Source organism: Salvia hispanica, chromosome 5, assembly GCF_029641045.1.
Source record: "Salvia hispanica isolate PSC_SH4W2 chromosome 5, Shi_PSC_v1, whole genome shotgun sequence".
Lineage (NCBI taxonomy): Eukaryota > Viridiplantae > Streptophyta > Magnoliopsida > Lamiales > Lamiaceae > Salvia > Salvia hispanica.
In genome coordinates, this window is record NC_142696.1 from 17,388,597 (window position 1) to 17,453,009 (window position 64,413).

Consider the following 64,413-nt stretch of genomic DNA (forward strand, 5'->3'; position numbering starts at 1 on the left):
ATGCGGCTGGCAGACACGGCCACACCCCTATTCAAAAGTGCACAGCGGCAATCAGACAGTTGGCCTACTGAGGCGCGGCAGACATGTGGGATGAGTACCTCCACATCGGTGAGTCGACAGCCCTGAAATGTCTGAAGGAGTTCTGTGGGGGCGTGATAAGCGTTTTCGGTGAGCAGTACCTTCGAAGCCCTACTCCCGAAGATTGTCAGAATTTGATGCAGATGCACGGGGAGAAGCATGGGTTCCCCTGGATGTTAGGCAGCATAGACTGTACGCATTGGGAGTGCAAGAACTGTCCGACTGCCTGGAAGGGGGCCTACACGACCGGCTACAAGTCAAAGAATCTCACGATAATCCTCGAGGCCGTAGCTGATTACCGGTTGTGGATCTGGCATGCGTATTTTGGGGTAGCCGGGTCGAACAACGACCTCAACGTCCTGAACTCGTCTCCCCTCTTCAACGAGAAGTGCCAGGGCGTCGGTCCAGCCGTCTCATTTGTGGCCAACGGCAACCGGCATGATATGGGCTACTACTTGGCGGATGGGATATATCCTCAGTGGCCGGTCTTTGTGAAGACGATCAAACAAACAAGTGATGAAAAGAAGGCCTACTTTGCGGAACGACAGGAGTCGGCGCGCAAGGACGTGGAGCGCGCATTTGGTGTGCTCCAGTCTCGATGGGCGGCAATTAAGGGTCCAACGCGTTTGTGGGATGTCGGATGCGTTTCCCAGATAATGTACGCCTGCATTATCCTGCACAACATGATCGTCGAAGACGAAGGCGTACAACTGACTAGTTGGGTCAATGACGATGAAGCCGGTCCAAGCCACGGAACGGCCACCCCTAGTGTACGACGTGGGGTACCTCTCGATGAAGCCGGCCGCCTCAAGGAATTTGCCAACATGCGCCAAGTGGATGCTCATATTCAACTCCAAAAGGATATAATTGAAGAGTTGTGGGCACGGAGGATTGCACGACGATAGTTTTTTTTCTTTATTATGTACCTTCTTAAATGTAATTTTTTTTATCTATGTACCTTATTTTAATGCAATTAATGAATTTTCCCGTATATGTGTCGTAAATTTAATTGCGTAATTTAATCGTAATTTTATTTCCGTAAATGTAGTATATTTTGAATTATTTTTATTGCGGCTGGCCTATGGCTGACCTAAATCTGATGTGGCAGGTGGATTTTTTAGTGTTACTGACGTGGTAGGGGAGAGAATGACTGGCCTATTGCTGGCCTAAGCACCATTGCGGATGCTCTAAATCTGACGTAAAAATAGCGTTTTAACCGTATCTCCCTACACGTAGGTGTGTTCGATAATATTTGAACTAATCTACACATGACATCTATCTCCTATTCGATGGATATCAATACTCATATTTAGAGCACATGATTGGATATCAATACTCATATTTAGAGCACATGAATATCATTTTGTTTGAATTAAAAAAACATGCAACTTGATTTGTCCCCTTGACTAATTCCTTTCAATCTGATTATTATATTGATCGAAAGAGATGTAAGATTTTGGCTATTTCTATTATATTCTTTTTTAAACGGCGATTGAAGTTAAAACAGCAATTTTCTCCATTCCCTTACCACATTGATAATATATTACTCTGTGAGTACATCAGTCAATAATTCAAATCGTATTCAAGGTATCTATATATGTATTTTGTAGAAATTGTATATGGATAAAATGATTGCGACTTAACCATTATTGGCGAGAAATTGGTCCACACGCTAATTTAATTATAGGATGTTTATGAATTAATGGAGCAAAAATGATAGTATCACATGTGGGGTACTGGGGTCCTATTCTAATGCTTATAGCACCCTAATCCAAAATTAATACTAAATTTCAACCCTTGAATTTTAAAATGAGTGGATGAGATTAAAGTTCACAAATCTCAATAAATAGTAGACAAAATATTAACAAAAAAGTAATATCGTCATTATGTTATCATATGATAATTTTCGTGGGTGTTTTTTTATATCAACATTGTGTATTACAAATATCAACAATATGACATTAGAATATCAACACAAGGACAAGAAAATATCAACACATTTTTATTGAGATTGGACATGCATAATATTGAGATTTTGCCTACAATATATTGAGATTTTTTGTTGCATTTTGATAAAAACTGCTTATCGACATGTACGAAAATTGAAATATAATTTATTAAATTTCATCACCCGAACATCGTCGGAACATATGCAATTGAGATCTCGTTGGAATCCTTATTAAATTATCTTTAATTTGATATATTTTTTGCGAAAAAATAATTTAAATTGAGAGAGTTACATAAATTTAAAGATTTGAGATGATTTTGAGGAGAGAGAAAGTAGTTAGTTATAATTACTATATATAGGATTTCACATTAATACCCTTTTAATTTAATTAATAATTATTTAAATTTAAAATATATTACACTTAGCATTATATCAATCACAAAATCTTTTAATCTAATAATTAAAAATTAGTCTCAATTTTGGATAGTTAATTAGTTAGCAATTTATCACCTCTCATATGGAGGATAAGTTATCCATGATAAATTATCAAACAAATTATGAAATATGAATAAATCATTATCTGTCCCATATTTTTAAAAATTTGAGAAAAATAAATCATGAAAGATAAAGTTTTCTCAATTATCTTACTCTGGTTAATTTCCACTAGTTATAAAAGTCACGATTCTTTTTCCTTGATATACGTAAATTATTTGCTAATACAATTTTTATTTTTAAATTTATTTCGATTGCAATAATTAATGTTCAAATCATGAAGATGCTCAGGGATCAACATGGTCACTTTATTCGGGCAAGATTAGTATTTTTGGGGCATATTAATAGTTTTACCGTTGAATTGTGGGAATATTGATGGGAATGAGAAAGTGTGCGAGCATTAGTTTATAGAACGTGAGAGTCCAAAAAGGGTATTGAAGGGGTTTTAGGGCATGTTGATAGTTTTGCGTAAGAGAATGGAGCTGGAGAATGAGAGGTGATGGTGATGGTGATGGTGATGGTTAATGATAGCAGAAGAGTATTAGAGAGTTTTACCATTTGTTTGCTATGCAACCGAAAGGGAAGACTTAGAAGCAAGTTGAAAATTTGTATTGCTATTATTGTATATGAAGCTATCAATGAAAATAGATTATTGCGTTAAAATAATCCACTTTCTATTCTTGATGAAGATCAGTAATTATGAAGAATTGGAGAATAGTATGAGCTGAACTTAGGGAAATAATTAAAGAAAAGAAAATTACTCAACAAAGATTTAATTTTTTTTGTGGCGTATGAGCTCAAATATCCAACAACTAGGAGAAGGTAGGGAGCTAACGATGCGTTTTTGTGATAATGAAAAAGTAGAACATAAGTTTTTGTAATTTTTTCTATTTGGAGTGGTTAGTTGTTTCAGAGTTTTAAATAAATAGTTGAGATTACTTTTTCTTGATTATTTAAAGTTTGACATACTATAATAAAACATCCGTCACGTTTCATTACGATACGGGAGTTTGCAGCCGACATTAACGAAACGAGGGAGACTTTGCAAGGTCAACCATTTTTCCTCGTTGTAGAGCTCTGATTGGTCCTCTCATTCCGCTTTACTGCTTGGAAACACATTGTATATTTCTTTCATCAACTTTTAGTAGTACCATTTGCCACTAATTTTATTTTGGCTTGTGTTATAATGAATATTACATTCTATTAATATATTCTACCCATATTTTATAACTATAGCTAAAATAAAAAGAAAAATTAACTAATTTTTCTTTATATTTCTTATCTTACATTTAATAACTGACTAAGAGATTATAATCGTAAAGTATGATACATTATGTCAATTAACAATTTGTACAGTATCAAAATTACTCCCTTCATACCATAATAGGAGTCACTCTTATTATGGACATGAGTTTTAAGAAATGTAAATAATAGTGAGCTGAAAAAGTTAGGGCATCCACAATGGGGCGGGGCGGACTAAGCCCCGCCCTATGCACCGCCACGTCAGCATTTTATCCTCCGCCTCTTCCACCTGTAATGGGGTGGATTATAGCCCGCCATAAGCATTTTACTTCTATTTTGTATTTATTATATAATTTATGCAACTATATCAAGCAAAATAAATAAATAAAAACAACACAATTAAGGCAAATCCTGCATTTACTTAATTAAAAAAAAAAAGTTACAAAATAAGAAATTAAAAAAAACGTGCACTACATATAAAAAACCCCAGCTAGTCTAGAGTAGTCCCAACCTGCGGCTGAGGCCATCGATCATCCGCTGACGCCTTCGATTTGAGCCAGGTTGGTCGCCTGTATCAGGGCGTTGTGCGCGTCCAACAACGTCCTGTAGTCGGAGGAGACCACCAAATCTGTGTAGGCATGTGACACAGCCGAAGTCGCGCTCGGGGTCGGGCTTGGGGCCTGGTCAGGCAGCGCCGCAGCGGAGGAGGTCGCCTTGGCAGCCTTAATGTCAGGGGGACATCGGGACATCAGCGTGCCGGAACTCTCATCCTCGAACACCAGATTGTTGAGGTCCATTGGAGATGCGCCGCTTTCACTGCTTGTATAATCAGTGAAGGTGCGATTCGACGCCCTCTTCTTCGCCGCTGTCGATTTGGGCAGCATACCTCCAACGAACTTCTGCTTCTCCTCAAGAGCGTCCATGACTGATAGTGCTTGAAATCGTCGTACAATGACGTGTACGACTGGATTGCTTTGTCGCGCACATCTGTGAGACTCTCACCGCTGGCCTGCTCCCTCTCGCACTTGTCGAACTCCCCCGCGAACAAATTGATCTGTTTCTTTATTTGGTTCCAGTGCTTGCGGAGCGGCTCCCATTGGCGCTTGTAGGCGGTCGGCGGCTTGGCCATGTTGTATTTTTCGGCAATGCGCTCCAAATACGCATTAACCTTCTGGTTGTTGGCGAACACCGGATCCTCGAAATTTCAATCCAACACCTCGTCAAGACGATGGATTCTTCCGGCTAGTAGTTCATCCTACCCGGGGCTTACTCTTCATTCACCGTCGTAATCGGCAATTTCTTTGCCTTGGGCCACCTCTTCTTGGTCGCAGAGCCCGAGGCGTCGGTGGAGGCGCGGCCGCGAGATTGGGCAGGTGTGCGAGTGGGAGAAGGCTCCATGTGGAATAGCCCATACGAGTCCGTGCTGATCGTACTGCGTGTTAGTGTCGAATGGCCGGTATTCATCGGGTTCTGTACCCGGCCATCGTGCACCACCGAACATTGGATTATTCGGACTTGGATAATCTCCGAGATTCATTTTTATTAAAACATAGAAAATGCAGTGTGAATTTGAGAGTGAGATGAGTGAAAAATGAAGTGAAAAGTGAGAGGTATATATAGGTTTTGAAAATTAAATTTAAAGCCGAAAACGCATCGCCATCGTCTGTCGCATCGTCCGCGATGCCACAGTGGCGGACGATTGATTGGGCGCGGACGATGGAGAAGCCATCGTCCGCGTAGCCACAGTGGCGGACGATGCATCGTCCGTCGCATCGTCCGCCCCATTGTGGATGGCCTTAGTGGAATATGAGACTCACTTTTTTATATTGATTTTATAATAAAATGTGAGTGAAGTGAGTTAGTGGAATGTGGAACCTACTTACCATTTATGGTAAAAAGAAGTGTGACTCTTATCGTGTGACGAACCAAAATGACAAAGTGTGACACTTATTGTGGGACGGAGGGAGTAGTTTATTTTTATTTTGTGAACTTTTTATTAATCCACTAAATATATTTTTTTTATGTTTAAGATTTGAGAAAATGATGTTCAGAAAATTAAGGGAGGTAAAAAAATAATAAATTAGAAGAGAGAGTAAGTTATTTTTTTGTTAAAAGATAATGATTCAGAGGGATAGGGAGGGAGTGTAGATACACTGACTGAATTTCATACATATATTGGGGGAGAGGATTCATAATGTGTCCAAATTAGTATAACGAAATAAAAGATGGGATTCTTATTAAAAAGACTAAAACTACTGTTGATTCTTACTTATTACCAAACCATGCATAAAAATTACGATCCATTATTGACTATTTGGCGTGACTAACTAGCACACATTGTATTCATGACTGGAGTTTGCTAATTTTCCATTATTGACTATTTGGCGTGACTAACTAGCACACATTGTATTCATGACTGGAGTTTGCTAATTTTTCTTCTGTTCATATACACGATACTGTATATCTTGATATTGACCCCAAAAATATCACCAATTATTTATAGTATTTGTAGGAAATATTGATTAAACATACACTTGAAAATTAAACGAGCTATTATTAAACCGTTCAATCACACGCACTATTACGAGTAAATATTTGATTTCGTCTCGTTAGCATTTTAACGAAAATGTACCGCCCTAAGGGTAATTTTAAAAAAGTACCCGAAGTATGAATTTGGGTTAAAAATTTCCAGACGAAATTTCCCCAAAGGTCTTTTTAAAATTTCATTCATTATATCGTTGAAGAACTTATGTTCTATTACGTTTTTTGTAATAATTAACCATCGCCAAAACATCACAACCATCACCACCAGTGCCACCGTCGAAGATAATGTCGCCGAAGAAATTTTCCGAGGGAGGTTCATTAGGGTGTGACATTTTCATTAAACTGCTAAAATGATAAATACTCCTATGTTTGAATATTATTTACCATATTAATGCAGATAATATCATAATACCATTTAAATCATTATTTTGCAATGATTTAATCAATCACATTACTTCTAAAATGAAAAATTAAAATCAGTAATTTTTAATGTTTTGCAATTACACTAAACAAACTCAAATCACTTTTCTAAAATTTGTGAATAAAAAATGTGGTATATAGAGAATATTCTTTTGAATTTATATTTATTGTAAATGATTGGAATCACTATGATTTTAAATAAAAAAAAGACATCGTTTTAATAGGAATCACTTCTGAAATTATATTTAGAATTCCAATAAGATTTAGTGGTGTCAATTATGATTTTCATCACTCAAAATAGCAATATCTTCATAATTGAATTGTAAGAGGTCAACTGTTTATAAAATCTTTTATAGAATATCAATGATTAGTTTGGGTATTTTCGGGTGATGCTAAACAACCACATTATGGTTAACCACACAAGGATATATTAGTAAATTTATGTATTAATTATATATTAAAATATTAATTGTAGATAGTGGAGAAATTGAAATGACTTTATTAACCCTCTACCTCATTTTCGTTTATTTCAAAATTTCCCTCTTTTCTTAGTTTTCAAAATTTGAATTAAAGTTATACATTAATTACTACATTTTTATAGTTTCAATAACCGAAATTTAATGCACAAATCTTTATGGTAACCATATTTATTAACTTCAAAATTAACTAAAAAATCTCTATTACACTAGCTAATGAGCAACTTTTTTGAAAAAAAAAAGAATGCATTTAAATTTCTTCTCTCATTGACATATTTTCTAATTATTTTTTATATATCTATTGGAAGTCAATCTAATCATCGTTTCTCTCATTTTTTTTTTTCTTTTCTATTTTTAAATTTTTTATAGGTACACAAATATGCAATTATATTTGCATACTCCAATAATATACTATAGTACCAATTATTTTCATATTTTGACACTTATAAGTCTGAAAGTAAACAATTTTATGGAGGTGGGTGTTTGTTTGGATTTTTGTCACCAGGATTGTTTTTACAAATAAAATAGTTAAATAAAAATAATTCAATGATTAATCTATTTATTTTTCAATATTAGGATTTCTTTTGCAAAATAAATAGTTGGATGAGAATATTTGACTTATTAATATATTTATCTTGTATTATTAAATCTTGATCACATTAATTTTATTTTATATTTAAACGAATGTTAATAGGATTTCTTTTACATACCAAAATAGTTAAATATAAATAATTCACTAACTAATATACTACTTATATGTGTTATTAGATCTTGATCACATTAAAAAAATTGTTCTATCAAACACTTATGTCACTAGAAATCCTTTTACAAATCAAATTAGTTGAATGAGAATGATTCACTTATTGTTCTATCTATTTTTGTAATATCAGATTTATAATATTAAATAATTTCTTTAATCAAACACTAACGTCATTATGGTTTCTTTTACAAATAAAATAGTTGAATGAGAATAATTTACTACTTGATCTATTTATTTTTATGATATTAGATATAAAATATTACTCTTATTTAATCAAACAACAATATTATAATTGTTTTTAGAAATGACATAGTTGGATTAGAATAATCCGGATTAATTTCATGGTAGGTTACTAAACTATAATGTTTGAATCAAAATAGTAGTATCAATTAATCTAATCTATTTTCCAACATTGATTTTAAAGTATATTAATAAATTATTTAAATCAAATATTAGTGTCATTATTAGGATCTCTTTTACAAACCAAATAATTGGATGAGAACAATTTACCAGTTAATCTATTTATTTTTGTGATATTAGATCTCAAACACATTATACAAATTTCTTTATTAAAAAGCTAATGTTATTTGGATTTTTTTTACAAACCAAATAGTTGGATAAGATTATTTTATAGCTTAATATAACTATATTTGTGATAGGAGTATTAAATTTCAAGCACAGTAAAATAATTATTTAATGAAAAATGAATTTTATTAGAATTTCTCTTATACATCAAATGATAATTCACTGGCATTAAATCTATTTTAAAAATCTCAAATATATTTAAAAATCATTAGTCAAACATTAGTATTTTTTTTAAATCAAATAGTTGGATGATTATGTGAACATTGTTTATTGAGGTACGGTTGAAATAAATATTGGTATTTGATGTGCTTGTCTATAATTTGTATCCATATCACCATATGCACACATATACTATAACGTATATATTAAGAAAATATATTTTTTAAAGATTTTTATAATAATTTTAAGTTTGAACTAGTAATATTTATTCATTTATGACGTAGATAAATATTTAATACTATAACTATTTAGTAGTACTAATTTTCAAAGGGTTAATGTGATTAATTTTAATTATTTTAGACTTTGAATGTAATTGCTTATTTTTTACATGAGTTTTGGAGTTTTTTCATACCATATAAATATATTTGATGTAATAATATTAATATTTTATCATGTTCTAATCATTCATAATATAGTTAATGACGTGCAATAGCAAAAATATTTTACATCATAATTAATATCACGTGAAAATTAGTAGTAACTGAATTAGCAGGAGTGATCAATTGCTAACTAATTAGCAATCCCAAATTAAGATTAAATCTTAGCCATTAGATTGGAAGATCTAGTGGTTGAAATAATGCCACGTGGATTATATTTTTAATTAAGAAAATTAACAAATAAAATTAGAGGGTATTAATGTCAATTCTCTCTCATTAAAATCATCTTAAAACTTTAAATTTACGTAATTCTCTCGATTTAAATTATTTTTTCGCAAAAAATATATCAAATTAAAGATAATTTTTATAAGGATTCCAACGAGATTTCAATTGCATATGTTCCGACGACATTCTGATGATGAAATTTGATATTTTTTATTTTAGTTTTCGTAAATGTTGATAACCAGATTTTTATCAACAAATACATCAAAAAATCTCAATAAAACCATGTAAAAATCTCAATAAATATGTGTTGATATTTTCTTGTACTAGTGTTGATATTTTTATGTCATATTGTTGAGATTTGTAATACACTATGTTGATATAAAAAAACATTCACGAAAATTATCATATGATAACATAATGACGATATTACCCTTTTGTTGATATTTTGTCTACTATTTATTGAGATTCGTAAGATTTAATCTCATACACTCATTTTAAAATCTATGGGTGGAGATTTGGTATTAATTTTGGATTAGGGTGCTATAAGCATTAGAATATGACTCACTAAAGTAATATATGAAAATTAACAAAATTAAGTTAATTACAGTAACATCATGTGAAAATTAAGTTAACTAAAATATTTTACATCATAATTAATATCACAAAGATTAATAAAATTAAGTTAATTAAAATAATTTCAACGAATCTGTTTAGAAGACTAATCAGGAAAATATGTGAATATACATGGATGCAGTATATATAGGAAGTTCAAAAGGTGTTACCATATTTTGGCATCGGAAGTTCAAAAGGTGTTACTATATTTTGGCATCTTTTTCCAAAGAAGTGAATGACATATTATGTATGATTAATTTGAGTATTAATCACTTTATATTTGTCAATAATTATTGGGTAGACGTAGACATACCATGTCATAATGTTTTCTTAGTGTGATAGTGAATATTTCTTCATAAAACAACTATGTAACATAACTCGTGAATGAAAATGTCATATGAGAATAAATTACTAATTAATTTATCAAATTTGTAATGTTAGATCTTAAGCATATTCAAAAAATCATTCAACCAAAATACTAATATCATTAGAAATTTATTTAGTTATTTATTTTATATAAGATCTATTAAAAAATTTATTTAATGAAACAATAATATACGAATTAATATTGCAAATCTTTTTATATTTTATTTATAAATTATTAATAAAATATTGTTTACAAACTGAATCCTAGAATATAGGAAATAAATATGGATAGTTGTTAATACTTATTTCCTACCTAAATTCAAGGAAAAAGATAATGGAAGAGATGAAATGGGGAAAGAGGGAAAAACATGCGCCATTTTTGTATCAAATTGGAAAGAGGGATAAGCAGGCGCCAGTTTTTGGGAAGAGATTGAATTGGAGGCGCTAAATATAACAGAGGATAAAAATGTAATTATAGTTACTATTAAACCAGAAATTATAGTTAAACCGGTTTTTTTTGCTATTGAACCAGTTTATGGTTGTAAATAATGTGGCTGAATAGCTTTTCCCATTTTACAATTGTAGTAATTATCTTCAAATTACTATAGCGGAAATAAATCATGAGTAATTAATGAATCCTGATGATCATCAGCTTAATTCGGCATTGTAATCTGTAATTAATTTGAAATTCAATCATTTCAACAAAAGTGGTAAGTAATTAATGAAGGCAGCGCAGCTACACTAATATATGCTCCACTTGGTGTGTCGTTGACAAATGATCAGTACCAAAATGTGGACCTCATCACTCAATCATAATACAAGATCAGACCAAGTAAATAAACCACGAAGCACGTCACGGGAATAATACATTGCATTTAGTACTAGTAATTAAAACACCCAATTATCATACTAGTATACTATTCCAAAGTCGTAAGGTAATTTGGTTCACCTATACTGCTATACATAAATCATTTCTCTCCTCACAGCCGACTTAATTGACCGCTGACCACCGCCCACCCTATGTCTACATTATTGTCACATTTTTTTAAAAAACCCATTTCACAAAATTATTCAGTATTATAACTAAATAATGCTACTCACTCATCTGTTAATTGACATCAAATTTTTTTTTTCGTTCCTAATTAATTACTAATACTTTTGCTAGTATTTTATATGTCTCACGTTATTTGAATCACTTCTTTTTTTACACAAGTTTTGAAAAAAATAATAGAATAAAAAATACTAGTTAAAATAGAGAAAGTAAAATAAAAAAGAGAATAATGCGTATTCTCTTTTACTTTACTATCTCCCTATTTTAACTATTTAATATTAATTTTTTCAAATGTATAAAAATGAATTGACTCAAATAATGTGAGATTTGGTGATAGAACCACAATTCCAGTAACTAATTCCAACTCACATTTTATTATAAACTAGTGTTTACATCCGTGCTATGCACGAGACATAAGATATTCCAATAATGAAGATAAATTATAAAGTGAAGTAAATTTTTAAAAAGCGGACAATAAAAATATAATAATGTACTATGGTTAAGAATATGTGTTAATTACAATAAGTATTCACAATATTTTAAAACACCTAACTCACTGTAAATGAAACACTTTTTACATTCACAAACGATTTTATACAACTTTAATATATAATATGAGTGGAGTAAAATAAAATAAAATAAATGGCAAAGGGAATATGTGTAAATAAGGATAAAAGAGTATGAGTTTTGACGAGTGGAAATTAATGTTATTCACAATATATGAATTATGCTGATCAATTAATAGGATCGAAGACAACGAAATATATTTAAATTAATAATTTGTAATTCAAATAAGAAATATTATAAATAATTTATTATAATAATTAATAACAATAGCAAAATTATTAACTTAAAACAATGTGAGAATATAAAAATAGATCAAATAAAAACAGGCCCATTGCATTATTAATTTATGGTCAATTAAAAATGTCATAAAGTAACGGCCAAAATAATTCATTACTAAACATAGTACACATTACTTCTATTTTAATTTCACTAATGAACGCTCGAAATAACATTACATAAAATTTTGTTCTATGAACTGGAAAGATTATCTTCCTTTGAAAAAAATATAATTTAAATAGTTTAAATGAAAACAAAAATATACTAATATCAATAGTAAGGTTTAAATACTCTTACCATACCGAAATAAAAGTCACATTTTGCTATTTTAATTCGTCCTTAAATAAGAGTCACATTTCATTTATTTTTTCAACTCACTATTTTTTACAATTCTTAAAACTTGTGTTCACACAAAATGTAACTCGTGAGACATAAGGAATATTAAATTATAGAACTAAATTTAGAAAATTTTCAAGAAATAATCAACGAATTTTTACTCGATTTAGTATGGAATAATAAAAGTAAAGAAATAAAATTTAAAAGTCCATATTTTAAAATTAGAAATAAGAAAAAATAAAATGTGGTGGGTGACTTCTCGGTTATTGCAGCTCAATCTCTCAATCTTTCTTCATTTACGGTGGCCACCTCCACGCCGAGATGCCGCCGCCGTATTCCAGACGTCGCCGCTGCCCATTTCTCATTTCTTGTTCAACCTCATCATCTCTCTCTGTGTGGATGAGATGCCGGTGGAGCTGCTCGTCGAGTGTCTTCAGATCTATCTGATCCGCCCTCACAAATCCGCCGCCGGTGTGGATGTCTCCCTCCACCATTTCTCCGGAAAGCGCCGATGCGACGTCAGTGGAGCTCACGGTGGGAACGCGCAATAAGCGACGAACTTCAACAGCGAAAAGGTAATCGAAATCCCTTTCAAAACTCTAGAGAAATTAATTTTTCTACATGATTCTAAAAAATTGGCCAAAACCATAACAGATCTGAGGCAAAAATTCTCTTCCTCGTCAGATTTTTGACAAATACCCCAAAACTCTAAACGCTACTAAACCTAATTGATTTTCGCTTGCTCTTTGATTTTGGAAAAATCATCATGTTTGTTCTTTCATTGTGCCTAGCTCAAAAATCAAGCAGGCATCTTTTTGGTTTGCAACTTAACATGTAGTAACTGGGTAAATCAATTTGTAGCAAAGCGAGCCGATAAGTTCGGATAGTCTAATTGATGGGACTCCTAGACCTGCAGTTCATTCGTCCTGCTTAGTTTTGACTGCTTCTGATACCAGCACTCATGGTGGTTTTCTGTCTTTCATAAACATGCAAATGAGTGTCTTCCCCCATTGGTAACTATTTATCTGCTTCCTTTAGCTGTATACATATGTATTCAGTGCTAATTTCCTATATTTGTTGTCGCTGACAATGATTGCTCTCCTATCAGAATATGAGCCAACAAATTCTGAGTTGCCAACACCAGAATTGATTGCTAAGGATACACATGGAAATGAATGGCAATTCAAACATATATTTAGAGGTGAGATATTGTGTTTGTTTTCTAGTAATTGTTTACTTTCGGTGTCACTGATGTTGTATTGTTGTTTTGAGACTATATAAAGAAATCTATTCACTTGGGCCTTGTAGCAGGCATGGAAATAGTAGCACTCGCATGATACTAATAGATAGTATTTATAGATGTTATGTACTATTAGGTAAATATGAGCTTCATCAGTAATAAATCTGAGAAGTTCATTTGCAAAATCATTCCCACAATATCCATTCCACTTAATATTAAACTGTGAATTTTCATGTCTGGTTCTTTTTCATTGGTTTAGTATCCTATATCATCATGAATAGATTTGTTTGATTAACTTTAAGTTTACTCTCATATTATGCAGAGGAAGAGAATGGGGTTTTAAGAGTACTAAACGACTAAAATTGGTGTTGTGCATTAAAGGTAATTTTGTTACCCTTAGAATAGTAACTTAATATGTATGCCATACTTTGCTAATATCTATGATAATGTGATTTGGTGTCAATATGGGTGTATCTGTTTTTAAGCATGCAACAAATTCTGAAAAATAAGAATTTAATTTGCACGAATCACGTGCTGTTAAATGCATTCATGCAAGCTTGCAATATATATGACCATGCTTGACTGATCTTTTGAAGTTTGTGGTCAGTTTGGTCCCAAAATAGATAATATTCTTAACTATTGATTAAAATAATAAACTGCAATTGATATTTTAAACGAAAATAAACTATAATCTTAATTTTATCAACACCTCTGTAATTTGTATGTTCAAATATTTTTTTTAATTAACATATAAACGTTACTGTCATATACTGCAGTGTTTTCTGAGTGCAAAAAGACTAAAATTAATGTTGTGAAGTCAAGGTAACTTAGAAATTACCTAATATATAATTATGTAGGTCATACTTAGCTGTGATAATGTTGTCATTTTGGTGTCAATATGGCTGTTTGTAGAAAGCATAATCAAATTCTGAAAACAAATATTTTACTTTGCATGATTCATGTGGTGTCAATATGACAATTTGTAGAAAGCATAAGCAAATTCTGAAAACAAATAATTTACTTTGCATGATTCGTGTGCTTTTGAATACAATGATGCATGCTTGGAATATCTATGAGCCTATATCTGTGAACCAATTTTCTTGCATGCATTCTTTGGAAGAGAAGTTTGAATTCTGGTGCCCTATAAACAAAAAATTAACATAAAATTAGTAAATAGAAACATACTAATATATTATGTATAACTTTCTATATTTCATGTATTCTATTTTGGTAAACATACCAGCCTATCATGGAATACTATTTCCAAAGTGCTATCATTGTTGTCTCCAGAATTGTATTCATAAACACGGATGCAACGGACTTTGATGGTAGAGTTGTAACTTTAGGTAGAAGATTGTCCTGCAACTAATGAATGGTGCCGTTGTTTGAGATACAGTGCTTTCTTCTATTGAAAAGAAATATTCAAAAATCAGTGACTAATTTAAAGAATGTATGCAGTATTTAAACTAACAGCCTACTTTGTGCAGGAAATTATCCCAATAGATTGCAAATAGATGTGTCAAAAAAGGCAAATCATTGAACATAAATTGTAAAATGAGGTCAGTGCCTTTTTATGAGAATCAACCGATCACTTAAATTGAATAAGACTGTGTATTAAGTTCAGAAACAAGAACAAATAATTTCATTCATTAGTTGTAGGAACTTCGTGATCCAAAATATGAATGAGAGATAGCACTCAAGATTTCACAGATGAGGTGCATCACGGCAATGGCAAATACAGGTTAGAAAACTACCTTCATAGTGTTGTGCTAAGTAGTTATAGAAACTTATAAAAACATATGTAACATTAAGGCATAATATGAAACTAAAACAGAAATAATTAGTGATAAAGCAGAAATAGCAGAAACTGAAAGAAATACATTAGGAATAAAGACTGCAGATTCATAGAAGAATAGATAAATAATAAATGAGCAGTGATTTAAGTGAGAATCGATGAATTAAGAAGAAGAAAGATTCTGAACTATTTCTGATGATGATTCTGCTGAATGATTTTGGTTGAGAGAGTTTAGTGAGAGTGTTGAAGGAGTGAGTGGCAGGTTATTTACTTATTTATAGTGCTCACCTCTCCAGCATGCTTGTTGGGAAATTGTGCATGTTCCCAAAAAAACATAATCATGAGAGACCTTCCACTTAACAACGATTTTCTATTTTAAAAAAATATCAGATAATAATATTCATACTTAAAATACTTTAACAACTTGCATGCCAAATATTAATACAAAGTCTTTTACACTTATATTCATATTAATATTCATATTCATATTAATATTAATTAATATTAATACGAATATAAGTTAAATATTACAGATTCATGTTTCATAAATTCGGCCTATTTAGTTTCATAAGTTTGCAACCATATAAGGTCATTTAAGGCCCAATTCATTTCAGCAATTATTAACTCCACTTGTATTAAAAAACCAAAACCTAACCCACCCTAAAAATATAATACTGCCTCTCACTCTCCACTCTTCAGAAACAGGAAAGAGAAGGAAAAGAAAAGCGGCTCTCTCTCTTCACTCTACAATCATTATAGAGAGATGATAACATTGCAAGCATGGGCGGCTACAACACCTACTCTACTGCATCAAGACATCACGATATTAAAAAAAGGTATGTAATTCTTTCTTTTCAAGCTATGTCCTATATCTATATTTGACAACATAGTCATATCTAACTTACATGAGCATAATGTTGATAAGGTATTAGAGATTATTAGAGTCAAATTTCAAATACAATTACTACTCTTTGCAAATATTAGTTCTAGAATGCTTTGCAAATCCTATCATCAATTTATTTAATGCTATTATGTCTCCAATTTTCTTTACACAAACGAATTCAATGCTTAGTTTTTAAAATATATATACTGCTTAATAGTTTTTTCATTTAGTATGGTATCTATTCATTTACAACAGATTTATAAATTTATATTCTGTCCCACTCTCTCTGTCTTTTTCTTTCTCTCTCTTATTTTTAATGTTCTAAAATTTTAATTTTATTCTCCTTTTTTTTCATGTTCTAAAATTGTGACTATATTCTCTCACTCTGGATTTCTCAGATGCTGCTTCATTGATAATTCTAAATATAGGTTTTAAATATGAATACTAACATAGTACTCCCTCCGTCCACGAATAAGAGTCCCGTTTTTTCATTTTTGTCCGTCCACGAATAAGAGTCCCGGTTCATAATTACTATAAATGGTGAAGAGACCCCACATTCCACTAACTCATTTCACTCACATTATCATTTAAAACTAATATATACAAGTGGAACCCCTATTCCACTAACTTTCTTCCACCCACTTTTCTTAACATTTCTTAAAACCCGTGCCATTTAGAAATGGGACTCTTAATCGTGGACGGAGGGAGTATTATTTAACTTTGTTCAAGGATAAATTGCATTGGAAATAGATAATTGTTATTGCTTTGCAGGAAAGACTTTTGAACATTTAATAGTTTGTCACCCTCTCCCCCTCTCTCTCTCTGTATGTCTTGTTTCATATTCTAAAATTTTGATTTTTTCTCATTTTTCATTTTTTAAAATTATGATTTTATTCCCTGCTCCTGTTATATAGGTACAATTTCATTCATAATTTCAAATGTATACATTATAGGTTTAAGTATGAGTACTAACATATTATTAATATTTTTTTCAGGGATTAATTGCATTGGGAAGAGCTGTGAAGATATTCTGGAAGAATAGAATATATATATATTGTGTAATAGTATAATAGTATTTTCTTTGAAAAGCCTATGCAAGTATAGAACACATAGGCTGCATCCTACCCCCACACAATTCTCGATACATACAAAGAAAACTGATACTATGAGCTTTACTTTTAATCAACTGGACTTTACAATAAGATCACAAATTTTTAGCCAAGATTCTGCCAAATTTTATGATGATTCCCGCCAAAAAGGGCAAAACTGACTTTTCACCAAACTGTCACTTTAGATTATGATAGATGATAGATGATAGATGATAGATGATACTCCCTCCGTCCGCGAATAGGAGTCCCGTTTTTCCATTTTGGTCTGTCCACGAATAGGAGTCCCGGTTCATAATTACCATGAATGGTAAAGAGGCCCCACATTCCACCAACCCATTCCACTCACATATCATTTGAAACTAATATATACAAGTGGGACCCCTATTCCACTAACTTTCTTCCACTCACTTTTCTTAACATTTCTTAAAACTCGCACCGATAAGAAATGGGACTCCTATTGTTGGACGGAGGGAGTAGATGATAGATGATAGATTATTAATCCACAATTTTGGTGGATTAATTAACCGTTTTGGAAATGAACCAAGATAGTGGAACAAAATTACTAAGTTATCCTCCATCTTTCATATCGTCAGTTTGTGCATATATATCATTGAGGTTAGTTTGGTTTACAAAAAATTAGCATGATATTCTATATATTGCACCGAACATACCAATTAGAAATATAAATAGCACAGACCATAAATACATATCATGATCATTATCATTATCCTAACTAATCATATCATGGATAGATAACTAAACGAGCCCTAATTTTATAATAATTGTGAATAAATGAGTTGATAGAATTTGAGATACATTTATTAAAAAAATAAAAAATGAAATAAAAGCATTAGCAATCCTTTCTTTTATCTATCTCTTATCCATCTTTTATATTCACTATTGCGTGCCTACACCACTTTTACTCCATCGTTTAATTAAAAAACAACACCTTCAACCCTCCTCCTAATCATATTCATTATTTTATTTTTAAATTAAAAAAACATTTTTCTAAATACCTAATAAAAAAATGAAATTACAAATTAAATCCTAAAAATAAATTATATAACTAAAAAATACATCTAAATAAATAACTAAAAAAATAAAATTTTATTGAGAAGTGTGTATCAATATAGTTGCATGAATAGACGAGACCACATGGATTTTTTTTCAATAAAAATTGACAAGAAAGGGACAAAATAGGGTGTATGATTTATTAGAACCGTTCCAGGAAGGAGACGTGGCCGACGTTTGCTCCTCCTCATTGGCTATTCAATCCCTTGCCTTGGCGTGCACTGCCAATCGCCAAAACTCCTTTTTTAGTGTACTTCTCTGACTATTTTTTCCCCCAAGAAAAAAATAAACACAATTTTTAATGCACAATTAAAAAAATAAGAGATAGAAAGAAAAAATAATTAAAGTAATTAATAAGTCTATGCAATTAAATTTTGTATAACCAAAAATTGATTTATTTGAAAAAAAAAAATAATTTATTTATGCATTTACTTAAAAAGTATAGACATATATATAGTATGGGAAACAAATTTTGTACAACCAAAAATTGATTTATTTGAAAAAAAAGTAATTTATTTATGCATTTACTTGAATCGTAGAGACATATATATAGTATAGGAAACATGCATAATATTATGGTATTTGTGTATAAGTTTTTAAATTATTTTGACCATAAAATGTAATAAATGATTTTGAGTAAAATTAGTTGATGTGATATATAGTCATTTGAGTTTGAGTTGGAGCCTTGCTGTCTGCTTTTATAGTAGTACTATGTTTTAACCCTGTTTACTAGCTTGGTATCCAAAATCAAAATGGCAATGGAGGCGGCGGAGGTACCTCTCCTCAATCCCAATCCCAATCCCAATACTACTAACCGTTGGCGGAAGTTGGGCGGAGATGTGAACCGCGTGAATCTGATCGCGCTCCCCATGATAGTGGTGACGCTTTCTCAGTACCTTCAGCGCACCTCTCCGATATTCATGCTAGGCCATTTAGGCGAACTCTCCCTCTCCAGCGCCTCCATCGCCACCTCTCTCTCCAACGTCACCGGATTCAGCTTACTCGTAATTATTCATTTACACTTACAAACTTAACTCTTTCTAATAATTTCTAATTAATCATGGATGTGCAGTTCGGAATGTCCAGCGCTCTGGAGACTCTCTGCGGGCAGGCGCACGGCGCCAAGGAGCTGCACACAGTCGGGACCTTCACATACGCCGCGATTCTGTGCCTCTTCATCGTGTGCCTCCCTGTTTGCGTGCTCTGGATTTACACGGAGGAGTTGCTGGTGTTTGTGGGGCAGGATCCCTTGATTTCTGCTGAGGCTGGCAAATTCACCATTTATCTCATTCCTACGCTCTTCCCTTACGCTATTATGCAGTCGCTCGTTCGCTACTTGCAGGCGCAGAGTTTGATCTTCCCCATGCTCTGGACCTCCTTGCTCTCGCTCTTCTCGCAGCTGCTCCTCTGCTGGGCTTTTGTCTTCAAGTTCGGCCTCGGAAACCCCGGGGCCGCCTTGTCCATTGCCATTTCCTATTGGATTAATGTGGTTTTGCTTGCGATTTATGTTATGTATTCGCCTTCCTGTGACAAGACTCGTGCTTCCTTTTCCATGGATGTTCTTCACTCCATGTGGGACTTCTTTCGCCTAGCTGTCCCGTCTGCTGTAATGGTCTGGTACGTTTCCTAAAAACAGTAATTCATCTGTTTCCTAAACATAGATAATGGACCCCACTGTATTGTCTAACAGTGTAGTGTGATTGTTGCAGTTTGGAGTGGTGGTCATTCGAGCTGGTCATATTGCTCTCAGGACTCTTGCCAAATCCACAGCTGGCCACATCTATTCTTTCTATAGGGTATGTTATAGTACTACTCCCGACTAAGATGACACATTTCTTAGTCGGCATAGGATTTTACAAGTTGTTGGTTAATGTGTTTATTTGAGAGAAAAACTATTAAATGCCGAGAGAAAGAGAGTTGAATATTCAATTGTAAACAGAAAAAGTTTCCAAAAATAGAAATGTATCATCTTATATGGGACAAACTAACTAAAAAGGAAAATGTATCATCTTAAGTGAGACGGAAGGAGTAGTATATTCTTCTATGTGTCAGGGTTCAAATCATTCCACATCGAAGAATTAGAGAGAGGATAATATGATACTAATGTGGTGTGGCATGTGAAATGATTTTCATATATGATGGGCTAATTGTTGTTGGTGGTGTGGGCAGCTTCACGGTTACTTCATTGCACTATCACATACCCTACTCTTTTGGTGCTGCTGCAAGGTTAGTTGAGCTATTCTATTAATAGTAGTATTAACTAAGGGAATGCTAAAATAGAAATAATGATGGGGTTGTGGGGTTGTGTTTGATGAATGATGATACATAGCACGTTGGTGTCGAACGAGCTTGGAGCAGGGAAGCCAGAGGGGGCTCGAGTTGCTGTGTATGCGGTGGTAGTGTTGGCGATAGCAGAGTTCCTAGTAGCCAGCACGACCCTGTACTTGTGCCGGGGTATTTTAGGGTATGCATTTAGCGGGGAGAAAGAAGTGGTTGATGGCGTGAAAGCAATGGTTCCTCTGCTTTGCCTGTCCATCATCATGGATAGCACGCAGGCAGTGCTCTCAGGAGTGGCGAGAGGAAGCAGATGGCAGCACATAGGGGCATACGTGAATCTCGGGTCATACTATATAGTTGGGATCCCGGTGGCGCTGGTGCTAGGCTTTGTGTTGGACCTTAAGGGGAAGGGTCTTTGGAGTGGATTGGTAGCAGGGGCAACTGTGCAGTCTATCTCACTTTCTCTCATTACATCTCTCACAAATTGGGACAAACAGGTATCTATCTCATTTTTTCCCTTTACCTTCATTACCATTACCATTTACCAATATTTTGTTGATGTTGCACATGCTAAACTTACAGGCAAGGGAGGCAAGAGAAAGAGTTTTTTCTCACAAAATTCCAGTGGACCATTAAATCATTTTTGGGGTGATGATTCTTATTCTTCACTTGTAATGTATTGCGAATTGCTAATAGGAGTAGAGTACTACATTCTTGTTTTCCATTCTAGGAGCCTTTACTCTACTGAACTTAATGTCTTTTTTGTGTTGGTGATACCATTTCTTTACTATAAAATCCTACATGATCGTAGTCTATATCATTTTTGAAACCCTAGTCTATTAAATATGCATTCTTGAAATGATTTCTCTAAATTTTATTGATGTCACTTGTGAGTGTTCTCAATATAGCTGCCTATCAAACCCTAGTCTATATCATTTCATTCAACCTTTATAAAAACACTCAAGATCTTAATCCAAGTATACTCAGTAATTTTTTACAAACAATTAAAATAATACTCCCTCCGTTTTCTAAAAATAGAGACATTTGAAACGACACGATTTTAATGAAAAATTTGGTAAAGTAAGAAAAAGGGAAACAAAAATTGATAAACTAAGAGAGAAGGAGAAAAAAAAATTGGTAAAGTAGGAGGGGGGGGGGGAAATAATAGAATTAATGTTAGTGGATTATAAGGTCCACTTAAAATTGTTAATTATAGTGGTATAATTAAGTGGTAAATAAATTGATGTATAAGGTTGTAAAAGATTTCCAAAAATGGAAAGTTTAAAAGTTGTTATTTTTAAGAAACGTACTAAAAGAAAAAGAGTTGCTATTTTTTAAAAAACAGATGGAGTAGTACCATGCAACTCCACTGTCTAAGTCACAAAAATGTCAATTTATTTCAAATAAGTTAACTATAAATCCAGAATTATCTTTTGTACCATATACAAAATCATGAGTTGATTGAGCGCATGAATCTGTCATTAAGTTCGCAATTTAATTTATTGGTGTGCGGTCATTAATTATGTAGCAACAGTAACATAAGTTTATAATCAAGTGCAAATTTTGAAACTCAATCAAAAAATGGAATAAATCTATAAAAGTTTGAAAACCCAATTACTGATAAAAGAGTAAAATCTATCAACTAATTCAATATACTGTACCAGTATATTTTTCAGGGTACAATTATCCAATCACATTAATAATTATATATATCGCCTATTATTAAAAAAATTGGGGTTTATTTATTTGTTCAGAATAATAACATTATTAAGAAATATAAGTGCTCTTCTGTATTACCTACTTATCATGTGTTTGGAATATAAAAAAAAATGTTACATTTCCTACAATGGAAGTAAACATGTTAGTAACAGAACCTTCTTCAAAACGGTCTAAAGGGTAAAATGTCACTCGAACCCAGAGCTAGCTGGTTCTCCCCCTATAGAATTCTGCGGAAAGCCGTATTCGATGAAAGTCGCGAAACAATCAACCTATTGATATTGGAAGACTCAACCGATTCTTCCAAGGTATCATTTCTGGGTCCAATGGAATTCATAGGTATAGGAAGAAGCCCTCTCAAATAGAGATTTTTTCTTTCGACCATATATGGTCCGTAATTGAATAAAATTAAGATTTACTTGATAAATTCTTAAGTTATAACATAATTAAATAATAGCGAAAACTACAATAATGATACTAATAATTTTAGTTATGATAATAGTATTATTATATTGTATTTTAATAAATTAATAAAAATAATACAACTATGCAAGAATTTTGAAATTATTAAAGTAGTACATATAAGAAAAGTTAAGAAGAAACATGGTTGAACTATTAAACTATATTCATAGTCTTCGAGAATTACCTTGTAACTAGATAATAAAAAATCAAAAATATCCACGAAATTAAAAAGCAGCAATCTAAGATTCTTAAAACTATAATTGTGCAATATCAAAATTAGAGTTAATTGGCTCCTAATATTATGATACTATTGAAAATTTTAATTTTTTTCATCGGCTTTGAACTTGACAAATAATATCATGAATATTGACTGAAGTATCAAACTTACCATCTGTTATATGGTGTTGCAAAATTTTGCATAGGTCGCTTGTCAGGTCTAGTCGGAAAGTTGATGTGGACTATGAAGAACTATATCAAAGAGAGAGAAAGAGAATACAAATAGCGAGGCGGAGATGGAGATAAAAGAGAAAAGGAAAGAAAAATCATAATTATTCGTGAGATGTCATTTGTTTTCTAAAACAATAAGTGATGTTCCGCGTCATTAATTAAATATGAACTCGTCTTTCATGTCATTTTTAATAAGCTGGAATTTATGTCGATGGAAAATTGAATGTTTGTCAAGTTAAAGTGGTAGAAAAAATTAGAAGTTTCAAAAGTAGTACGATATCACACGCCAATAAACCTTAAAATTACTTTGATATTAATTTCAGTATTAAATTTTAATGGGGATGCCTTGGACTCCTTAAAATTGGTAAATATTGAATGATTTCAGTTTATGAAAATGGTGATTGCAAAATGTACGACATCACAGTCAAATATCGCGAATGTAAGTGATTGCCATAATTTACACGAGTACATAGAGAAAAAAATTAAATAGGCTGGGAATTTAATAAAAATGTAATTAAATTAAACGGCGCATCTGAAATTAAATTAACACCGTTTGATGCACTCTGCATCGGACGGTCGCAAATTCCGAAAAAATAAGACCGTTGTGGTTCGTATGCATCACAGCATCAGCATAAAAGAGGCGACCTACATTGAGAGAAATCGGAAGAAGAAGAAGAAGAAGAAGATTTACCTATCGAGTGTTTCAGATTTACCAAGGGGGTTTTCAAGAATGGCGTCAAGACAAGTGATTCAACAGCAGAACAGAGGTATCGCACCGATCTCTCACAATTACTATGCATTTTGTGGCCGTGCTTGGGAGGCATTCTAGATTAGGGCTAAATCAATAATGGAATTTTGAATCTTTAAGAATTTCCACGCTTTCTAGACAATTGGGTGAAAAATGTTGTGGATTGAAGTCTGATTTTGTGTTATTGATTGTGATTGTAGGAGTGGAGGAAGGTGTTCCCGGCGCTAACAAACAGAAAAACATGGCAGCGGAGAGGAAGAATCGCCGCGCACTCGGTGATATAGGAAATATGGTAACTATTTGTGACGTCAACGGCAAGCCGCTTCCTCAGGTTTCTCGACCTGTTACAAGGTACTACTACTAAACAAATTCAACTACTACTTGTTTAAATGTTTGATACGTTTTCATTGTGGATTTCTTTATTGTATTGTATCTCTCAGGAGTTTCTGTGCTCAGTTGCTGGCTAATGCACAGGCTGCAGCTGCTGCTGAGAATAACAAGGTTTCATTTCCTCAAATTACAATATAATGTATTTTTCTTGTATTGGTTAGACCAACTTATGTTGATAGTTTTAGTCTTTGATAGTGCTTGGCAGTGAACCCCAATGTGGTGGATGGAGCTCAGGCTCAGGCTCAGCCTCAACCAGCCAAGAAACCTCAAAAGAGAGCTGCAGCAAAGCCAAAGCCAAGGCCAAAGCCAGAGGAGATTATAGTGATTAGCCCTGACTCCAAAGAAGATCAGCCTAAGTCTAAGGCTAAGGCTGGAGAAATGTCATTGAAAAAGAGGTCTCTGACCCTTACATCAACACTCTCTGCTAGGAGCAAGGTTAGTGCTTTTTCGATTCTTGAATACATTCATTAATCAATTTGGTAGGTTGAGTGACATTGTTTGTGTGATGTGTTATGTTAGGCTGCTTGTGGGCCAAAAGTGGACATTGATGCTGCAGATGCCAATAACCATCTAGCAGTTGTTGAATACATAGATGAAATTTACCAATTCTACAAATCAGCTGAGGTATATATATCTATTTATGCAATTTGCTTGTGTTGTGGTGGAATGAGACATCCTAATTCGGGTTTGTGGGTGCAGCACGAGGGCATGGCGGGGGACTATATGGATTCGCAGCCTGAGATCAATGCAAAGATGAGAGCAATCTTGGTTGATTGGTTGGTGCAGGTCCACAACAAATTTGATCTCTCTCCAGAGACCCTCTACCTCACCATCAACCTCGTGGACCGATATCTTGCATCGAAGAAGACTCAGAGAAAGGAATTGCAGTTAGTGGGGTTAGGGGCAATGCTGATAGCCTCGAAATATGAGGAGATTTGGGCGCCTGAGGTGAATGAGCTGGTCATCATGTCAGACAGAACTTACTCCTGTGCAGACATCTTGGTCATGGAGAAGAAGATCCTAGGACAGCTGGAATGGAGCTTGACAGTTCCCACTCCATACGTGTTCCTTGCCCGGTTCATCAAAGCATCCATGACCGATGCCAAAGTGGAGAACATGGTGTATCTGTTGGGTGAGCTTGCAATGATGAACTACAGCACAGCAATAAGGTACAGCCCCTCGTTGATTGCTGCCTCAGCAGTCTACGCAGCGCGCTGCACCTTGAGCATTGCACCAGCTTGGAACGAGACACTTAGGCAGCACACCGGCTTCTTGGAAGAGCAGCTCATGTGAGGGATTTTTTCTTGGTCTTTTAGTTTTCATGATAATTGGATTGGTTGTTGATTGTTTTTTGATGTTTTTTAGGGAATGTGCTAAGATGCTGGCAACGTTTCATTCGATGTTGTTGGACGGGAATATGCGTGGGATCTACCAGAAATACGAGGGCTCAGATAGGGAATTTGCTGCTCTCTTGCCACCAGCAAATTCTCTTTTGTTCATCTCATTTTGTCACAGTTCTTCGAACTAACAAAATTATACCATGATTTGCCATGTCCAACAAATTATGTAACTTCTCATTTGATGAGATGACAAATGTGATCATTTCATATTATTCATTACTGGAGTTACTTTTTTATGTTTATTTACGATTTTAAAAAATTACCAAATCTATCTCCTTGTCAGTTTTGAAAAAACAGAACTCCATTATAATTTTTTAAATGCAGATAAAATTTCAAATTAGAAAAGACTGATTCAGGAAAAAAAAGAACAAAAAAGGGATAAATAAATGACGACAATTAAGTGTGAAGCGGCCAACCAAAGGGAGAGGTAATATAGATGACGACGATCTAGTGTGAGCAAGAGAGAAATATCAATTGAATTATGTACTTCTTGATAAAAAAAATTACAAAGAGGCTAGAAAGAACCATTAAAGAAAACCTCATAAAGATCGATTCCCGTTTGACTCCTGACTACTAATCACTCAATTGTCAACTGAAAGTGATTATGGAAGATGTCCAACTAAAAGTGAATAAGTTCATTCCAAATGTCAACTTTATTATTTTAGACATAGAAGTAGATAGAAAGATTTTTCTATTCTGTTTGGTATTGTTCTTACCCACGGGTGATATGATTCTCATGGCATCTCTAATTTTTTCAACTATATGCACTAAACTAAAACTAATATTAGGATTTGTACGGTTCATTCTAAGTTAATTTTTGTTGCTTTCTACTTACGTTGAGGATTTCTTTCTTGAATTCTCTCCCTCAACGTAACGGATAGTAGTAATTGTTTTTCTTCAATTTTGCTTTTCATGAGTATAATGATTTATTAAAGACGACACCGCCACTCGCCGAGAGACTTTTGGCCTTAATCCGCCAATCCGGTCGAGCAAGATTAGTCGAATTCCGTCATACGCGAGTTCGATACACCTGTAGTCAAACAAAAAAAAATACCACACTCTCACATTGGGCCCATACTCTTTCATGGCCTAATAGAGAGCCCCTTCCCAAACAAACATATTTCTCCACCAACATAAGCCCCACCTCCACACCCCATTCTACCAAGTTCACACCTCCTTGATGTGGCCATTTTTTAGTAGAAATGGTAAAAATGTTTGGGTGACTGTTCTCAGGGCATTGTCACTCACTATATTGCTATTTCATGCTTGTTTATCGGAATTCTTCAAAGTAGATTTTAACTAGATAATTTATTTCTAAATAGTTTCTTCGTTAAGTTGAAGTACTGGAAAATATGGCTGAATAATTCACTCACATAAAGTTGGAGTGTGCCAGGGACACGCCTGAAGTCCCCATCTTGAAACTTTTAATAACTTTAGAAACTCGAAATTTATTAATGATATTAGGTTGAAGAGTTAATCACACAACAAACTAAATTTATTGTTTCTTCGATATGATTTAATCATGCAAATAAATTCATTGTTTTCGTTATTTATGTATATGTCAATCTCACACTTAGTAGTTCAATTTTTCTATGAAGTAAGCTAAAAATCTTTATTGAACATTGCATATTTTGTTCGAAAAAAAAAATCAATTTCTCACACTTTCTCAAATTGGTTGTGTTTTAAATTATTAACCTGTTTTTCATAATAGAAAAATATAGTACTCCTAGTATATATTTTTAAAGAGATAAAATCGAACATACAAGATTGAAATTGACAATAATAATTTATTTAATGTGCTGATTGCCGACATATTTGAACATAGCTAAAATAGGAAATAAAATGAGGCCTTAAATTTGAGTTTGTCGACACACCACATGACTACATTTGAATAATACCCCAAAAGACTTCTTAAGTTTGCGAGTTCTCATAGAATGTCGACATTTTAGCTATTCTAAGCTATTATCATTATACATGGGTGTATCGCAGTAAATTTAAATACTCTTCAATTCATAAAATTAAATATTTTTAGAATGTGATGGTTTTTATTGTACAATTAGTCTAGTAAGAAAAAGATAAATAGAAAAATATCTAAAATATTATTAGTTGATAAGAAGGCTCATATAAAAATTATATCAAAAATAAAAGTGAATTAATTTATAAAATATACTTAATTAGACAGAGTAGAAGTATGTATTTTTTATTTTTATGAGACATAAAATAGTTATTATTGCAGTGTCATCTATTCTGATGACCACAAATGCAAGCCCATGCTGATATGAGATGGGCCATTGGACCCACAAATATTAGTGTGAAATGACCATTAGGTCCCGAAACAGAAATGTCATGGCATCCTCGTGCGCATGGGCCCCACATCCTTGTCGTCTTTGCTATGTTTAACTAATTTTAGTATATTCGTGGGCTCCACACGTTCCGCGGATGACGGTATCCGCTGCACGCACCCAACCTTGTCTGTCTTATTAATCATTGATTACAATATACTACTCCACAATTTATAGTGTCATGTTAATGACTATATACTGTCTTGTTAATTAAATACGAATTTTAAGATATTTTTTATTTTACATAAAATTGGGAAAATAAGTTAATAAAATGTCAATTTCATTTAATATGTTAATTTTATAATAAAATGTGAAGGTAATGATTTAGTTGAACGGTGAAATTCATTTATCTAAACGGAAATAGAACAAATGAGATTTTAAATCGCGAAAATTTCTAAAGGTATAATAAAATATTTTTTCCGGACGGAGAGAGTATAATATTTTAGGTAATACAGAGTATTTATTTTTATCAAGTGGAGAGTATGTCTCCATGTCTTAAAAATGAAACATTTTTCTTTTTAAGTTGATCCATTTAAAATAATATTTTTAATTTTTTTTCTCTTTCATTTTATTCTCTCTTGATTAATTTGAAAAAAAATATTACTAGTATATAAAATCTCGTACCGAAAAGCAAATGTTGTATATTTAAAGAGATGAGGAAATAATTTTGTACTTCCTCCACCCCATAAAAAAATCTTTCCATTTTGTTTTGTCTTATATAAGTAGTCCATTTCAATTTTTTATAACTTATTTCTCTCTAATGAGGTGGGCTTCATCCTTCCCTAAAAAACTCCAATAACTTTCATTTTCTATCTCTCTCTTATTATACTAGTTATACATTAAAACTCATGTCGTTTCAAATTCTGGGACAGAGATAGAGGTGCCCAAGATTCGTAAACTGGAGGTTATGATTCGGACGCCGATTCTAGTTTCAGAAAATCGTGAACTAAAAATTAATCATGAGCAAATTTGGTTGTTTTGGTTCCAGTTACTCTTCGTAAAACGCCGGTTCAAAACCATCGGTTTTAAGCGATGTTCATGGTTTTAGTTCCTTTTGGCTTATATATTTGATTATGCAAAACAATGGATTACTATATAATACTAAATTATTTCAAGATTGTTGGGGCATTTCTTTTGGCCATAAGATTTAAAATATTAATGTGTTATAGATTACAGTAAAGAAAGTAAAGTTAAATAAGGAATAAAGTACTAATAAAGATGAAAAGAGTAAAGTACAGGAGGGGAATAATATTTTTGCTAAAAAAAATGATTGAACTTGATTAGAACAACCCAAAAATGATTATAATTTTCTTGGAGTGCATACAATTTTATTTTATTTTTTTTATATGTGCATATATAATTAGCTACTAATCAATTAATGATATAAATGACGTTAAATCATCTATGCGGCCGCATTTAATAGTTTCATTGTATACAAAGTTGGTTCGTAATAGCAGATAGTATTTCGATAAATTTAGCTATTACAGTTTACTAATCATTTGTCCTACTACAGTTTTCTACACATTTGTCCTACTAAAAGTAACACACTTGTTTTAGAACTTAATTTTAGAAAAATGATATTCCTATAAAATAGTTAAAGTGAAAAAAAATAAAGTAAGATAGAATAAAGTAGAAATGATTTTTTCCCTTATTTTTATCCCTCGCTAGGAAATTAGATCTGAACTTAAGAGGTCCACACCAGTTGGTTCAATTTCTGAAATCTCTTAGTCATCTACATTGGTTATGGATCCGCAAGTATTTAGGATACTAGTACTCATTGGCGAGATCGAGGTTGTGTTACCGTTATGATCAATGTTTTAAAAATCGGATCGGCCGGTGAACCGGTGAGGCTACTGGTTCACGGTTCAACCGGTTCAATCACTGGTCGAACCGTTTTACCTTGCAAATATATATAATTAAATATATCCTTACAAAGTATATTAAATTTAATGAGTGATAAATTATAATTAGTAATATATAACAAAAACATATACTATTAAACTTTGTATATAAATTAAATATGACGAGCATTTAAAATAAGTGAATGATAAAATTTAAATAATAACTAAATACATAAATTATTAATTAGAATAACTAAAAAAGTACAATATTTTCATATATAAATAAATAAAATTTATATTAATTCAAAAATGTTTATGTGGTGAAATAATATTATAGACAATATATAAAAATAAACATGAATTTTTAGTTAATTTGGATAAATATATACTCCTATATTAGTATTATTAGTTAATACATAAATTAAACATGATTTATTAATAAGTTTGGAGTATTATTTAGTAAATATGGAGTAATAAACTATGTTAATAATATATATACTACAATATCAAATCTTAGGTAAAATCTATTATTTATATTCATTCTACAAATAAAAGTAAAATTTAGTGAGGGACAGTTAATATTAAGCATATCACAACTAATAGTAATTATTTAAAAGTATAAAATTAAACACAAATTATTAATTTGCGTGGACAAAAAATTTTCAGGTTTAATGTATAACAATAACTAATGCTCATAATATTTCATTCAAGTACATGTGGTGGAGTGGTAGAGATGTTGGTCACTTGACTCATAGGTCATGAGCTGCATATGCGTAGGGAAATCTGTTAAACCACTTAGATACATGTAAATTATGAATTATGAAATCTCTGTTAAACCAGGGAAATCTGTTAAACCACTTAGATACACGTAAATTATGAATTATGAAATCTCTGTTAAACCACTTAGATACATGTAAATTATGAATTATGAAATCTGTTAAACCACTTAGATACATGTAACCACTTAGATAATAAAAATTTACTACTCCATTTATAAATAAAATTAGAATATTAAATGCATCCGGTGCAACACTTAGATAATAAAAATTTACTACTCCATTTATAAATAAAATTAGAATATTAAATGCATCCGGTGCAAATAAAATTAGAATATTAAATGCATCCGGTGCAACACTTAGATAATAAAAATTTACTACTCCATTTATAAATAAAATTAGAATATTAAATGCATCCGGTGCAATGCAGCCGCAAGGACATTCGTGTTACGTTTTCAGTGTTGTAATACAGCCACGGCTGGAGCATTTCATAATTGATGGAGTCGTAGACCCTTTCCAATTAAAAACCATTAAATAAGAGGGATGTTTATCTAACTCAATTAGAAAGGTTAAATACACTTACTAATTCAGATAATGGGGACAACTATTATAATATGCGGCTATCATTCAATGACGTCCATTTTTCTAATCTGGTTTTAGCTTTCATCTTCATTTTTGGCATTTCAACTCTCCTTCCTCCATTCAATATTGACTCCTATTTGCCGATATACCAATTATAAGCTTTATTAATATTACCCTATATAATTAGATTTTGCAGTAGATTTGTAATGTGTTATTTTTCGAAGTGTTTAGTATCATACTACAATAATTAGACATCTTGTAATATCAAAATATTCTCCAAGTAAAGAAATGCTAATTATAATCTAAAGAGAAGATGTTGATGACCTACTTCTACCTATAAGTTGTCCGTCAGTGATAAAATAATGTGACACAGATAATTAGATTGTTAGGCCTACATTAGGCAAAATAATTAATTAAAAAAAAAGGTAGTGCAAATGCAATTTCGTCCAAAATCAAGGTTATTATAGTCCAACAAGCCTAGCAAATCTGAAATAGACTCATCCCGCAGGGGCATAATCGTAAATTTAAAAGGCCGCCTCGCTCTTATCACCATCTGCGTATAAAAAAGCAGAAACATTTCTTGCAACAGCTCAACAAAAATCTCGATTTTTTTACGAAAAGCGATTTCCATTTGCAAAGCAATCACTGAAACTATTGCAGACGATTTCTCGAAATGTGCGGAGGAGCTGTAATCTCCGAAATTACGCCGCCGGCGGGCCTATCGTCGCGCCGCCTCACCGCCGATTTGCTATGGGGCAGCGGCGCCGCCGCTCTTAGGAAGAAGAAAAGTAATTGTAGCTATTACTCAAAGCCGCTCAGATCCAAGCCTTTCGTTGACTTCGGCGATGACTTCGAAGCCGATTTTCAGGATTTTGAGGACTACGATGATGATGATGATTGTGATCAGGAGCTCGATTTGAAGAAGCAGTTCGCCTTCTCTGCTCCGAAAAACCTTGGTGTAAAAGGTAACTTCATCATCCCTCGATCATAAATTTGGATTGTTGTTCGGTTGTTTTTGAATTAATTAAATTAAATTGGATTTTGACCTGTGAGTCGCTTATGTTGATAGATTTGGAATTAATCAATTAATAGTGAATGATTTGTCGGAGTGATTTTCCTTTCCCTCTCGAATTCGTGGAGGTGGTGATGTTGTTTCCTCGATGTTCTTATTTAATGTTAGCGCGAAAATTAAATTGTACTCATGAGGGGATCTGAAACAGTTAATTATCGCCTACAATTTTTGTCCAAGTTAAAAACATTCAAGGTTAGATTTTTCTATGAAAATGTAATTTTGATGATGGTTTCTGGTTACTAAGCTCGAATATGTTTTATGGTGAAGTTTCTGTGCTATGATTTTCTTCTATTATTTTGACTGATTTAGAGGGTTTGTATAAATAATGGTGTGAATCAGCAATCAAATACTTAATATTGGAGATTTATGTAGTTAATATCAACAGATATGCCTCTAAAATCTAAAGTTTAAAACTAGTATTTGGACCAGTTTGATTTATGCTTCTTGGTATCGATTATATCTCAGACTTTGAGCACTTATTAATACCATGAAAAAAAGGCCAACATAAAATGGTTGGTCTTGCAAACCTGTCTCCTGTTCTTGGCGCTTATTGTTTGCTTGTTGTTTTGTGAAGCTCATAAATCTCTTGACTATGCTGAATCTGATGAGGATGCGGAGAAGTCCTCGAAAAGAAAGAGAAAGAATCAGTACAGAGGGATCCGGCAGCGTCCATGGGGGAAATGGGCTGCTGAGATCCGTGATCCAAGAAAAGGGGTTCGAGTGTGGCTTGGCACTTTCAATACTGCTGAGGAAGCTGCAAGAGCTTATGATGTTGAAGCTCTGAGGATCAGGGGTGATAAGGCTAAGGTCAATTTCCCTGATGATGTTCCAGTCTCTGCGGCTTCAAAGCGCACTGTTAAGGTGAGCTCAAGGAAAGCGTCTTCAAATGAGAGCTTGAACTCGGATTCCGTGCAGCCTAATCTGGACCAAAACATGAGTTTCACCACCATGCTCAGCAACGACTACTATGATTCATTAGGCCTCATGGAAGAGAAGCCACAGATGAAGCAGTATGGATACAGTGATGTGGGGCTAAAACCACGTACACCCTCAGATGGATCCAGTGTTTACTTCAGCTCCGATCAAGGAAGCAACTCTTTCGACTGCTCAGATTTTGTTTGGAGTGATAACTGTGCGAAGAATCCAGAAGTGTCATCTGTCCTCACCACTGTTGTTGAGGATGATGATCAGGCTCTCGATTCTGATACTCCTTACCCAGCAAAGAAAGTGAAAACGAGCCCTGAAAATGTGGTGCCCCCTGATGAAGACAACAGCTCTGACCTCTCAGAGTTTGATTCCCAGATGAAGCTGTTTCAGATGCCGTATCTTGAGTGCAACTGGGATGCTTCCATAGACGCCCTACTCAGTGGGGACACGAATCAGGATTGTGGGAGTGCATTGGATATGTGGTCTTTGGATGATGTTGCAGCCATGACGAGTGGTGTCTACTGAGATTGCATCGACTCCTTTGCTTTCTGTCTGTAAATAAGGCTGCATGTTAGTACCTTTTCACTTCAACTCTTATATATCTCAACTCGATCTAAAATACTAGCTGATGATTCGATTTATCCTTGTTTGGCCTCGTCATGTAGGTGTGTTCGTTGTCGGGTTGATGTACGAGAACGACAGTGAAGCGTGCACAAGCCATCAGTGCTGTTTTAGCAAGGCTCGCATCCTAACCGAGGTGTACATAGCAACTTAAATTTTAGCCTGCTTTGTGTTTTTTTGAGACATTGGAACTGAGATTAATTCCGAATTTAGTCAATGTTTGTGGACCATCAACTATCTGTTTTATTATACACTACTAATCTATTCCTGTTTCATCATTTGTCATATGCTACTAGTATTACATTAGTTATATTTGTTTATGCATTAACAGAAAAAACAAAGTTATCAAATGACACACAAATTAGCATGATATTATTGGGTCTCTCTAATGTCGTATTTCCATTAACTTGTCACCTTTTTCCATCCAAAGTTGAGATCTTTTAGAAGGCTTGATGCGATCTGCATCAAGAATCAAGAAAGTTAATATGAGCAGGAGGATCATACAAATGAATACCGTTTATTGCTGCACATAAACACAAAATTCAAACTGAAAAGAAAAATAAAAAATTTAATAAATACTATATATGATGTATGATGATATTCAACCCCAGAATAATTGGTTATTTTGATAAACTCAAATCCTCATATCAACACTATAGCTGCATTACAATTTCGTAACTCACATTCTCTAAATCTCCAAGTAGTATAAAAATTCAAAATTAACCTCACTAATAACAGATGCATACAAATCTGCAGAAAAGAGGATAAACAATAACAGATGCATGCAAATAAATATTAATATTCATAAATAAATAAATAAATAAATAATATTTATATCATGTGAGTAAAAATATTACTTTAAGATAAAGAGAATATTTTGAATATATCACCGGTTGCATAGCCTATCAGGTAATGAGTTGCGTAAATATATCTGCGAATCTGTCACTGGGCTTGTGGCCCAATTTGTCAATTGAAGCCCGTTAATCAATAATTAATCTAGAGGAGAAACCAACTACTACCATATCAATAATCGTAATACCAATTATAGCTTCTTATCTTCTGGTTTGAATATTTTATTTGTTATTATCATGACCGACTGATTTATAAAAATAATAATAAATGATTACTTTACAAGTTATGACCGGCACAATTTAACCAAATTTAATAACATTATCTTATAGTATGGGAATACCAATGCAATGTACGAATGGTGTGCGATATAAATGATTCATTTCTTAATTTAGTTCAGCTCCAAAATAGTAAGTACTATACGAGATGAATAATAATAATAATAATAATAATAATAATAATAATAATAATAATAATAATAATAATAATAATAATAATTAATATTAATTAATTAATTAATTATTATTATTATTATTATAACAATAACAATAATAATATATAATGGTCGATATTATTGCTACAAGCCAATTAACTCCTTTTCTCCACTTTTTGTGTGATTTGGAAATTATTGAAATTCGGACTCATGTGATTTCCAGCAAACTCCCTCTGCATATTATGGACCAACACCCAGGTCTTTTGTTGCTGTCAAATTTTTATGAATCTTTTTTCTATTTTTATTGACAATAATCGAACTTAGGGCATACACTACAATTCAACAAGCAAAGGATAGGATATTCGAATCTCTATCAAAGGGGTCGGGTCCGTTGTCCTCGGCACCCCATGTTGTAGGGGGATCCGGTTCGAGGCCGAGTGGGTTGGAGGAGGGGTGGGAGGCCGTGTCGGCTTGCAATCCGCCACCAGGAGTGCGTAGGTACGCATTGCAATGCTCGGGGGCAGCAAGCCAATTTTCAATATTTTACTACTCCCTCCGTTCCATGTTACCTGAGGCGTTTCTTTTCAACACTGGATTTAAGAAAGTAGTGTTTGGTGAGTTAAATAAAGTAGATGGGAGAATAAAGTAAGTAAAAGAAAAAATAAAATATGTGAGATTAGATGTTTTATTTTTAGTCAAAAAATAAAATGACTCAAATAACTTGGAACAACCCAAAAGGAATATGACTCGAATAACTTGGGACGCATGGGGTACTATTTAACACTACCATCTTATTTTTATCTATAAATATAACATAATGCTTTCACACCTTTCACAATTCTTTCCAAAATTAAATTAATTTACTATCACTTTTATACGTTAATGTCCCTCAATTTTAAGCAAGGAAAATCAATCACATTTTGTTTATTCCCTCCCTTCCCTTCATTGTTGATAGTTTTAAGTTTTAACATTGTATCGTAGGAGATGGAAAAAAGAGAGGATATTATTATCAAAAAGTGAAAAATGGACTAATTTTATGATCGAATCAAAATTAGAAACAGAGTATGAGACTACTATTAATTACCGGAGGGAGGAGGAGTATTATTCTATGGCTATTTTGTGCCTCCACATACATTATTTTACAGTATATATTTATTAATTTGATCCTTTTAAAAACTGCCACTTATTATCATTAACTTAAAAAATCGGAAGCAAGAATCGTGCCTAACTTTTGGTGAAAATATTTATTAAACAAAATTCTTACACAATGATACGAAGGTATTCATAAATTTCTTATTATTAAGTATTTATAAAGATTGAAACTTTTTTTTCTCTCTATGAATTGGACTTCATTCCCCATTATGAAACGGCTATAATAAAAGATAGTGGATGAATTACTCTAATTTTCCCCAACATTTTTTTTCTATTTTTGTAGTAATGATAACTAATTTTCTTTAAATTACACATTAGCGTCAAGTTTTCATGCGAATCAATTTTAATTAACGAAAAATATAGAAAAAACAATAATGATATAATCCAATATTTTGATGGATATATTATATTGAATACTGTGAGTAGGTTGAAATATAAAGGTATGTACAAATGAATATTCTGGAGAAGGTCTCAATCTAGAGATGAAGAACATGTGGGGAGGAAAGCATATGCAGATAGATTTGGAAAATAGAAGCCATTGAAAATTGAAATAAAATGCCAAACAGTAGCTTCTAGCTGCCTAGCTACTTCTCCACCATATATATACCTTCAACTTGGCAACTTGCATCTCATTAAATTTTAGATTCTTCTAGCTTTTGCCACCAAGAATTGAAAATGTAAAATTATATTTTTGCTAATTTTTATAGGACTCCAACTTGATTAGAGAGAAATATTATAAATTGGAAAATGAAAAGTGAAAATAATTTAACAGAATAAAAATATTTATGTCCAATATGTATAATTTGATGTTGGAATCGAAACTCACAAGCTTTGTTTTCCAAAAATATGAATGTTAATATTAGTAGTATTAAATAATAAAGAGAAATGTAGATAAGCAAGTTGGTTATTGACTTATTCATTAATAATTCTACTTGTCTACGAAAACGAGTTTCTTTAAAGCAACTTGCTTCCTTTAAATTATTAAGCCCAACACGTTTTCCTTTTTGCATTTTTCTTCTGGCAATTAGCTAAGATGCTAGTTTCACACCTCTATTTGTAAAAAATGATGTTTAAGAATTAAAGTAAGTAAGATTGAAAAAAAATTATATAAAAAATATATTAAATTATCATAGAATAATTGAAAAAAAATATGATTCAACTACAATAAAATGGGAGAGAATTATTATATGCAATATTTGGATCACTATTTGTTGTGACAGGATAAAAATGTGTTCATAACTATAGGTTATATTATACTCCAAATCAAAATTATATTCTCACGATTTTTAACTTTTGCACTTACTTCTTTCTCTTTTGGGATTCTTTCTATCTTGGATATATTTCATTTTTTTTTCTACCAATCGAGAATTTACCCAACTCGAAATGCATTTCCTAAGTGATTCACGAGCTATTTCAATTCATGTACTTCTACTTCTCTTAATCTAAATAATAGACTTGGATTTATTTTTAAAAATTAATTTAATACTAGTACTCTTTTTTATATAAACTTACTTCTGATTTCTTTTGAATTTAGTAAGTTTGTTTTTTCTTATCTCTTTCCTTTTTTCTATCTCGATCAAATTTCGAAATGTGTGAATCTATGTAGAAAACTATCCTCATCACTCATCAGCTCCTAATCTCTTAATTTATCGAAATTTATAAAGTAAAGCTTATGCTACTAAAACAAATTACTAATGCATTGGACAGACCAATTTCAAATATTATTATTATAAAAATAAAAGAAACATGAGGAATGAAAGCTGCCCTGTTCTTCCGTGGTCCATTATTAAACAATGAAACAGAGGTTAATGAGAAGCTTCTAGAGACGAATCCCGCCACAAATATCTACAAAAAATGAACCTCAGCCGTTGATCACCAACCCCACCTCCATTTCTTTTTTCACAAACTGGTAACCTTTTGGAAGTATTCAATGTTTCAATTCTCACACCATTTTTTACAAATGTATAATCCACTGCACGCATATATATAAATAATTGCGAAAATTAATCTTTCCAGAGGCTTCCAAGCATAGAGCTGTTGATCTCCCTCTCAAAAAAAAAAAGAAATGCTGAGGTTTCGTGGCGTTGTAATCTTGCAGACTTTGTTGAATACTACTCCATTTTGCAGCGTGTCGGATATTTATTTATTCGTGTGAAAAAGGATTGGCTGGTTTTGAGGTGATTGAAATCCCGATTCCTGAAATTTGTCGACAGGATTGAATTTTTGAGAGAAATGGCTGCTGGGGAAGGGAGAAACTGTGATTTCTATGGTGTGATGGGGCTGAAGAAAGAATGCACGCCAGCTGAACTGAGAAATGCCTACAAGAAACTTGCATTGGTTAGAATTTGTCATTTTCAAATTTTGTTTTATTTCTATGATTATTTGCAACTTTTCTTGTAACTTAATTGAAAAGATTGAATCTTTGGATGCTGTTGAATCATTGTGATATGAATTGTGAAGATAATGTTAAATTCTGTTTTGCTTGAATAAGAGATGGGAAGTTGTATAGATGTTGATGGATTGAGTCGTGTTTGTTTTTCATTAATGGTAGAAGTGGCATCCGGATCGTTGCAGTGCTTCTGCCAATCAAAAGTTTGTGGAAGAGGCGAAGAGAAAATTCCAAGATATTCAGCAAGCATATTCAGGTATTTGGAGCTTCATTTTTCTTGTATTGATTGCTAGAAAATGTGTTTTGATGGAATAAATTGTGTGGATGATGGGGAAAATGAATTACTACTATTACTCTTCACTCAGATATGGATTGGTTGTTGTAGAAATGTTGCTCTAGGATATTTGGTGTTTTGGATTGTGATTTGTTGTTGATTATTTGCTGAGAGTGGCAAGTGCAGCAGGTATTCTTGTATGATGATTCGATTCGACTCACGAGAATTTTTATGTTCCTAGTTCTTTCGGATGTGAACAAAAGGTTTCTGTACGATGTAGGCGTCTATAACAGCGATGACGATGATGACGAAGATGTGAGTTGTAATTGCATTTCACTTCCTCTTTTATCCAAGGCACACTTGAGTTTTTTGGTTGTGTTTTCTTTTATGAACCAAATTCTGGTCTTGCAACAGTAAAAGAGTAGAGAAAGAAATGGTGAGGATTGAAAGAAGAGAAAGTAGATAAATAGAGGGCATTTTCTATCACTTGTTGTGTCAATTGAAATGAATAGCTTTTCATTCATTTGTGTAAAATTTGATTTTAGATTTGGGATATTATGCAGGGCATGGGTGATTTCTTGAGTGAAATGGCAGCAATGATGAACCAAAATAAGCCAAATGTGAGTTCTTTTTCATTGCATCAAGCCATCAACTATTGGATCAGATCTGTGTATATATGACTAAGTTGTGGGATTATATGGTTTAACAGGAAAGAAATGAGAGTTTTGAAGATCTGCAAGTTCTATTTCATGAGATATTCCAGAGTGACACCGATGTCTCGGACTCTTCTTCTCGTGCAAACACGCGTGCCTCGTCCTGTGAGGCATCAAGCACCTCGAACAAGAGAAACTGCTCTGAGATGAGCTCTCGAAAGTTCACCACCGAATCCACCCAACTCGGGGGATTCTGCATAAGGGTATGACATGGCTAATCACTCGTGTTTCGCATAATTACTCCCTTATTTAGACATGAGATTCATTTGGCAATTCTTTATGCTGCAACATCAGGTGGACCATCAGCAAAATGCAGGCGGGGAAACAATGGCGAGAGGTAGCAGCAGGCGGGATGGGCGGAAGCAGAAGGTCTCGACTGGCCACGATGTCTCGTCTAGAGGCATATCTGCGTAGATATGCTGCAACTCTAAGCTCTAACAATTGGCTAATCCTACATATGTATACTCAACAAATCGAAATTGGATTTGAAGCTGGGAATGTGCTGTGTCTCTTGGCATATATTGTTACTTGGTTTTGTGCCTTGTATTTCTCTTTTTTGGCTTGTATTTGTGTATGGAAACATGTTTTCATATGTAATGATGTTCAAGCTTTCTTCATTTTTTATGCTGTTTGCATTTAGTATTTTTTCATGTCTACTTAGTTTGGTTGAAAGTCGGAAATATTGGAATCAAAATAGTAATTCACTTAATTGAAAGTCATATATGTTGAATACTATTAATAGTATAACCGCATGTAGTGCTGGGAATTCGGTCATCGGTTAGTCGGTTAACCGATGACCGAACTGAATCACAACGGTTCTCGGTTAACCGATAACCGACATTCCGAGAATGTTGGTTATCGGTTCGGTTTCGGTTCCAAATGCTAGGCGACTAGACTAACCGATAAGCCCGCACGGATTTATTTTTGGGTCATTCCCAAAAGGCCTCTTTCTTTTTCTTCTTCGAACGATCATACTTCCAGTGCCCTGGCTCTTTACAATACCTGCAGATGTCACCGGGTTAGAAACCTTTCTTCACCCTTTTGATTTCGACTTCTTCTTTCCAGATTTCTTCTGACTCGTACCCGTAGCAGATAATCCCAACGCCTGACTTTCTGTGGCTGAACTAGTTGCCTGTTGTTAAAAAATAATTTATATAAAACCAAAAGATCTCTACATCATTACCTTTGCTATAAACACTGCTCGAATTTTCTTTCTATCCTATCTACAAATTATGGTTAAGAATATAACTTAGAGTGGTCTTTTATACACAAACTGCAGTTATTAAACAAAGTTTTACAACCATAGTCCATGTTAGTGATGCGACAAAGGAATCTATGAATTTTGCTTTTATTGTAGAGGTTGTCTATCAGTCTCCGTTTAACACTATTCCAATATATAGTCCTTCCGATTAGCATAAATACAATCTATCATTCTATATGTGTATGATCTTTTGTGATAATCCAAGTTCATCTAGGAACGATCCTAGTGAATTTGTATTGTAATAGTATAAAAGAAACGTCATTTGGATCTTCAATTTAAATTTTAATGATAAAGTTTATTGGTATCACATAATAACTCTACATTGTTGCAACCAAGAAGAATATCAGTGGACTAATAGAACTAGAAAAGTAAATTTGCTCCCACTGATCTATAACAATACATAGATTCGTCAATTGTATTCGTCTGAAACTAAATGAGATGTCAACTTAATGAAATTTAACAACCATTAAAGAGACAGTAATTGTTTAAAACCATATATGGATTTGTAGTTTTCATGTCATTCTCAATAGGTCACCATACAGGCATACACAAAAATTTTAGGTTGCACCATATAAATTGTTTAAGCTAATGTCTTTATTAAGAAATGATGTTTTACTATCCATCCGGTGTAGATCAAAATTAAAATGAGCTACTAGTATCATAATTATTCTGAACAAGTTGTTCGTCGAAACTGGAGGAGAAGTGTCGGTAAAATCACTGCGAAATCAAAATGACTTGCTAGGAAATTTATGAGAAAATTGTTAAGTAAAGATATAAAGTGGCTAATAATGATGACCTAACATCATCTTCTATTGTTAAGATTACTATGTAGATTTGGCAGACTAGGTGCAACATCTGAAAATATGTAACATATGAATCAGAGTAAAGGCCAAAATTGGTCATGAACATATGACCATTTTACGTTTTTGGTCCTAAACATTATCTTTTGGGTTTTTTGGTCCTGCACATATGAAAATTTTATCATTTTGGTCCTCCGTCAACATTTCCGTTAAAAACTAACGGTCAACAGGTTTAATCCCTATTTTGACCAAATTAAACTTTTAATTCTGATTTTTTACTTCCTAATTAGTTCTTTAATTATTTTTATAAATATTCTCCATAGCATTTAGTTCAAAACAAAACAGAGCAAGATAAAAGGATTCTTGATGAATTTCCCACTTACATAAACTAATAATCGGTGGCAGATTTGCTAGCTTTGCATAACTTATCCCCTGTATTTCCCAAGAACAAATCCCTAATCAAAATTCTATAAATTGAAATCAAGAAAACTCAAATTTGCATGAAAAAAATCGATTTTGGACGAGAATTTTCAATTTTTGGGAAGAAATTGAATTCTTAAAATTAGGGCACCTGGGAATGGCGAGCTAGCAGTGGTGACGCCGGAAACAACGTCGGATTTGAAGAGCTGGAAGGTGTAATTGGGGGCCCAATCGAAAATTGGGAAGAAGAATTGCAGCGCCAAAATCAGTTTCTGAAACCACGACTGATCCTTTAACTTGTGGAGTGGGTCGTCGGGGAAGAATATCTCGGAGAGGTGGTGGCGGAGCTTCTGAGAGGTGGTTCTCGGCGGCGGTGGTTGTTCAACCTGGCGGTGATCGACCTGGCGTCGCCGGAGTCGCGGCCGGAGGCGTCGAAGAAGCTGGAGTAGATCTAGGGTGGTGATGATGGGTTTAGAATATTTACAAAAACAATTAAGGAATTAATTAGGGGGTAAAAAATTAGAATTAAAAGTTTAATTTGGTCAAAATAGGGATTAAACATGTTGATCGTTAGTTTTTAACGGAAATGTTGATGGAGGACCAAAATGATCAAATTTTCATATGTGCAGGACCAAAAAATCCAAAAGATAATGTTTAGGACCCAAAACGTAAAATGGTCATATATTCAGGACCAATTTTGACCTTTACTCTATGAATAAATATTAAGCTCAATTTTCTCGAGGTCTAAATTCATGCAGTTTTAAATCAATTTAAATCAAGTCTTAACCCATAAAAAATTGTAAAATCTGTTTATCACTTTTGTCCAAATTTATCTAAGATCAAAGAAGTAAAATTTATCTACATACAATCAACAAATATTCATAAGCATGTGATGACATGCATAGCAATTGAATTCGTATGAAAAATACATAAAAAATAGACAAGATAAAAAGAGATAACACTACTAGGATTCAACCCAGGCCTGAAGATTTTCAGCCAACTGCCCAACCAGTTGACTCATTTCACTCTCATTTTATTTAAAATTAATATATATAAATAGGGTCTCTATTCCATTAACCTTTTTTCACCTATTTTCTTTAATATTTCTTAAAACCTGTACCACCAAAAAATGAGACTCTTAATGGCGGACAAAGATAGTAATCCCTAATTTTAAATGTAATATATAACATCAAAAGGTGGGAGTTCCAGTACGACGCCATTCAACCATGAAAGGTGGGAGTACGACCCCATTCAACCATGTAGGTCCGCCACTGTATGCAATACACTAAAAATTTAGCACATAATTATAACTGATACCAAATCTAATGGAATCTACAAATGTTCGATGGTGGCTTGTGCGTGTCCACAATAGTAGCATCTATCTTTGATCTTCCCTCTAATAAGAAAGTATATTGTTGACAAGAGTAAAAAAAAATTCTAAAATGAATGCTTAAAAGAAGTGTTTCACTTGTGGTGGACGGAGGGAGTACCTTTTAGTACCAACTCAACAAAGGCTCGTTTGTTAAGCTATTTATCTAAGAGAATGGACTATAGTATATATTACTCTCTCCGTCTGTGAAATGTTGTCCAATTTTGTCATTTTGGTCTATCCGCGAAATGTGTTCACTTTCCTTTTTTTTTCAATTTTGGTAAATGGACCCTCATTTCAACTAACTCATTACACTCACATTTTATTATAAAACTAATAAATAAATGTGTGACCTATATTCCACCAATTTTTTTCAGTCATTTTTCTTTATATTTTTTAAAATTCGTGCCAAGTCAAACTTGGATAATATTTTGGGGACGGAAGGAGTAGGATATTCTATCCCATTCTTTTACAGGAATATATTTATTTATGTACCCCAAGAGCATACGTGGGTTTATATAGTTGGACCTTAGGCCATAGTACTCTCTCCGTCCCACAAAAGATGTCACGCTTTCTTTTTTAGTTTGTCCCACAAAAGATGTCACAATTCTATTTTTAGAAAAAATTATCTCTCACATGAATATAAAAATTATATTTTCTCTCTCCAATTAGCACACAAAACAAAACCTTCTAAAATCTCGTGCTGTTCCACAAGTGTGACATTTTTTATGGGATGGAGGGAGTATAACTTAAGGTTGTAAGTTCATCAAATAGCCCATATGTCGTACTCCATCTCTTAGAATATTAGCTAAGCCCAATTAGTTTATGTTTAATTTGAGTGGAGACAGTACTCACTCATACAGAACGTAACAGACTAACACTAATAGGGTTACGGCCCTCCTCCTTAGCGGTCATTGTATCTTGATTGAATACTTTTCACAATATTATTAGTCGAAATATGAGGGTCCTTTGGAGTTGGGGTTTCAAGTTTCAAACTTTTTTTGGCAAGAGTATTACATTAGTACTTCATTAGTCTCCTATTAATTGTCTACTTTTGTCATTTTCGTCTGTCCCTCATTAACTATCCACTTTCACTTTTTACCATAAATAGTAAATATAATTCATATTCCACTAACTCATTCCACTATCATCTTATTATAAGGGCATCCACAGTGGGACGCCCTAAGCGACGTCCTATGCACCGCCACATTAGCATTTTATCCTCCTCTCATTCCACCTGCAGCGGGACGGACTATAGCCCGCCCTAAGCGACGCCCTAAGCATTTTATCTATTATTTGAATATTTAAATACTTCAAAAATTGGAAAAACAACTTCATTTCATTAAAATTAAAACATTACAATACGAAATAAAAAAACTACAATTTCTCAACGACGGCGGTTGCGGTTCCAAACTTCTTCAATAATGTCGGTCATGAGCTGAGTATGGTCTTGTTGGTTGCACATTGATGCCTGTCGCTGTAGAACCGCACCGAAGCCCATCGGTAATCCTCGAGTGACAAGCGAGGTCGCCGTGCTGGAGCTAGATCCGGTTTCATCATCCACACAATCAGTGACATGTCCATGTTCTTGTTCGACTATCATGTTATACATGATGATGCACGCATACATGACGTCAGCGATGACTTCCTTGTACCAGAAACACGTCGGACCTTTCACGATTGCCCACCGCGATTGGAGCACCCCAAAAGCCCGCTCCACATCCTTCCGCGCGGACTCCTGCTTTGCCGCAAACAAGACTCTCCTCTCACCAATTGGGCAGCTGATCGTCTTCAAAAAAACAGGCCACCTTGGGTATATGCCATCGGCCATGTAGTACCTCATATGATGTGTGCGGCCATTGGCAGTGAACTGGATGGCCGGACTGCGACCCCTGCACTGATCGGCGAATAGGGTGGATGAGTTGAGGACGTTGATGTCGTTGTTCGACCCGGCTACACCAAAGTAGGCATGCCAGATCCAGAGGCGGTGGTCAGCGACGGCTTCTAGGATCATCGTCGGGTGGCTGCCCTTGTAGCCGCTAGTAAATTGGCATCTCCACGCCGTCGGGCAGTTCTTCCACTGCCAGTGCACACAGTCGATGCTCCCTAGTATTCCAGGGAAGCCGTGCACCGTCTCGTGCATCCACATCAGGCTCTGGCAATCATCAGCGGTCGGGCGTTGCAAATATGTGTCGCCAAAAGCCTCCACAACTAACTTAAAAATTTCTTGATACATTCGCGGCCAGTTGTATCCCCGACGTGAAGGTACTCGTCGAACATATCTGTTGTTGTGCCGTAGGCCAACTGGCGGATCGCAATCGTACACTTCTGCAACGGCGTAAGTCCGGGTCTGCCGATCCCGTCTTCCCGAAACTGGAAGTACTCATCACGTCCCTCCAACGTGTGCACAATGCGGAGAAAAAGATCTCGGCTCATTCTAAAACGTAAGGGAAAAACATTCGGGCCCTGACTCTGATATTTTTAGCTACGTGCACAATATGGAATATCAAGCTTCCTGGGTCCAAAGAATCCACTAGATCACAAGGTCTAGGAACTCGCGGAACGCTGAAAGATCTCGGTCGTTGGACACACAGTTTATCACTTCAAAACCCTCAACCCGCGTATACTTGAATTAGTATAGGGAAGCAGGGATCGATTCTACGAGGACAAATACGAAATCATGCATTTAAAGGGCTTTTGGGTGGTTTGGCTGCTGCCACGCAAATTTGAGTTGAGGAATTTATACTAGATAGGGAAAAGAAATTTAACTATCTCTAGATCTAGGAACAGTTAAAAACATCCACGTAACACAGATTGACATTATATCATCACTATCTTCAAACCAACTTCCTGGATCTAGTAATATTACTATCTAATCTAGCTAGACAGACTCGATGCATGCAGTGGGGACCATTTTCCCAAAATAGAAGTGTACGACCAAAAAAGCTGCAAAACAACCAATTCTAAGCCTAACTACCTACAAAACGTAAAGCATCATCGGAATTTAACTGAAACATGATGAAAACATAACAATGCTAGTAACTCAATGGCGACCAACAGATCGGACGTCAGAAAACGCTGAGAAACCAAAAAAACTCAGATCTCTATCTCCTAGATGAAGTAAAACAAAAACGAAAGCAGAAGTTCAAAATCCATGCATAATTCAATTCCCTTGTTCAGATCCACACTTCGGATGCTAAATCCACTCCGGATCCAAGCATCCGAGACAAACTCCTGTCAAAATTATCTCCATAACTACAGATTCACCAATTCTCCACAGATCAACAACAACAACCACAGATCAACTCATATTCCCCAGATCAAGTACGCAAAGCATCCAACAAAGTGAATAACAATCAAACCTCCGGAACAAATTCCTCAAAACACAGAATCAACATAATCATAACATGAAATAAATTTCATAGATAAACAGCAAGCAGCAAAACGAACAAATCGACTTCGAATGGCGAAGTTTGACAGAATCCAAAACATAAACGCTGAAAAAGTAAATGATTGTATCTTCGTCCTCCTTGAGGACGGTGTTGCACAGATTTTCCCGAAGATTAGACCCCTATTCTATCCCAGAATTCCCATTTCCCAAGTGTGTGTGTGTGAGAGAGCTATCGTGTATATTCATGTGTGTTGCATGCTCCTTCTTATATAGGCGTGAAAGTGGGTCCAGCAGAGGCTTTTTGTGTGAATTGTCTTCTTTGCCCTCAGCTTCGGATCCCCTCGTCTAGCCATTTTCTTCTCGATTCTGCTCATTTTTCGCCTTCTTCCTTCGCTAGTCCACTTCCTTCAATTCTTCCTGGACCTGGCGAATTTCCTTCACACATCTGGCTTAAACAATGTGTTAGACCCAGTAAATGGTGACTTTTCATCATATAACCGATGCATGAAATTAGCCTTATCAGGCCCCACCTTGGATTCTCGGAAAAATAATCTGCGAACAGACGTTCGTGCGCTACGTCGTGCTCGCGGGGGACATAGGTCCGACGTCGTATCGGGCGAGAGACCCGCGCCACCGCCGCCGCCGCCTCCTGCTCCCGCTGCATTTGTACCAAATATTCCGCCTTGGCTTCATTAACGGCATCGAACAAGGCTCGAGTCAAGGCCCGTCTGCAGCCATCCGATGTACTCAAATCGTAGTCGTCGGGATTCATTTTTGAGACGATGAGAGAGAATAATTGAAGAGATGTGAAATTGGAGTGTGTGAAATGGTAGAGAATTATAGTGTTTAAATAAGAAAAATTTTTGGAAAAAAAAAATAATAATAACAAAACGCGTGAGCATCGTCCGACCCATCGTCCGCGTCGTCCACAATGGCGGACGACGACGGACGATGGGGTATCCTCCGCGCATCGTCCGCGGACGATGTATCGGGCACGGACGATGGTTAACCCAATGTCCGCGATGCTGCTGTGGCGGACGATGCGACGGACGATGCATCGTCCGTCGCATCGTCCGCACCATTGCGGATGTCCTAAAACTAATATACAAAAGTGAGATTCATATTCCACTAACATTTTCATCTCACTTTTTTTTTACATTTCTTAAAATTCGTGTCGGAACTAAAATGGACAATTATTAAGAGATGGAGGGAGTATATAATATCAAAATTATGAATTTAATATTAAACAAGTTTCTTTAATTACGAACTGTTATTGTAGTGCACGTACGATAAATTTAAGTTTTTCACTGCACATATATATGTCCTACTACTATATTTAAGTTTTTCATTAATTGTACTTTTTCAATTCTTGAAAATTCTTCATGTATATTTTTACCTTTTTTACTATGAATTCCTGGCTCCATACTTGGATACATTCTTACCACTATAAATTATAGTACTAATAGAATCGACAAACATCCAAATTAGAAACGACAAACAAGAGTGTGTTGTACCGCAGAATAAATTACTATTGCAAGTATAAATTATACTCCTTCCGTCCCACAGTAATAGAGTCATTCTGCTATTTTAGTAAGTTCCATAGTAATAAATCATTTACCTTTTTAGTAAAAATTAACACATTTTTCCACAACTACTTTACTCTCTTTTACTTTATTCTCTCTTCATCTCTCTACCTTTTTTTCATTTTACACTTTACTCTCCTTTTAATTAACTCACCTAACACAATTTTTCTTAATCTTTGTATCGAAAAGAACCGTCACCATTACTATAGAACGAAGGAGTAGTACTAATAAAATCGACACACATCCAAAATAGAAACGACAAACAAGAGTGCGTCGTAGCGCAAAATAAATTACTATTGCAAGTATAAATTATAGTACTAATAGAATCGACACACATCCAAAATCGAAACGACAAACAAGAGTATGTTGTACCGCAAAATAAAAGAAAGTAATTTTGCAAACTCATTTTTTATTACTCTGATTTACTATGAAAGCACACAATAAAAAAATCTAGCAATCCTTATCCACAAAATAGTCGAGTAGGACATAAGTATTATGAGAAATATATAGAGTTATCAAATTCTAGTTGATAGGCAGCCACAATTTTGGCAGATTAGTCTTTAAGAAAAATAAGTTTTCAATTGTTGTGTTAACAACTATGACAAACTTGATTTTTAATTTGACCACTCAACTAATATCCTAGTTTTTCTCTTCGCCATTTTGTACTCCTAGTTCCACAACATAGACATATTTAAACAAACACATATGGGGAAATCTTTTATTTAACGTATAAACTAGTAGTAATTCATATTACATACTCACTTCTTTCTCTAAAAATAGAGACTTATCAACTACATATTTAATATGAAATTGATAAAATATGAGATTAATAGAAAACAAATGAATTAAATATTATTAATAAAAAATAAAACTCAGCTTACAATAAAAAAAAAGGAAAAACTTATCAAAATACTAAAAGAAAATTGATTTACTAGTTCAAAGAATTGCAAAATAATACTCCATTCGTCCTAATTTACTTGAGACTTATTCCATTTCGGACTGTCTCAAATTATTTGAGTCGTATTCATTAAAAAAATAAAATATATAATCTCATTTAATTTATTTTATTTCTTCTTATTATTTTGTATTCATTTATTCATTAAAAAACATTTTTTACAAATTTTGTGCCAAAAAATATCTCACGAATCATGAGACAGAGTAATATTACTATTATTTGGAGATGAAAAAAGTAAAATAAATTTAATATTATCTCCGTATTTTAAAAATAGAAACACTTTTTATTTTAGTCTATCTCTTAAAAATAGAAACTTTAAAATTTTTCTATTTTTGAACGTAAACCTCACAATCCACTAACACTATTTTCACTACTTTTTTTCTTCTTCTCTTTTACTTTATTCATTTTTTTCATTCTCTTTACTATTTTTTTTAATATTATTTTTTTATTTTACCAATTATGTATTAAAATCCATGTCATTTTAAATGTTTCTATTTTTCAAATACTTCCCGTAAGTATGAAATTTTAGTATTGGAGCCAGACTAGACCTGCCCACGGTTCATGAACCGGCGGTTTCGGTTTAGAACCGCCGGTTCCGGTTTTGGGAAATATGGAACCGGAACCAAACCGTGAGGCTGTTTCACGGTTTCGGTTCGGAACCGCCGATTTTTGGACGGTTCGTAGCGGTTTAGGTTCGGTTTCGCGGTTTCACGGTTTTTTCCGTTAATTTTTTTTTGCCATATAGTTTGAAATTATAAAATAAATTGGATCAAGGAAATGGATAGTTTAAATTGAGTTGTTAACACTAAAATGAGGTGAGTGTAAGTAAGGATAGAGAGGAGTATTTAATATAGATAAAAATAGAGAGAAATGAGATCCAATTTGAATTTAAAATCAACATTTAAGAATAAATAAATAAATAAATAAATAAAAATAAAAGAAATGGTGTTTTATGCAATCAATTTTGAATAGTGCAGCCATCGCCCACCGTCAACCAATCAATTTTGAAGACTCAACTAATCAATTTTGAAGACTCCATCTTGTTAATTTATTATACTTTATTTAAAGTAATCAATTCTTCTAAGTTTATTTTAAAATGTTGGATAAATATTTATTACTAATAATTATCCATACTCCATAGATTCCATACGTAAAAAAATGTGTTAATTAATAAAATCGGAAATAGTATTATAAAGTTATTACCATAAACCATACAACATAGACTCCATCTTGTAATTTAGTTATTTTTATTTTATTATCTTTTATCTTATGTTTTTATCGTCCAATTTTACCAAATAATATTATAAAGTTATTTTTGCTACAAAATTTTGTCCCACATTATTGTTTCTACGGATATTACCAAATCTAAAAATGAAAGTTATTTATATAAGAGTATAAAACTCATAAATCGGATCATTCAGCAATGTTTTATTTAATGGAGTATAGTTTTAATATAAGTATTAACTATGTTTAAATTTATCATTGCGTCGCCGGTTCGGAACCGTGAAACCGCCGGTTCGGAACCGTCCGGAACCAGCGGTTCGGTCGCGGTTTCGGTTCGAAAAATTTGGAACCTGAATCGAACCACGGTTCTAAAATTCACGGTTTCGATTTGGCATATTTTTCGCAGTTTCGGTTCGAAACTGTAACCGCCGGTTACGATTTCAGTTTTAACCGCTGGTTCGGTAAACCTTGGGCAGCTCTAAGCCAGACTTTGTTGGAAAAAGGGAGAAAAGGGATGCACCATCCCAATCACGTGACTGGGGGTGGGGCCTACAGCAATGAATTTTCTACAACGAAAATAGGTGGTTTTCGGTATCTATCTTATCCAATGACGTGTTCAACTTCAAATAAAAGGTGAGCCCAGCCAATCTACCTACAAGGTCAACTTCCTCCATTATATAAATTTGATCATTTATCTTTTTAATTTTTCTGATCACGTAATTATTCAGTTTAATAAATTCTTATCGCCACGGTCGTAATCAAGAACGCCTCTGAAACAAATACTTAATTCTTTATATATGCATTATTATCATAGTTTTGGAAGTTACCTTTAAGATATTATAGATTAGGTGAGATATCTTATTAGTATATTTGATTAGACATCATGTAATTTAAAAGATCATGATTGTATCTATGGGATATAAGAAAACATAAAATGGAAAATGAAGAAATTATTTATGTGATCTATATTAGATATAGAATATCTACTATGATCATTGGTGTATATTTAAGATTGATGAATTGTAGTAGTAAATAGTAATTTTAAGTTCATGATTGTGATCCATGGTATATAAGAAAACATAATATGGAAAATGAAGAAATTATTTATGTGATCGATATTTTGGATAATATCTACAATGGAAAGTGAATGTTTGTTTATTCATGCCGATGAAAGTGGTAAATAACAATCCCAGTAATACCACCACCTGAACTCTTAAATAATACTTAATCATCTATTTCTCTTTATACTTTATTGAAGACAGTATTAGGAGCCAAAAACATAATTACTACTCAAGATATGCATCAAAGCATAACGAAAGATAACATAAAAATCATAATAGTGGAATATGAGTGTGTTATATTGCTAACAATTTTAGTTGCTAACTCTGCTAACTTATCAATATAGCGTATTAAAAATATTAATACGATGATATCAAAATGTCAACACATAATATCAACACATTATATTGAAGTTCAACAAAATTATGTGTTTACATTTTTAATACACTGCATTGATGAGTTAGCAAGTTAGCAACTTAATAAAGTTAGCAATTGATCACACACCTAGTGGAACAACTATAGATTAATTGTGAATGAAAATAAACATAAACCATAATAATGGGACTACTATAGATTAATTGCGAATCATTTGATCAGTTTGTTTAAACTAAGTATTCGGAACAACATACAAAAACTTAGCCACTCATAGCAAACTCGATTGCACCAAAACTAAAGAAACTAGAGTTCAGAGTTGTGGATGATGATCCGTCTTTGTCTTTGAGTTAGATGAAGATTTCTTAGATAACATCATTCATTTTTAATCCTCACATTTCTTAGATTCTTTTCTACGGTTGTGTCAGTTTTTGTGTGTGAACTCCCATGACTGCAATTGTTGTATGTTGACAAAGTCACCCGATCGAGTAGAGGTCTCTAAAAAATTTTATGTGACTTACTCAGTCGGGTTCGTGTATGATAGTGTGGCAAATCATCCGGCCGGGTTGGGATCTCTGAAAAACTTGGTGTGATTCACCCGATCGGGTAAGATAGTATGGCAAAGTCACCCGATTGGATTGGACTCTCTGGACAATTATTTCATAAATGACCCGATATATATTGTGGGATTTGGTGACAATCTCACCCGATCGCGTGAGTTATTGTGACAAAATCTACCTGGTCACGTAAAGCTCTATGCACCGCAAAGACTCTTTTTTCTTGCTCCAAACTTGTCCTAGGTCCATTTCCGCCTCAATTATCAACATATAAAGAGAAAAATACACTTATATGAATATAGAAGTATGATAAAAATTGAAAATGTGAGAAAATGATAAAATATTTGATTAGTATTAAAATTTATGTTTAATCAAATGTGCACATATTGTAGGATTGAGGAAGAAGACCTATACTTGTAGTAATTTAATGGTACTAGTAATTTCCCAAATAAGATCCACCTAACTTAATGTTATATGATGTCGTCTATAAAGACTTGTACATCACCCAGCTCCACTCCACAGTCTCACTCATTTCTCATTTTAATTTTATTTACCTCTTTTGATCTCATCTTCCTTCTCTTCAACACACAGATAGATCTCTTCCAAAACTATATCGTCTAGCAAACATCCTATTTTACACAACAGCAAGGAAAATAAAAGTAAAATAGTAACTAAAGTTTCTGCTATTTTAGAATCAAATTTCCAATACAATGGGACTTCTCGACAAACTATGGGATGAAACTCTAGCTGGTCCAACGCCGGACTCCGGCCTCGGCAAACTTCGCAAATACAACTCCTTCTCCGCCAGATCTAGCGCCGCACCGCCGCCGGATCCGGTGCCTCCGCCCCCGATCAACAAGATTTCTCCGAGCATCCCCGTCCCTGGAAGCGGAATTAATAATTATCGTAATCTTACAGTTTCCGTGGATCCGCCGTCGCTTCCGTCGTCGCCGTCGTGCTCCAGCACTCCGACCTCGCCCTTTACGCGTAAGAGATCTTCAATTTTAAACCTAGAGAGAGAAATTAAATATGATTACCTGCATGAAAATGGATTGGTTTGGAATCGGGGGTTGATGTGAAAATTTTCTGGTTTTCTTTTGGGGCTGTTTTCTAATATTTGGTTGTTTTGGGGTAATTTTAGCAAATACACCTGGGGCTGCGGGGAATTTTAAGAAGTTGACGAGGAGAAAATCGGCAACCGCTGCTGTGCCAAACTCTGTGGCCAAGTCTCCAACTGGTTATGATTGGTGGGTTGACTTTTCTATGCCCTTCTATTATTGATACTGCTAATTGCTAATTGCTAATTAGTCCTCAAACTTCAATCCACCTTCTCTATTCTGAATACTACATTCATCCCATGAAATTATAAATATTTAGGATGGCATCGGTTTTTATCTATAATTACTTATTTAAAGAGGTAAAAAGAAAAAGTTATTGGAATATGTCAGAGGAGAATGAGACTCGTCTAATTGGAAAAAACTCATCTAATTAGGAAAAGAAGTTATTGAAAATAAAAGTGCACTATTTTTATACTGAGATAGACCAAAATAGAAATAGTCTATATTATGAACAGAGGGAATATGATAGTAGGACTACACTTTCTTTGGTATGAGTCATTTTTTCACTACAATTGAGTCGTTTCTATATTATAATACTTCCTCCATTCTAGCCTAAATGAGACTTTTCTATTTCACAAGAATTTAAGTAGTGAGGTTTAGTGAATTAAAATATACTTCTCGTGTCCATAAAAAATATGAACGTGTGAGAGAAAATAAAGTAAGACAAAGAAAAAGAAAATAAAGTAGGATTTTGTAAGATGGAGAATAACGTAGGAGAGAGTAGAGTTAATAATTGCCAAAAAAAAAAATACTCCCTCCGTCCCGGATAATTCGGGTCACTTTGACCGGGCACGGGTTTTAAGAATTGTAATGAAAAGTGGGTAGAAAAAGTTAGTGGAATGTGGGTCCTATCTTTATATATTAGTTTTATACTCCCTCCGTCCCCGATTAAGAGTCACACTTTTCCATTTCAGTCCGTCCCCAATTAAGAGTCACACTTCATTTTTACCATAAATAGTAAGTAGGTCTCACATTCCACTAACTCAATTCACTTACATTTTATTATAAAACGAATATAAAAAAATGGGTCTCACATTCTACTAACTTTTTCAACCAACTTTTCTTTATATTTCTTAAAACCTGTGCCCGGTCAAAGTGTGACTCCTAATCGGGGACGTAGGGAGTAATAAAATGTGAGTAGAAATAAGTTAGTGGAATATGAGGTCCACTATCAAAAATGGTAAAAGTGAAGTGGGACAAATTATGTGGGACGGACCGAAATGGAAAACTGGAACGAATTATCCGGGACGGAGGGAGTATGTCACTTGGGTTAGCATATCCCAAATCTGAATACGTCCCTCTTAGTTTAAGATGGTGGTAGTATAAATAATCAACATAATTTAATTTTTTTATTTTATTTTCTCTCATATTTTATTATCTCTTCATTTAAATTTTAATATTTTTTGTATTTGTTGCCAAAGGAAATGTCTCAAATGGAGAAACCAAATGAGTGATAAAAATAAAAATATATACCGGGTTTAGGACTTAAGTTTAATTGTACTCCTATTGATTATAAAAAAATGTTTATTGTAGTAGTAGGAGTACTTTTTTATGGAAAAAGAGAACTATCGTATCCATTTATTGAGTTATACATATGCACTAGATCTGTTACTACTAGTATAAGGATGCTTTTTACACTATAGAGGAGCATATATCTGTGTATTGCTTACAAAATTAGTTGTGTGTTTGTTAAATCACTACTTTCATATACACTATAGAGGAGCATATATATGTATATTGCTTACAAAATAAAAAATATGTATATCACACATACAATCTTTACTCCATAATTACTAGTTAGATATGACTAAAGAGATAACTCAAATGCAGGCATGATATTAGTATCAAGGGGTGTGATCCGTTGCTAACTTGCTAGCTCATCACCATAGTGTATTAAAAATGTCAACACGATAATACTGATGTCAATACAGTTTGACAATATAAACTTAAGTTGCTATTTTAATACATTGCGTTGACATTAATATTTAAATGTCAATACAGTTTGTTAAAATGTCAACACAAATATGTGTTGACATTTTAATGTGATCGTGTTGACATTTTCAATACACTACGTTGATGAGTTAGCAAGTTAACAATTAAGAAAAGTTAGTATTATAACGCACCCCTTAGTATCAGTGAATGTACTTTAATAAACTATATAAATATGACTACACAGGGCTCTGTAGGGAGATTTAAAAAAAAAAACCAAATGGGTATACCTGACATGGTGATACTTAAATAATTAATGAAATTAATTCTAACATAATTGCTGATATGTTGTTTTAGGATTGTGCTGAGTGCTTTGGATCGTTAAATATGAGCATGTTGATGCTGATCCTTTGGTGGCGTGGCGGCTTTGTGGATAAGATCGATTCAAATCGATCTTTTGCGGGAGAGTTTGTCGGATCACACACGCCATGTTTTCCTAAGATATCCCTTTTGTGTGCATATTACCCAATAAAATGGTTTTCTTGCTTAACTTAAACTCCTGGATTATTCAAACTTTTTGTTTAAGTTTAAACTCAAATAGTACTACTACAGTTTACTGTTCAATAGATGTGGATGATGGTGCAGTTGTACATCTTTTGGTTAAGTGATTAATTATATTAAGTTAGCTTTGCACATCTGCAGAAGATAGGATTGTCTGAGTAATGTTTGGGAGTTGGATATCAAACTTTGCTTATAAAATGAATTTTATAATAGGCAAGCCCATTAGGTTTTGTGGCATAACTTTTAAGCTAACACATCATATTTGTCACTCTCAATTTGCCATCATATTTTTGTTGATATTTTGGATATTTTTACTTTTTTCTTTTTCAAAGTGGTCCATTTCAATCAATATTTCAATTATTATCCCCATTATACACTACATATAGAAAAAAGGCCATGATTTATGGTCGGACAAATTGTGGAGAAAATAGTTAAGCAAATAACGCAATAGTGATCAAAATGCAACTATGCACTAAGGTGGTGTTCGATTTTCTAGATAAATATATCAAGATTCAATTTAGAATTGAGTTGTGAGATTATTTTAGTCATAGAGGATTAGTTATGACTAATTATCCTATGATTATTCATTTAGGATTGAGTTGTGGGGTTGAATCTCATGAACCAAACACACTACAAATTTAATTATAGATACAATCTTGCAAACCGAACGCCTCCTAATTGTTTAGTACTCCCTCCGTCCTAAAGAATATGAACAATGGGTTCAACAAGGTTTAATAAATAAGGATAAAAAGTAGTAAGAAATAGAGAGAGAAATGGTAGAAATAATGTTAGTGAAGAGTGAGGTCTATATTATTATAATGGTATAAGTTATTAATGATAATGATATATGTTGTAAATAGAATTATGTGTATGGGTAATGTGTTGTTTGAACTTTTCAACATTAGAAAGTTCATACTTTAGACGGACGAAAAAGGAAATAGTCCATACTCTTTGAAGACGGAGGGCGTATAAATAAGAGCTTGATAAATAATTCTGTAATTAGCTGGGATAGGTTGTGCTGGGCAATAAATATAACCGAAGGGATCAAGAGAGTTAGAATCGTCGAGGACCTAACACTGGTTTTAGTATAAGTAAAGAGAGTTTTGCAGTATAAGTTGGAGATTTTTAAGATCTACTCTACTAGTCTACATTTGTCCTCAGAAAATAGAAACTATTTTCATTTTGATTTGTGTCTTAAAAATAGAAACTTTGAAGCTTTTATTTTTGTTTAATGAGGTGAGATCCATTCTTCACTAACAATACTTCAATCACTTTTTCTTTCTATCTCTTTCTTACTTAATAATTGTGCTATAAAACTCATGTTGTTTTAAAAGTTTCTATTTTTTAAAGAGGAATGTAGTACTATTCTAAAACATGTGTTTCGAGTTGCTTGTATATGTAAACCTTTTGTTACTGTATATTGGAATATTTTTGTCATGTTTTGTTAGTTTTTTCACGAGTATTTCTGCATTGTAAACTGAATAGTGGCCAGGTCATCACTAAAGGTCTCTTAGTCGGTGTCTTGCAAAAGTAAAACTGTGTTTCACAACTTAGATACATTTTAGTGATCTATCGGTAAAAGCTGTAGTGTCAATCTACAACACTCAATGAATTTACAGTGAGATAAGTCTCTCTTGCTAATTACAAAACAATGCCATCTCAAAAAAAATTATTTTTGAATCTTTATATACAGGGTGTACCACAATAATATGCGCTATTTCCTTTTAAGCCCGTCCTACAAGAATATGGACATTCTAATTTTAAAAACTTTTTTCTCTTTAATAAGAGGAGACTCATTCTCTACTAACAATACTTTAATTACTTTTTCTCTCTACCTCACTTTTACTTTACTAATTTTGCATTAAAACTCGTGCCAAACTCAAAGTGCATATTCTTTGGGGACGAATGGAACATAACATATTGAGCATGCGATTTCTTTGAATCTTTTCACGCAAATTAGTCTATTTGAAGCACAAAAGGTGATCAAAACAAGTGATACAAATCGGTCTATTATCAGTACTATATAATAAGGAGATTAGACAAAAGACAAAAAATTATGTCTCATAAATTGTTATTATTGAAAATGACAACACACACTTCACGTGTTTTCTCCTCTTCAAGCTATTTTTATGTCTCTTTTCTAGATCTAGTCCTTTGTGAGTGATCAGTTTTTTCCCACACAAAAGATCATGTTTCGAGTTCGGGAACAAATCAGAAGATCCCTGGTTGAGAAACGTCATGTGGATTAACGCAAACAATCATCGATTCTTTGAAGAATCAGAATGTTTGAAATAACAAGTGAAAACAGGATAAAGTGACAAAGGAATGAGCACCGGACAAAAAAAGACTGTAGAGGGACTCGCTCGGCCGAGTGAGTGTAGCTCTTTGTAGCCACTCGGCTGAGTCACAATCGGTGTCATTGATTCCAAAGGACTTCACTTGGCCAAGTCAATTTGGCTCTTATAGCCACTTGCCGAGTCACATATGGCATTGCCAATTTCAGAAGTTTTTCACACAATAATGTTGGATTTTTTTAGTGTAATTGGGTTAACTTGATTGATCAGTATTATCATAATGATACATCTTATAAGTATGGAAGTGCGGAGTGCACGTTTATTTGAATTCATCATGATGGACTGGGGTCCGGGGACAGCGCCCCCGGGTAGCGGGGTCCAAGGGGCGGCAGCCCCTGGCTGGGGGTCAGCTTGGAATTTTTTTATTTCCAACGAAGTTGTTGTATAAGAAATTCATTCGAAAATGTAATTTCTGAAAGTCAAAGGACTAGTTTGCAATTTCAAAAACCTTTTGAAAATTAGTTATTTTCGGTTTTTTCCCATCAACAAATGCACTGGTTCATCTTGTTAAATCTGATCAATTCTTTTTGGTTCAACATTCTTTTCTCAGATATCAACATATTAAAGTTCTGATTTCTCTGAATTGTATCCGGTCAAATATTTTGGTAGAACCACCGAAATTGATTTGATCTGAAAGTGATTTATCACGACTTTCAGATTATCCGTTTTTGTTCAATATTCTAAATCTCCCTAACAAACAAATAATAGCGGAGAGAATATGATTGAGAAAATGAAGATCTCAATGCGGGGGCGGGAGTATTTAGTGGTCATCACGGTTGAAACTCCGAGACAGCCGCGTCCTCGGTTGTCTTCTCCGGGCGAGCAGACCGGCGGAGTGGGTGTTGGGAGAATCAGCTGCCGCTCTACAATACACCCTAAATCACAACTCCTTCCATTCCCTCATCTCCGGACGTCATTTTCTGACGGAGTACGGACAAAGAGACCGGCAGAGGAAGGGCGATGGAGGAGCGGCGACGCAGAGCGGGAGGTGTGGCGGCGATGCAGGCTGATGGCTTGCCGGCGTGGTGGCGATCCGCCGATTGAGAGAGAGATGGAGATGGAGATGGAGATGGAGAGTGAGAGTGCAGTGCCGATTTGGGGAAGAGGAAGAGGGAGGCGCCGCTTTTTCATGTAGGGTTTGCAGGGAATTTTAAGTTATGGAATACTGTTAATTGGGTTTATTTGTGTTGGGATTTTAGTACAAGGAGTGTATTATTTGGATTTTAATTGTTTTGGTATTTTAGTCTATGAATGTGTATTATTTGGGCTTTATTTGTGTTGAATTTTATGATTGAAAATTTATAAAAATTTAGAGTTCCGAATTGGGTGTTATGGCTCTATCATTATATTTTAGTTTTAAACATTAGGTTTTAGTAATTTGGACTATTAATTTATAAAAATTAAGACTTTGTACAAATTTTTTTAATTTAAATCCTCTTTTGTAATTAAATTTGTATATTATTATTTTGCCTTTTATTAGACTTTTAATTTAAAAATATAGGTATACTTAATGAAAATTGTTATATAGTAAAATGAATCTTTTAACTTGATGAATTCGATAATAAAGTTGGAGGTTTTCTATCTAAAAATAAATAAAAATTGGAGGATGTTGTAGTCGAGTAGCTTTATACTATAAAAGTGGTCCTTCTAAATTTTATTGAAAGATGCATATATAGTTGAAACTTAATCAATTGTTTGCAAATAATTGATACAAATAATTTATCTAACGTAAATTCAAAATAATTAATACTTGGAACTAAAATTATTTCGTTATTAATACATAATCAATTGTTTGCGAATTGTGTTTATATTTTTCGTAAATTAACTTATGAAAACTCTTTAAAGAGACCAAATCTCTTGAATTACTAAAATTAAGAAAAAAAATATATTACTGTCCATATTCATGAAAATTGTCACTTATTCTCATTTTGTTCGTCCCTAAAAATTTATCACCTTTTACTTTTACCATTTTTTGTAAGGAGACCTCACATTCCACTAACTCATTAACACTCACATTTTATTGAATATAAAACTACTTCATCCGTTCCATAGTAGTGGAGTCATTTTGCGATTTTGGTACATTACATAATAGTGAAGTCATTTACCCTTTTAGTAAAAGTTAACACATTCTTTAGTTCATGCGTAGCCAGGATGCTAATAAGGAAAATAGATCATTTTTAGTGGGATGCCCCTCAAAAATATGTTAATCGCTTATAGTGAACGAAGGGAGTACTATGTTATCATGATCAAATTTATATAGTATTTATTTTACTTTTGTGTTTTCCGAATATATAGTGCAAGGATATAAATACATCTAATAAAGTGTTATATACCATATGCTTCCTTTATTCAACCATATGCTTCCTTTATTCAACTTAACACGTATTTTTTTAATGTCTTATTACATTTTCTGAAATGCAAACATATTTCCACTTTATCTTTTGTCTTATTATATTCATTCTCCACTCAACTTTTTATTTTAACTAGTATCACGCCCCGTGCGATGCACGGATTAATTTAATTTTATCAAAAACAAATTCATATTTTCAATTAATTACTTAAAATCAAATACAACTATAGTTTATCTAAAAATTAAAAATCACAAATGTGAAAACCAATTCAAATAACCAAGCGCATACATAGATTTAAGATAATTGTATGGAATTTGCATTATTTATAAAATTATGCAAAGCTTCCAATGACAATTTTCTTTATCTCTTCCACAAAACAATAATCACAATTTTATATTTTATTGATAGAACATATACACTTGAATACCATTCACACAAAAAACAATAACTAATAATCGTCAATAATAAGGAGTCACTAAAATAGAAAGATGGATTAGTTAAGTATGTGGGACATAAAAAAAAGTTTATATGATGACAATAACATATTAGTTCATAAGTTTTGGGGAAAAAAAATGTAAGCAAGGAATCACAAGTTCAATCAACCTCATAGATACAAATTAAAATTTACAAAAACAATCACACAATCTCTCTCATGATTTGGAAAAAAGATATATTGCTTATAACAACTGTCCATGTTCCAAAGCTAATCCTAACACTTAGCTCTAATCTCAAGCCTAAAAATAGTTACAAATTAATTAAATAAAAGAAACTTAATCAAATATAAATAAAATGTTACATCTTCTTCTTCACTCATATGTTCCATTCTTCTGCAATCTACTTCTGTTTCAGCTTCCGCCTCAATCCTGCTTCATACAATTCGATATCAACTTTTATTACCTCAGAAGACATATTATATTAATATTTAGATCTATAGTTGAAATAAATACTAAAATATTGATATCTCAGTTCTCAAAATAAACTATAAATCTCATACTTACATAAAAAGATTTTAATTTCATGCGTAAACAATTGCCTTCAGCGCCTCATGCGTAAACAATTTTATGCAGTGTACATAATTCCTGCAATACATAGAAAATGAGAGTTAATCAAATCTATCCAATCATATGTACAGAAGACTATCAAATAAAGCTTATTGAAAGATGAAACTAAAGAATATAGAATACTCTATTTGAAATCTAGGGACAAATCCCATAGAAATAGAAAATAGTGAGTGAGTGGAAGTATAGCATCTGTGTAGATATTTATAGTTCAAGAAAAAGAACGTTTCACACCCTCCATTTATAATAAATTTAATTTTTTTATTATATTTAACGTAATAACATAATGATTGAAATTTAATTATTTTTAATGTATATAAATATATACGTTACTAATAAGAGTGAGTATAACTTTTATATGGAGTATTTAATTGAAAGAGTCTAGTTCATTTTATTGTAGCGCTTATGAAGGTAACGTGGCATGGTGTGAGAAAAGTTACAATTTTTCATTAAATCTATTAAAATATAGCATTAATTTTCAAACAAATAATAAATGGCATCAATTTTGGGATGGAAAAAGGCCTCGTCAATATTTACATACAGGATTATCTATAAATATATGTATACACAAACGCACAACCGGCAGTGTAACGCACCTTAGCCTTTAATTTATGATAATCAATTCTTTGACTATGTTTATAGCCTACATTAGTTCATGATATTCATTAGGTTCTACAAATATCTATATTTTCCCAAAAGTTCTAAATATTTAAATATATATCCAAAACTAATAAATTATCATGCATGTACGATATGCTATGTTTTATGGGGTAGTAATATTTACTATAGTGAAAATAGCTTGTTAAATAGATAACCGTCCAATTATATAGTATATGATCTTGTAATTAATTAATCAATTTAATTCTTTATTGCATTTACATCCTTTTCATAAAATAGTTATACAAAAACTCCCATAACTCTCCATTTATATATTTATAGATTATAATTTATTATTAGTTTCACAATTCTAACGTGATAATCTTCTTTTATGTTGGTTACAAAAATATTTATCCCACTTCACATATAAAATGACATTTTCCTAAATACCTCCTAAACTCTCCTTATTCAATCCTAAATGTACAACCCAATGACATAGTAAATAGAATTTGTTTCTAGCAATCTTTTTGAGAGCCTCGGCAATTTTATAAACAATTTCTACCAAACACTAAAATCTAGTGCATTATATAAGCTAGTATCACACCCGGGCGATGCACGACTCATTTTATTTTCTTCGTACTAATTTTATACTGTGAAATAATTTCACGAAATAATAGATTATATCATTATATGAAATCTAAAATCGTAAATATAAATAAACGAAGCATGACTAAGGTGTAATAACTTATAATTCAAATTTACATATTTAAAAAATCGAGGTATGCAGAATACATTTTAGTTAGGTAATAACGACTTCAAAAGCTTCCATGAGCTATATCATTTACAAACTCTCAAACCTTGTTTATCCCTTATAGAGTCATATCAACTCACCATTTACACCAAATCTAAAACCAACTTATAATACATATCATACTTATAAAACAATTTTACTTCAACCATTAGACCAATCTCAAACTCAAAATTTTTTCTCTATTCACTTATTTTTCTATGTTTCTGATTTTTCTATTATAGACTATAATATCATAACAATGTATCAATAATTTATATAAATTAATTATTATTATAAATTTGATTATTGTTATTATATTTACAAATTAAATATACTCTGTATTATATATCTACTCATATTAAGAGTTTATTTTAATTTTGTTATATTTGAAATGTCAATCCAATTATTATTTTATTGAATTTTATCATATATATCAGGTATGATTTTATTTACATAAAATCAATTAAATTCATTAGTCAATAAGGGATTAGCTAGTTAATAACACTAATAATTACATGAAGCAAACATTCATGGGTTACAAATAAGTACTAATTAAAATTCATTAAAATTATTAGACCAAG

General features: G+C 33.3%; 5 protein-coding genes and 1 long non-coding RNA gene across 8 annotated transcripts; all 6 read left to right on the forward strand.

The window, feature by feature from the left end:
- Positions 1-12,815: 12,815 nt before the first annotated feature.
- On the forward strand, positions 12,816-17,720 carry LOC125186194 (uncharacterized). Of its 2 annotated transcripts, none has more exons than XR_007170373.2 (8): positions 12,816-13,149; positions 13,436-13,587; positions 13,683-13,775; positions 14,137-14,195; positions 15,302-15,373; positions 15,468-15,555; positions 16,309-16,445; positions 17,488-17,720. It is a non-coding gene; the product is annotated as an uncharacterized LOC125186194 (long non-coding RNA). The 2 variants fall into 2 exon arrangements; XR_007170374.2 differs by having other exon boundaries at positions 16,315-16,445.
- Positions 17,721-19,354: 1,634 nt separating this feature from the next.
- On the forward strand, positions 19,355-21,778 carry LOC125187056 (protein DETOXIFICATION 14-like). 2 transcript variants are annotated; one of them, XM_048083566.2, is made up of 6 exons: positions 19,355-19,655; positions 19,745-20,289; positions 20,382-20,468; positions 20,842-20,898; positions 21,002-21,446; positions 21,532-21,778. In XM_048083566.2, the coding sequence occupies exons 1-6, from the start codon at positions 19,425-19,427 to the stop codon at positions 21,583-21,585; spliced, it is 1,419 nt and encodes a 472-aa protein (XP_047939523.1). In that variant the 5' UTR covers positions 19,355-19,424; the 3' UTR covers positions 21,586-21,778. The 2 variants fall into 2 exon arrangements, with proteins under 2 accessions (XP_047939523.1, XP_047939522.1); XM_048083565.2 differs by having other exon boundaries at positions 19,358-19,676.
- A 2,420-nt stretch (positions 21,779-24,198) lies between these two features.
- On the forward strand, positions 24,199-26,328 carry LOC125187871 (G2/mitotic-specific cyclin S13-7-like). Its single transcript, XM_048084514.2, has 7 exons — positions 24,199-24,341; positions 24,523-24,673; positions 24,763-24,823; positions 24,908-25,147; positions 25,232-25,336; positions 25,412-26,001; positions 26,078-26,328. The coding sequence occupies exons 1-7, from the start codon at positions 24,305-24,307 to the stop codon at positions 26,238-26,240; spliced, it is 1,347 nt and encodes a 448-aa protein (XP_047940471.2). The 5' UTR covers positions 24,199-24,304; the 3' UTR covers positions 26,241-26,328.
- Positions 26,329-32,231: 5,903 nt separating this feature from the next.
- On the forward strand, positions 32,232-34,551 carry LOC125187872 (ethylene-responsive transcription factor RAP2-12-like). Its single transcript, XM_048084515.2, has 3 exons — positions 32,232-32,618; positions 33,300-34,222; positions 34,318-34,551. Exons 1-2 carry the CDS (start codon positions 32,327-32,329, stop codon positions 34,175-34,177), a joined length of 1,170 nt encoding a protein of 389 aa, XP_047940472.2. The 5' UTR covers positions 32,232-32,326; the 3' UTR covers positions 34,178-34,222; positions 34,318-34,551.
- Positions 34,552-38,640: 4,089 nt separating this feature from the next.
- Positions 38,641-40,700, forward strand: LOC125190955 (Chaperone DnaJ-domain superfamily protein). The gene is made up of 7 exons (XM_048088387.2): positions 38,641-38,780; positions 38,921-39,044; positions 39,259-39,352; positions 39,612-39,685; positions 39,934-39,990; positions 40,080-40,286; positions 40,378-40,700. The coding sequence occupies exons 1-7, from the start codon at positions 38,773-38,775 to the stop codon at positions 40,495-40,497; spliced, it is 684 nt and encodes a 227-aa protein (XP_047944344.1). The 5' UTR covers positions 38,641-38,772; the 3' UTR covers positions 40,498-40,700.
- Positions 40,701-53,574: 12,874 nt separating this feature from the next.
- LOC125186210 (dormancy-associated protein homolog 4-like) lies at positions 53,575-56,825 on the forward strand. Its single transcript, XM_048082557.2, has 3 exons — positions 53,575-54,061; positions 54,216-54,321; positions 56,479-56,825. Exons 1-3 carry the CDS (start codon positions 53,785-53,787, stop codon positions 56,504-56,506), a joined length of 411 nt encoding a protein of 136 aa, XP_047938514.1. The 5' UTR covers positions 53,575-53,784; the 3' UTR covers positions 56,507-56,825.
- Positions 56,826-64,413: the final 7,588 nt, after the last annotated feature.

Bases quoted from the DNA above. Each gene is read 5' to 3' on its own strand.
- LOC125187872 (XM_048084515.2), top strand. From the start codon at position 32,327: ATGTGCGGAGGAGCTGTAATCTCCGAAATTACGCCGCCGGCGGGCCTA. The intron at 32,619-33,299 runs GTAACTTCATCA...TGTTTTGTGAAG, and splicing joins GAAAAACCTTGGTGTAAAAG to CTCATAAATCTCTTGACTAT.
- LOC125187871 (XM_048084514.2), top strand. From the start codon at position 24,305: ATGGCGTCAAGACAAGTGATTCAACAGCAGAACAGAG. The intron at 24,824-24,907 runs GTTTCATTTCCT...AGTCTTTGATAG, and splicing joins CTGCTGCTGAGAATAACAAG to TGCTTGGCAGTGAACCCCAA. The intron at 25,148-25,231 runs GTTAGTGCTTTT...GTGTTATGTTAG, and splicing joins CACTCTCTGCTAGGAGCAAG to GCTGCTTGTGGGCCAAAAGT.
- LOC125187056 (XM_048083565.2), top strand. From the start codon at position 19,425: ATGGCAATGGAGGCGGCGGAGGTACCTCTCCTCAATCCCAATCCCAAT. The intron at 19,677-19,744 runs GTAATTATTCAT...ATGGATGTGCAG, and splicing joins TCACCGGATTCAGCTTACTC to TTCGGAATGTCCAGCGCTCT. The intron at 20,469-20,841 runs GTATGTTATAGT...TGGTGTGGGCAG, and splicing joins ACATCTATTCTTTCTATAGG to CTTCACGGTTACTTCATTGC.
- LOC125186210 (XM_048082557.2), top strand. From the start codon at position 53,785: ATGGGACTTCTCGACAAACTATGGGATGAAACTCTAGCTGGTCCAACG. The intron at 54,062-54,215 runs GTAAGAGATCTT...GGGTAATTTTAG, and splicing joins TCCGACCTCGCCCTTTACGC to CAAATACACCTGGGGCTGCG. The intron at 54,322-56,478 runs GTGGGTTGACTT...ATGTTGTTTTAG, and splicing joins TCTCCAACTGGTTATGATTG to GATTGTGCTGAGTGCTTTGG.
- LOC125190955 (XM_048088387.2), top strand. The intron at 39,045-39,258 runs GTTAGAATTTGT...CATTAATGGTAG, and splicing joins CCTACAAGAAACTTGCATTG to AAGTGGCATCCGGATCGTTG. The intron at 39,686-39,933 runs GTGAGTTGTAAT...GATATTATGCAG, and splicing joins ATGACGATGATGACGAAGAT to GGCATGGGTGATTTCTTGAG.